The sequence below is a fragment of the Chrysemys picta genome, chromosome 13 (assembly GCF_011386835.1).
Source record: "Chrysemys picta bellii isolate R12L10 chromosome 13, ASM1138683v2, whole genome shotgun sequence".
Classification (NCBI taxonomy): Eukaryota; Metazoa; Chordata; order Testudines; family Emydidae; genus Chrysemys; species Chrysemys picta.
In genome coordinates, this window is record NC_088803.1 from 7,328,198 (window position 1) to 7,399,071 (window position 70,874).

The following is a 70,874-nucleotide window of genomic DNA, read 5'->3' on the forward strand; positions in this document are numbered from 1 at the left end:
AATCCCGTAGGCTCCTTTGCAAACCCCAACCCTCATTTTCTGAAATTCAGGACAAGCCCAGGCCATGGAAGTTTACAATACAGACGTGAAGCCAGAATTACAAAGGAGTTTAGGAACCTCAAGAAGGAGATAGGAGCCTATTGGGATTTACAATAGCATCTAAGTAGGTTAGGCGCCTAACTCCCACTGAATGACCATGGGGTTTAGCCACCTAGCTCACTTAGGAGCATTGATAATTCCCAGTAGGTGCCTGTTTCCCTCTTTGTAATCCTGGCCCATAGATAACACAGAAGTCGGGCTGGATTCAGGGAACCCTGGGGGAGATCATGGGCTCTGTGCTATGTGGGGGTCAAACTAGAGGACCAGAATGGCCCTTTTTAGCTTTATCACCTAGGCATCTATGCACTTGCCTCTGGGCCTCTGCTGCTGAGCTGTGCAGAGCTCCAGGGAGTGAGTCCCACTAGCCCTTAGGAAATAGACCTGGATAAATCACCTTCCCGCAGCATCAGTCCTTTAATGGCAATGCAGCTCAAAGCCAGCTCCACACAGGTCATCTGCAGAGAAAAACAGGTGTGAATCCAGTTGTGTCAGTTCAGTCTCAGATTGAGGGGTGAAGGATTCTCAGATACTTGTGCCTTCAGCTTCTAGATTCTTGTATGCAGATGGATATTGAACAGAGAATCCTGGTGCTGGATGACAGCATGCGTCATCTTTAGGGGGGAAATCCACAAAGACCAGTACAGTAAGTTTGTTATTTCAATTATTGGGGGATCAACATACAGGGGGAAATTAAGATGATAAACATGAATTACAATATGAACTCATTAAGACTTTTCTCTGTTTAATCAATACCTACGGCTGATTGGTATTTTCCCACCCTGCAGGAAAATTTTGACTTTTCATTGAAAACCCCAAATCTTTTTTTTTTTCCATTTTTTGGCAAATGAAAACTTTCTGCTGAAAACTGGATTTTTTTAAATCACAAACCCAAAACTCTTTGGTTTTTGAGTTTTCGTTTCTTTACAAACCAAACCAAAATGTTTGAGAGAAGCAGACAGATTCTGAGATTTGTTGTTGTTCAGCAGGAAAACCAATCTCCATTAAAAGGAACACAGCTGAAAACTTCCAACCTGCCATACACTTTAAATAAATTGGGGAACATTAATATTGCCTGGTTAGACCTTAATTCCAAACCCATTTATTCTGTTGCGTCTGGGCAATTTCTCTTTCAACGAGAGAGTTGCACAGAAGTAACGACTGAATAACCAGTAAAGTTGCCAGCGCACACAATGTTTTGTACAGATTAGCCCCTTTAAACCCTGGCTTAGAGTAGAACCAAGCAGCCAACGCCTGTCTATCCTGACCCCATTCAAGGTCATACGGGAGCTCACTGGGAGTGGAACCCAGAACTCCACACTGGTGCTGGCTGAGTACAAATAGAGTAAATTACACATAACAAGACACGGGACCATGTTTTCAAAGGGATTTAGGCACCTAGTGGGATTTTCAGAAGCACCGAGGAGCCTGGGGTTGCGTGCCTAAGTGGTTTTGAAAACCCCACTAGGTTTCTCAATACCTTTAAAACTGCCACACAGCCCCTTTGCAAAGGACCTTACAGTCCTAGTAGCCAAGGCAGAGAAAGGGAGGGAGGGGAAACAGAGGCAGAAAGAGGGGAAATGACTGGCCCAAGGTCACACAGCAGGTCGCTGACAAAGACAAAAGTAGAGCCCAAGTGTCCTGGCAACAATGCACCGCACAGTGCAGAGTAATTGAAACAACATGGCAGTAATGGAGGGCTGCTGCTAGCCCCGTGTTACATGCCGGCAGAAGAGCAGCTGGGATTTGGTGCCAGAAATCAATTTGGAAGCAGTCTATAGGCCGTCCAGGCCCAGATCTTGGGGTAGAAAAATTACAGATGAGTTGCCACTTATGATGTTGGGTGAGTCTATGTGATATTGCCCTGCAAAGTGGGAATCGGGCTGTGCTGGTATTTTAGCAGACCAGTTTCGTCGCCAAGCTGTGAGCTTGGAGAGGGACGTTCTTTGCAAGCGTTGCTGGATTTGGATTGTGCTTTGTTCCATCCTTCATACTGCATTTTAACAAGCTACACCCTGGGCCAAATCCTCAGATGGGGTAAAGTGGGGAAGCTCCATTGAGTTTAAAGGAGCTGACCCAATTCACACTAGTGTGATAACAGGACTGATGGATCATCAGAGGCGAGGAGCATTAACAACACCTGGTCACAGTAAGTGATGAGTGCTGGGCACCTTTGACATTCATACAAAGAGATATAAAGAGAAGGGGAATCACGGCAATTCCCTCTGTCGCTCTTATCCTGACCATTGTCCTCCTTATTCCCCCTACAGCCATCACATGATGTTCGGAAGAAGGAAATGTTCAACCAAACAACAATGACCGAGTTCCTTCTCTTGGGATTCTCTGACATTCAGGAGCTGCAGATTTTGCACTTTGTTGTGTTCCTGGTGGTTTACCTGGCAGCCCTGGTGGGAAACCTTCTCATCATCACAACCATAGCCCTCGACCTCCACCTTCACACCCCCATGTTCTTCTTCCTGATGAATCTGTCCATCCTAGACCTCGGCTCCATCTCTGTCACTATCCCCAAATCCATGGCCAATTCCCTCATGAACACCAGGTCAATTTCTTATTCTGCAAGCGTCACCCAAGTCTTTCTCTTCTTCTTCTTTGCTTCAGCAGATTTTGCCATACTGACCATCATGGCATACGACCGATACGTGGCGATCTGCCAACCACTGCACTACGAGAGAGTAATGAACAGGAGAGCTTGTGTCCAAATGGCAGCCAGTGCCTGGATCTGTGGTCTTCTCTACTCTGCCCTGCACACTGGGAATACGTTTGCAATTATCTTCTGTGGAGGGAACATGGTGGATCAGTTCTTCTGTGAAATCCCCCAGCTCCTCAAGCTCGCCTGCTCTGACACATACCGTAGTGAAGTTGGGGTTATTGTCTTTAGTGTGTGCTTAGTCTTCAGCTGCTTTGTTTTCATAATTGTGTCGTATGTTCAGATCTTCAAAACAGTGCTGAGAATCCCCTCTGAGCAGGGCCGGCAAAAAGCCTTCTCCACCTGCCTCCCTCACCTCGGTGTGATCTCCTTGTTCCTTTCTACTGCTACCTTTGCCTACCTGAAACCTACCTCCAGCTCAACCTCAGGTCTGAATCTCATGGTGGGTGTTCTCTATTCTGTGTTGCTACCAATAATGAATCCAATCATCTATAGCAGGAGAAACCAGGAGATCAAAGGTGCCCTGAGTAAATGGATAGGTTGGCGGTTACTCACTAAGAATAAACTGTCCATATTTCTCCTTCAGTAGCAATTTCATTCTGAGTTTCCTTATGAATTCAATCAGCTGATGACATTATTGCCTCCAGGAGAAAATACTGTGCAAACCATTTATGCAGAATTGGGTATTTACACCTGTAAAAGTCCAGACAAACATGACTCAAGATAAAAGGATTAACTATAGGTTTACACCAATCTAAGTAAGAGTGGAATCTATCGATCATATCCTGCTATCCATCACCATGCTATCTTGCCTATAAAATCCGTAGCCATAGCATAGTCCGTACTGAGGTCTCTGGCTTTTCTTAGTTTGGGGGATAAAAACTCAGATTGAGGTATCAATGTATTTGTTATTTGTGCTTTTGTTTGTTTGTTTGCCAGATTTTTAGATTATTTTTGTTTAGCTGGTTGGTTGGTGATTTGGTTTGTTTCTTTGTTCCAGGAGGTCTTAGAGGTGCAAAGGGGAGATGGTGAGCATTTGGTTAGGCAGGATTTTCAATGTTTGCACTCTCTTGGGGGGCCCATATGGCATCTCTTTGATGGGGTTTTCTGAGCAAGCTGAAGGTTTGCTCCCTGCAATGATAAAAGGGGGTAAAAGAGGTTTCTGCAGTGGCTTAGGACACACTGAAATGATTGTGTGTGTATTGTTGGGGTATTATTGTATTATTGATGGAAAGTTAGGGACATAAGAACCTCGGCTGGGCCTCTTTTTATTATTTTAACCTAAATGAATATGTAAAAACGGTGTCATTCTTGCTATGGTGGAAAGGCTGATTTCGAGAGAAACATTATCCAGAGTTTCCTAAGGAAAACCTGACTCAGATAACGAGGCCAAATTGGGATTCCATGGAAATCACTGTGGTTTAGAACTTCACTTCAAGGACATCAAGATTTCGCCAATAGCCTCTACACACAAGGATCCAGATTTGGCTGACAGCACCCTGGAGAAAGTGAGTGTGACAGGGAAGTAAGGGTCAGATTTCCCAACTCAGCTAGACCAGCCCCAATGCAGAGATGACCCATTGGCATCACCAGTTTAATACTGAGGCGGTTCTGGCCCAAAGTCTCTGGGCTGCACTTAGTAGTGACATGAAGACCAGTGTAATTTTTTTGTTTGGGGTCATTTTGTTCTAACCTTTGTGACGGAGCAAGGCCAGATGGCTACAGTAAACTAATGAGGAACAGGTATGTTAGCCCCAGGCTAAACAAATCCCTGGTACCATGGTAACCAAATGGCAGTTGCTCCAGATTAATCAAGACACCTGGGGCCAATTAAGATCCTTCTAGAAAGCAGTGGAAATAGCTAGGTTGATTGGGACACCTGAAGCCAATCAAGGGCTGGTTGGAACTAGTTAAAAGCCTCCCAGTTAGTCAGTGAGGCATGTGCCAGGAGTTATAGGAGGAAGCTGTGCTGTTGGAGGAACTGAGCAGTACAAACCATTTCAGGTGCAAGGAAGGAGTCCCTGAGGTAACGGTGAAGTAGATATTGAGGAAGTGGGGGCTGCTGTGGGGAAGTGGTCCAGGGAATTGTACATGTCCTATTTCCAAAAAGTCAGCTACCAGAGCTGCTAATTTTAGGGTCCCTGGGCTGGAGCCCGGAGTAGAGGGCGGGCCTGGGCTCCCCCCTCTCCTCCCCAATTAATCACTGAGACTGGGAGACAACAGAGACGTGCGAGGGAGGGCTGCTTCTCCTCACTTCCCTTGCTGGCTTCTGATGAAAATGGCTCAGTAGGCTGTGACCCTTGTCTCTAGAGAGAGAAGAGCTAATTTATTCATAATGACAGATTTCTATTTGATTGTGAATTATGTCCGCTAGCTAGATAATGGGTAATCTATGGAGATGATTGTGCAAATTATTATGCTTCTTTTCCTGTTAACGACTGTCTATGTCCAGATCATAATTTTCTGATGAATACTCCTTAGTAAACATTATTTATCAAAGATTTTTTTATGACTACATCTTAGTCCATCACTCGTTTACAAACAGTTCATCTTTAAGTGTGTGGGGTTTGAACTTGGAGCTGTTTTGACTGGATACATTTTGAACATGGTCTGGTTTGCTTCTCTGAACAAACGTCAGTTTCACTCTCGGTATCCTTGAAAATCCAGGGGCCGATTGTCAGCTGGTTTAACGTGACACAGCTCGACTAGAGCTCCGAGAATTGACACAGCTGAGGATCTGCTCCAGACACTCCTGATTCTGAATACAAGACTCATTTCCTTTGACTAGTCTGGACAGAGGCCCTGATTCCACAGCTGCTTCAGCACATTCTTAAATGTAATCATATGAGCGGCACCATTGAATTTAAACGCATGATTAAGTCCCTGTTGGATATGGGTTAGGAATATGGACAGGGTTGTCATGGAAAAAGTCACCCACGCATTGATTTTAGTTCACAGACTCAAGCCTGAGGCCAGTTTATTGCAAAACATACCAACGCGTTGGGGTAGCAGTCCGAAAACTACCACACCTAGCACAGCACGCAGGCTGCTTTATTCGCTCAAACCGCAAGCATAGTACAAAGAATGGGTCATTTATGCATCATTTATGCGAAAATAAGAGTAGGGGTCTGTCCCTTTTTTCCGGTAGCTCCCTCATTATTTACGAGAATTGGGTGCCTATTGGGTGGGGGGGTTTCCGACATGGGTGGTACTTGGCACCAGTTGTAGTGGTGTTTTCGTCAGGGTACATATTGTTTTTTTCCGGGGTTTTCTGGTTAAGGGCATGGGATGCCCAAAGATGATATGATTGGCTGATTGGCAGATAGCTGGAACTATAGGGGAAGCTGGCATTTCCTAGAAGCAATTTCTTCATATAAACCGTTATTATTTTTCATCAACAAGCACTTATCATGTTTTTACAGCTAGGCAGTTATCATGTTTTTACAGCTAGGCAGTTATCATGTTTTTACAGATAGGCAGTTATCATGTTTCACAACAAGCGGCTATCATGTTTTTCATAAGCAAGCCGTTATTATGTTGCTAAGCCTTTCACATTGCTCCCTCGCACCCCTTTCCCTCCTCTGGTCATAGCCTTGACAGGGGCTTGTACAGCTGTGTGGTTCAGGCCCTGGCCTGTACTGTTCTATGTAAAGGCCGTCAGTATAGTCAGCTTCTGTCAGAGGGCCTGAACTTGGGCCTTCGGTGTTACTTTGGCTGCCAGAAAGAAGGCCACCTAGTTCTTTTTCCCCGCAGGGTTTAAGGCTAACACCGAATTGGTGTCAGACCCTCACACTGTCTCCATTTCTTTCCTTTCCCAGTCAAATAAAGCCCTACAATTGGTGCATGGGAATTACTCTCCGCTTCTGGGGTCTGGATTATTAACATAAAATAAAAGAACAGGAGTACTTGTGACACCTTAGAGACTAACAAATTTATTTGAGCATAAGCTTTCGTGGGCTACAGCCCACTTCATCGGATGCATAGAATGGAACATATAGTGAGGAGATATATATACACATACAGAGAACATGAAAAGGTGGGAGTTGCCCTACCAACTCTAAGAGGCTAATTAATTAAGAGGAAAAAACTTTTGTAGTGATAATCAAGATAGCCCATTACAGACAGCTTGACAAGAAGGTGTGAGGATACTTAACATGGGGAAATAGATTCAATGGGTGTAATGCCTCAGCCATTCCCAGTCTCTATTTGCATATCACTTCAAGTTCAGCAGTTTCTCATTGGAGTCTGGTTTTGAAGCTTTTCTGTTGCAAAATTGCCACCTTTAAGTCTGTTACTGAGTGGCCAGAGAGGCTGAAGTGTTCTCCTTCTGGTTTTTGAATGTTATGATTCCTGATGTCAGATTTGTGTCCATTTATTCTTTTGCGTAGAGACTAGCAATGCCCCTCTGCCATGTACATTGTCCAAACCAGACAGTCTCTTATTTTGCAATAAGCTTCTGTAGAGGCAACATGATGGATCAATTCTTCTGTGAAATGCCCGAGCTGCTCAAGCTCTCCTGCTCTGACATGTACCTTGGTGAAGTTGAGTTACTCATCTTGAGTGTTTGATTAGGCTTAAGCTGTTTTGTTTTTATAATTGTGTTGTATGTTCAGATCTTCACCACAGTGCTGAGAATCCCCTCTGAGCAGGGCCAGCATAAAGCCTTCTCCACCTGCATCCCTCATCTCATTGTGGTCTCCTTGTTTGTTTCCACTGCCATCTTTGTCTACCTGAAGCCCACCTACAGCTCAGCATCGGTTCTGGATCTCATGGTGGCCGTTCTCTACTCCGTGCTGCCATCAGTGATGAATCCCATCATCTACAGCATGAGGAACAAGGAGATCAAAGCTGCCCTGAGGAAACTGACTGGGTGGAGGTTATTCACCAAGAATAAAATGTCCATATTTCTCTCATGAACATAGTTTTATCTGTGTTTCTTTACACATACAATCAATTGATGACATTTTCCAATAAGAATATGGTGTGTGATTTTTTTTTTTATGCAAAATGTTGTATTTAAAGTGGTAAATCCATGGTAACTCCACAAAATCCATGGAGTTATTCTAGGTTTATATCACTATAAGAAAGACGGATATCTCTATGTTTCCTGGTTTTATACTGCCACCCATTGCCATGCTATCCGAGTGCCTTCCACATAAAATACCCAGTGGAGTTCACGCAGTATCTGGTGGTTCTGCTTTTCTGGGGTCAACATTTTGTTTGTGGTCTGATGGCGTTGGGGTGTTCTGTTCGCTGGTGTGGCAGAGTGGGCTATGACAGCATCAGATCATGGTCTCTGTGTTGTACTAGGTGTGGAACTATCAGCACGGTGACCGCCCCAGCCCGGGTTTGCTCCATAGCAGCCTATTGCTCTTTGTTCCTTGCAGCTCTTCTACCTGAGAAAGGTGCATGTGACCTCGCTGAAGGACCATCACTCAGAGCCAGCAGGAGTGAAGGTTGGTGCCTTTCACCTCCATGCCCTGCTGCATGGAACAAAGGCTTTGCTGTATAGGACGTCTGCCAGTGGGGGCTGGGGGAGCATGACTGGTGGGTCTGGAAATCTCACTTTTAGCAAATGATCCTTAGACAATGGACCAATTTATGTGGTCAACTGACTCAGGCTCATGGGGCTCGCACTACAGGGCTGGACATTCCCACTTGGGCTCCAAACCCGGCAAAGGGGGTGGGTCGGCAAGCCTGACTGGGACCGTCTACACTGCTATTTCTAGCACTGTAGTGCAGACCCAGTTCCAGGCTCTGAGACCTACTGCCATTGGCAGTGTAGACGTACCCAGCGAGGTATTACCCCTCTCTCCTGTCTGTCCCCCCCGATCTGTCCCCGCCCCACTCTCCTGTCTGTCCCCGCCCCACTCTCCTGTCTGTCCTGGCCCCAATTTTTACCCCATAATAACAGGGCCACCCAGAGGATTCTGAGGGCCTGGGCACTTTGGCGGTGGGTCCCGGGCAGAAGGATCCCTAGCCGCAGGTCTTCGGGGCACTTCGGCGGCGTGTCCCGGAGTGGAAGGACCCTCCGCCGAATTGCCGCCGAAGACCCGGAGCGGAAGAAGCTTCGGGGGCTTGGGCCCCGCGAGAGTTTTCCGGGGCCCCCGGAGGAAGTGAAGGACCCCGCTCCAGGGGCCCTGAAAAACTCTCGTGGGGGCCTCTGCGAGGCCCGGGGCCTGGGGCAAATTGCCCCACTTGCCCCCCCCCCCCTCTGGGCAGCCCTGCATAATAATCATCCATAAATGAATCATCCACACCTCCCTTTGGAATTTTTTGGGGGTCTGCAAAAGAAAAACAGTTGAAAACCACTGATCTCCACCAGTCATGATTTTATAGACCTCTAGCATATCCCCCCTTAGTCGTCTCTATTCCAAGCTGAACTGTCCCAGTGTTTTTAATCTCTCCTCGTACGGAACGTGTCTGTAACTCCTCAGGGAAGGGGGATGGTAGGGTGACCAGATAGCAAGTGTGAAAAATTGGGACACTTATTTTTCGGAGCAGGTGTAGAGTTGCCTGGATAAGACAAAACCTCTAATACCCTGCTCACACTAGGGGATGATAATGTAGTTGCTCTGGTTATCAGCCCCTTTGAAGACACCCACCTGGAGTGGTTCTCATCTATTAGCACAAACTGGATTCTCCAGGAAGCTAACAGGCAAAGGAAGGGTTTGTAAATGAACCGCCTGGTTTTCAGTGGTCTTGGGCCTTTTTCCCAATGGACGGAGCCTCTGGCCCACGGCGGGTCGCCGAGCCTTAGGGTGCAGTTGCGAGGACTTGGCCCCGCGGAGCCCCCCTAAGCCTGGCAGCTTGTTCTGAGCTGACGTTGTGATGAACAGAGAACCACAAGGAATTCCCGTGGGTGAGGTCTTGAAGCAGTGCTCCTGTTAGAGGAGTGAGGTGGGGTGGGTGGGTGTGTGTGTGTGTGTGTGTGTGTGTGTGTGTGTGTGTGTGTGTGTGTGTGTGTGTGTGTGTGTCACTGCTGCCCCCTGCAGGAGAGGATGAGCCCTGCTGTGTGTGTATGTGTGTTTGTCCCTGCTGCCCCCCGCTAGAGGGGCTGACCGCCTAGAGGGATATGATGGGGTTCAGTGGCTAGAGGAGAGGGGACGTCCTGTCGTGACTGTGACCTGGGGTGGCTGCAGTATTGGGGTTCAGAGTTCACAGGGACAGTCAAGAGCCTCTGAACAGGGGCAACCGACGACGACAGCTGTTGGTAGTTGGGGCGCCGGAGTGGGCACCTGCTGGGACTGGGTACTGGAAGCTGGGTGAAGGATCCCATCCGGGCACCATCCAGATGGGCACCTCCATGTCCCCCTTGGGGAATGTCTGTCTGTCAAACGGGTGCGGGGGAAACCTGGCTGGGAACCCTCATCCCCCCGACCTCATTCTTCTGAGTGCTGTGCCCATTGGGCAACTAGCCGTGTGTTTTGCTCCCCCATCTCCTCTTCTCTTCCCCTGCTGACCAGGCACTGCTGAGGGGAAGAGAAGAGAAGAGGGGGCATTGCGGTCAGCACTGATTCACAGGGGAGAGCACCCCCTACTGAGACCCCCACCCCGCTCCTTGCAGCACAGCGCCCCCATTGTATCAGTTTCACCCCCTTCACCACCCAGGGAGGTCTCCCAGCCAAACGCTGACCCTGGCTGACCTGCTCCACTACAGCTGTGATCACAAGCAGGCTAGGACAGACACAGGCTAGGGACCAGCTTCGTGGGTTTGCCATTTATGAAATTCAAGGAAAATCCCAGGATGGGGATCCAAAGTAGGAAAAAAATTCCAGTGTCTGATCACCTGCCCCGCCCCGTGCCTCAGTTTGCCCACCAGTCACATGAAGCTCATGAATCCTGCCTCCCATGGGGGAGGTTGTGATGGTTTATAAGTGGGGCTGAGCTGTTCTGCTCACATTCCTTTCCAGCTCCTGGATGGTGCAACCCTGCTACGCTAGAACCTCTGGGGTCACTCAGATCCTGCCATTGCAACCTTCCCGGCTTCTTCCCTCCAGAGATGAGAGTTTGTGGTTAATGTGAAAGCTGGGGGCGTGGGAAGAAAAGAAGAGGACGGAGAGAGAATAGGAGAGGGGAAAGAGCCCGGACTCCTGGGTTCTCAGAAGCCCTTAGAAAGGAACGTATTCTCTTGGTTACTGCAGGCTACTCCTTGCTCATTCTACCACAGACAGCACATGCCCTTGTTTCGGGCCAGTCGCTCTTCTCGCCTGGGCTGCTTTCCTGTGGTTGACATGCTCCTCACATTAGCTGTAGCCTCTGTCAGGTTTGTCCTCTGTGGTCCCTAAGAACAGGAAGGAAGCCGGGTGGCTCCTCACCCAACCACACTGCTCACTGTGACTCAGCCAGAAACGGTTGTAAAAACCTCCCCGCCCCGACCAAGGAACTTAAAATGCTCCATGCCGTGGAGCCTGGTGGACCTACCAGCTCACTCAGCCCCAGGACAATGCTGACCCACCGGACGTCTGACCCATCCGTAGTGGAACCTAAGTGAGATCTGGATTGGGCAGATGTTTTCAGCTGCAAAGCTCGGGCCCTCATCCGAGTCTGTTTCAACTCTGATCTGGCCCCTGGATGGGGGGATGGTTTGCTCAGGGGAATGGGACACGGGGACTTTCCTCTGTAGGTGGCATTGGCTCTGGTCAGGGCAATGGCTCTGACCTGGCCCGAGGCAGGGGGACTGGCTGACTCATTGAAGGAGGGTGATCGGCAAATCAAAAACACGTGTTTGCAGCACAGGCCAAAGCTTGTTGGAAAATTTTCCTCCGCACATGCTGGTTTTGTCAAAATTGAAATATTTAGAAAAAAGTATCAATTTTGGCAAAATGTCACTAAACAAACCTGCCCCAAAATAAGCATGTTGATGATGATCCGTTTGGACCCTTTCAAAACTGAGCACTTTGATTTTTCATTTTGGAGCAAGTTGTTGCAGCAGAAATCTTTCTATACGGAAAAGTTTTTAAAGATCAAACTCAGAATAAAATCTTCTGTCCCTGTTCCGGCTGAGAGGTCATAAGAACATAGGAATGGCCTTGCTGGGTCAAACCAAAGGTCCATATAGCCCAATATCCTCTTCCAACAGTGGCCAATGCCAGGTGCTTCAGAGGGAATGAACAGAACAGGTAATCTTCAAGTGATGATGCCATCTGAGATCTGGGTCCCTTTTGGGCCCAAAACTGTTCTGATTTCATCAAAACATGACATTTCCCTCAACTCACTGGTTCGACCGCTACCGAAATCCTGTAACCAGCCCTCAGTTAAACGGGAGGTCGCACTAGATGGTCAGAAAAGCCTCGAAATCTTGAATTATGGACCCTGTAGATTCACAGGAGGATGTTGATAAATTGAAGAGGGGACAGAGAAGAGCTAGGAGAAAGATTCAAGGAGTAGGAAACCTGCCTAGAGTGAGAGACTCCAGGAGCTTGATCTATTGAGATAAAGAAAGAGAAGATTATGGGGTGACTTGATCACAATTTATCAGTGCCTATGGGGGGAAGAGAAATTGGATAATTGAGGGTTCTTCCATCAGCCTACGAAGATCTAACATGATGCAATGGCTGAAAGTTGACGCTTTACAAATTCCGCCTGGAAATCCGGTGCAAATTTTCAGCGGTGAGGGGAATTGAGCGTTGGAACCACATCCCAAAGTCTGTGGTGGGTTCTCTGTCCCAGCAATGTTAAAATCAAGATAGGATGTTTCTCTGAAAGATCGGCTTTCGGAATTCTGTTTCGCAGCAGAGGTCAGGCTGGGTCCTTGTGGTGACCTTCTTGGCATAGCTGATGAGTTCTTCTCATAATCGTATTTCATGGGGCATTTTGAAACTCTTGGTTTTCGTTTCAGAAGGGGAAGTAAAATTGAGATAGCCAAATCTACTACTGGTCAATACGCCTGGTTCCCAGGCAGATCTAGCAGAGACGTTGGCTTCACGATGAGGTCAAAGGGAATGGCACAGCTACCTCTACTGCAGAAGGAGCCCTGTGACCCTCCACCAGAGGGACCATCATGATCATCTCGTCTGACGTACTGCTCCTCACAGGCCACAGAACCTCGCCCACCTGCTCCTCTAATAGCCCCCTAGCCTCTGGCTGAGCTACTGACTTTACTGTTGACTTCGTGACAGGCCCAACACCAGAGCTAGTTCCGTTGAACAAAACCAACCCTGCTCTCATCCCTGGCCGCTTGCGCCATGCCTCTGTGCTGCAGCTGGTTCCCTGTTCCTGGTCTCAGCACAATTTGGGGGACTTCTCTTTTCTGGGGGGACTTCTCTTTTCTGGTTCTGTTTTTCTTTAGAAAAAGAAACCCATGTGCAACGCAACCCCCTTGGTCATCACCTGCATTCTTCTATTTGTTCTAGTAATAGTTGCCAGTCTCTTTACTGGTTTTCATGAGCTCATGTTTGTAGTTAATATTTTTATTGTGCACTAAAACTGTGGATTTTACTTTTGTAACCACACAGATCTCTGTATTTCCCAGCATTATGTGAAAGTTTAGATGTCTTTGCCAGGAACTATGTGTCTAATGTAAATCTCAGATAAGATCACAGAACAATGGCATAGCAGTTAGAATGTGGTTTAAAACGAACCTTTGTTTTTTAATTCATTTTAGTTCCTCTTCATTTATCTCCTCTTATCTCATGCTCACAGATTAACATAATATGTTGTAGCTTTACGTTTACTTAATATTTAAATATTGTATTTACTATTTAAATATTGCTTTCCCATAGTTCCTCTTCCTCTGACTCCAGATTAAATTGGATCAGTTAATTTTCTTAATTCCTGCCCTTGCGTAACCCTGAAAGCGAAATTAGGTTCTTTCTGCTTCTTTCATCTTCAGCTGTAATGCGTTCACCACTTCTGTTGTTGTCTGAGGCCAAACAGAATAGAGCTTGTGTTCCTTGACTGATATTGGTTCTTGCACCATTAAGAGCAAAAACATGTTTGTACCCATAAAATGAACAGATTTGACCTGAAACAGAGCAAGTGGAGGCCTGTGACTGTGGTGATGTTTTTGCAGAGCCGCTTTTCTAACCACAACTGGACTTTAGAGAAAAACCCACATTTATTTTGGTCAGGCTGGGCATACAAGATATGCCAATGAACAATCTTATTCTCCATCATCTCAGTCATTAACTAGGAGAGGGAGCGGTCTGGAGGGTAGAGGAGCAGAATGGGGATCCAGGCTGAGAGACATTTCCAGCTCTAATACTAATATGTTCTGACATCTTGTGGTAAGTCATGTAAGGTTTAAAAATGTAATGTTCCTGGCCCCACAGATCTCAATCGAATCCTTATACAATAATCCCATATGTCAGGCAGGCAAGTATTATTCTTCCCATTTCCCAGAGAAAAGCAGAGGTATGGGAAGAAATATCCCTAGAGCCCCCGGCAGGTGCAGTAGCCTGGCCCAGGAGCCTGGTGTGTGCCCGGGTTGAGCCCCGGAAATCTGCCAGAGGGGGCTTTGTGCAGCTGGCAGACGGGAAGTGCTGGGTACGGCCCCAGGCAGGACACGACGCCGGTGGCTGAGCAGAGAACTCAAATTTCAGCAGCAGAGGAACCAGCTTAGCATGGAATTGACTTTCCTTCTGCCTGTGCTGGGTGAGAGACTTTCTTTCCAATCGCTCTCCTTTTCTTTCTTTCTTTCTTTTGCAGAATTCTCACTCCCTCGCTTCTCTTTTTCAGCCTCTCTCCAGATTTTCCCCAGCCTGGTGTCACCTACAGGTAAAGGGACTTTAATGTACCCAGAGGTGCTGTATCTGCCCTGAGATATTTCCTCGTGTGGAGGGGGGAGGAATGGGCAGGGGGATGGGGGAGGTCTGTGTCGGGGTTTCCTCCCGCATTTCCTCTCCCCCTCACTCCCCGGTGGTCTCCCCCTCTGCACTAACCTCTGTGTTTCCATTGCAGCTCCCCTATCAGCCCCCACACTCTCTCTGCACCCCCCACACCCAGAGTTCTTTGAGGGGGAGCGTCTGACACTCAGGTGCTCGGCTCCCAGGGCTGCAGAGCCGACGGGGTACCGGTTCTTCGACCAAAGTGGGGAGCGGCTCTTCAAAACACCCCCTGATCTCTACAGGGAAGCCCAGCTCCATCTCACAGCTCAGCTGGCCACCACCGGGGCCTACAGTTGTGCATACTGGAGGGGGGCATCTGGGCAAGAAACCCCATCTGAGAAGAGCCAGCCCGTCTCCGTTCAAGTGAAGGGTACAGTAACTCCTCACTTACCGTCCCCAGTTAACTTTGTTTCATTGGTGATTTATTAGAGAACATACTGGTTTAAAGTTGTGCAGTGCTCCCTTATAACCTTGTTTGGCAGCTTGCTGTGCAGTTGGTGGGGGAAGAGGGGTGCTGATGTCAGGGTGTCCACCTCCCCCCGCTCCTGTACCCCATCTCCACAGAGCGGGTGGGGGGACACGACAGCGCTCAGGATGGAGGGAGCTTGCTGGCACCAGCTGCTGTCTCAACTTGCTGATCTACTTAAAAAGGCAGTGTAGTTAGAATGGGGTCAGCGTACTTAAAGGGGCAATGCACGTCTCTGTGTCTGTCTGTCTCTCTCTCACACACACACGGTGTGTGTCTTTGTCTCACACAGACATGCAGCTCCCCATCCCCAACTGCTGCCATGTGTCTATTGTGTCTCCTTCCTCCATCCCTGCTGCCTTGTAGAGGGTGAGGCTACATTAACAACAACATGTTAACCCTTGCAGGCTCAGCCGAGTGCTAGTTCATCATTTAGCAGCAAGGAATTCCCTGGGAAATATCCCACCTTCTGACTCCAGCACCTCAAACAAGCTTCGCAATCAGCATGGTTGTGTACACTATTCAATTGTTTAAAACGTATACTGGTTACGTGCATATATAGATATGTAGAATGTCTATTGTCTGGCAACATTTCCCTGGAACCTATCCCCGCCCCCACCTCTTATGGGGAAATTGGATTCGCTTAACATCGTTTTGCTTAAAGTAGCATTTTCCAGGAACAGAACTACTGCGTTAAGCGAGGAGTTATTGTGTGTCTTTGTGTTCGCATGTTCATCCCCCACTGTAACCGGGCCTCAGTGGGTTATAAGTGAGGATGTCAAATTCTGGACGAACTGCTGAGAAATAAGGCAGAGACACCCCAAGAGTGGTGGCTGATCCCCCATAGGCTTTACCAAACCAGCCACAAACATAAACTCCTGGTTCCCCACACTGGCTAACAAGAGGACATAAAGGCAGTTTCCTCAGTTCTTATATCACCACCAAAACCACTGGATTCAGAGATGAGTGGTTCTTTACAACCAGTCTCATCAAATAATAGCTTCTTCTGATCCCAAAGGACCAGCCACACACCCAGGTCAATATATAACTTAGATCTTACCCAAAAATCACGCTGGTGCCAATCCTTTAGTATCTAAAATCTAAAGGTTTATTCATAAATAGAAAGAAAGAAAGCTGAGAGTTAAAACTGGTTAAAAGAATGAAATACATACAGTAATTGCAAAGTTCTTGGTTCAGGCTTGTAGCAGTGATGGAATAAACTACTGGCTTGAGTCAAGTCTCTGGAATACATCCACAGCTTGGATGCAGACATGCCAAACCCGCACACACAAAAATGCAGAAATTGGGCTTGTTTTTGGCTTAATTGGCTTGTGAGTTGCTTGTTGGCTAGTTTTTGGCTTGTAGCTTGTTTGCTGCTGCTTTTTTTTTTTTTTTTTTTTTTTTTTTTGAGTCAGGGAATCACAGTGGGCCCAGCCCAGTCCCAGACTGCACGCCAGGAAGATCTAGTCACATAGTGTGTTGGGGTTCTTAGGGATTGGCTTGTTTTGGCATTTGTATGTAATGGGATTAGCTTGATTTTTGGCTTTTTATGAAAGTCGACGTGATAATTTACCACATGAAAGTTGGCAACCATGTTTGTATAGGTCATTCAGTCCTTTGTTCAGAGCTTCAGTTTGTAGCAAAGTTTCTCCAGAGGTAAGAAGAAGAATTGAAGACAAAATGGAGGTGTTTCCAGGGCCTTTTATAGCTTTTGCGATGTGGAGGGCATCCCATTGTTCTTACTGTGGAAAATTACAGCAACCAGATGGAGTTTGGAGTCACATGGGCAAGTCCCATGTCCATGCATTTTGCTCAGTCATTGCAGGAAGCCATTACCTACACTCCAGACAGCACGTTTACATGACAGTCCACTCAGTGTAGATGGGCATCTCCCGTGGTCCATTGTCAAGTTTTTCTTGACGAGTCACTTAATTTGAATAGTCCCTCCAAGATGTGCTGGGTGCTACCTTGTGAGTGTTACCCCAGAAGCAAACATTTGAAAGCCAGGTATAGAATCAATATTCATAACTTCAAATACAATAATGATACATGCATGCAAATAGCATAATCATAACCAGCAAATCATAACTTTTTCATAGATTTATCACTTGACAACCTTGTACAAGATTTACTGCAAATATATAACAGTGGTTGCAACAATGATCTATATGGTCATATTTTAATCAGATAACATCACACCCACCCCCTGGGGCCTCCTCCAATCTGCCACTTTTCCTAGCCGTATTGATATTAGGATATTAGAGAGACAAGGCAGGGGAGGTGATATCTTTGATTGGACCAACTTCTGTGGTGAAAGCAACAAGCCTTTGAGCTAATGTTGCCCATTTTGGTTGGACATATTCCTGGAGGTTTCATCGCATGACATCATGGTTAATGAGAGATTATTCTTTAATTCCTTGAGACCCCAGGACGATCCTGGAGGGTTGGCAACTCCATTTTGGGCTATACAGAGCTCTTGTTCTGGGCTGGGGAAGGTTCTCGGGGTGTCAAGGCGGAACGGCTACATCCAAGATGGAACCGATTATTCAGCACTAGGAGTTAAAGCACATTGTGAGCAACCATTCAAGGTGAAAAGGGTGGCGAACACCTCTGCAGTTATAGGATGAAGGAGGGTTAGTAGGTGAGAGACTGTTGCAATGAGCCATAAATCCAGTGTCTCTACTGAGTCCATGAATTTGGGTGTCTAGCAAAGTCATGAATTTAAGCTCCTGTGCTCATTCTTTGATGGCATTTCCTTTCTTCTCAGTCCTGGTCCTGAACAGAAACCTGACCAATGCCATCAAACGAGGAGCTTACATTCCTAATTTAGCTCGGCCTTTTCTGTATTAGCTGTGGGAGGGAAGATGGCTCAGTGGTTAGAGCAGCCCCCTTAAAAGGTGCTTCAGAAGCATGGAGGAACCCAACCCCATGGAAATTACCAGGCATCTTTAACTGTGAGGGTAATTAACCACTGGACCAATCTCGCAAGGGTCATGGTGGATGCTCCACCCCTGGCAATTTTTAACTCAAGATGAGATCTTTTTTCTAAAAGATCCACTCTAGGAATTATTTCAGGGCTGTTGTCTGGCAAGGGTGATAGAGGAGGTCAGACCAGATGATCACAACACTCCCTTCTGACCTTGGAATCTATGAAGCCATGAAATCCATGGGAGGTCGGCGCCTACCTCTGTCTTTAGGCATCTAAATAGCTTTGAAATTCATAGTCTCCATTTCTCAAAGGTATTTAGGCACCTCAAGAGGCATTTAGGTCCCTAGTGGGGTTTTCCAAAGGGCCTGGGCCATGTAGGCACCTAACTCTAATCGTTGGTTCTTTGTGCATCTGTTATGGGGGGGTGTTAGGGATGACAGAACAGAGGGGCCAGGGCCCCATCACTGTTATAAGTGGGAGGACTCTGCTCTCCCCATTTTTACCAGCTGTAAGGGTGAGGGGCAGGGGTCGGGGGCAGAGCGGAGTGAGCCGGCGGTGGGGGTCTTGGGGAGAAGAGGTGGCGCGGGAGCAGGACCTCAGGGGAAGATGCCGCACGAGGGCAGGGCCTCGGGGGAAGGGGCGACACTAGGATGGGGGCTCAGGGAGAAGGGGCAGGGCCACGGTTTGGGAACCCATGGCCCACCCACTTTTAGAGAGTGCCTGTTGCTCCTGGGGAAGTAACAGCACTGCCCCCCTCCTGAATTAAAGACTGGGACACACTCGGCTACTCTGGCTCTATAAGCACCACAGATACATTTGCCATACAGAGTCCCTTTAATCCAGGCCATGGGGTTCTCGGTGAGTTCTGACGAGGACCTCAGGAAGGACACGGGTGGGCCGCAGACTAGGGATGGGTCCCCCACAGTCTGAAGGGACTGGGTTGGGACTGAAGATGCTGGTCCTGTGTTCATTAGGATGGATAGGTGTCATTGATGTTTCCCAGATGCTCCTGCGGCCCCATCCCTCTCCTTGAATCCCCGGCGCCGGGTGTACCGTGCTGGTGACTCCGTGGGACTCGTGTGTTCAGCACCCCCTTCAGTGGACAAGGTTAAAGGTTTCCAGTACTTTGGAGATAGAATAGCTGTGTTAGCGCTGGCTTCATCCAAGAAGAACTATACCTACAACTTGAACATCACTGGACCAACGGTATTTGGGTCGTACAGCTGTTCATACTGGGTACGTGTGTCCGGACGGAATGTCCCAGCCAGGAGGAGTGAGCCAGTGGTCATCAGCATGAGAGGTGAGCCCTGCCAGTCTGTAATACCCCTGAGGAGAGAGCATAGTACTTCTGCGCCTTTTATCCAGCATACCAATTTTGAGAGATTTCCATGTCCCCTTTTTGCTTTATGTCCCACCTTCCAGTCTCATTTACGGACGTGTGCACTTTTGCCATGTTGGGCATTTTGGAGAAAAGATTCATGTTTTCATTTTTCTTTCTGTGGGGAATTAGAAAGCTTGTGTGTGTTTTCACGTGTTCAGGTTAGAAGATTTTTTAACAAAACCGGGTGTTTACACATTTTAAATAACAGTGAGTAAAGGGAGGTTGAGCCCCTTGTTGACGTCACTAGGCATCACCCTAGGTAACTCGGGAGGGTGGAAGGCCACTAAGTGTCAATGAAGCTTCCTGCACTAGGCCTAAGTGAACCAAACTCTATCCTTCCATGTTTAAACTCTAATCAACCTCAAAAGCCAGGTGCAATTGGAATATGTAAGCAACCAGTTATCTGTGTGCAACCCCCTGCTCAAGCAGTAATAATGAGGCTGCATGTTTCTGGCTGAAGAGAAAAAGGACAAGATAACGGTTTAAAGAAGTTACTAACAAGCTAGGCTTATAGCTGCCAAGAATGACTTAACTATTACCAGGGACGGGAGGGGTAGAGGGAGGAATGGGGGGGAGAAAGGGAGGGCTAGAGGGGAAAGGGGGGGGGGTGAGGCTTAACTGCAAAATGTATAAAAGAAGAAAAACTGTTCCTGTTAATGTGCTTGATTTGAGACTTGCCAGTCTCCTTGCACCACTTTGGGATCCCAAATAAACTTTGTTTTCTTCTCCCCCTGGTGTGTTTATTGGCGCGAATCACACCGGGCAACGAACCCACTGTTGCTGTCCTCGAGCACACCTGTGCTGGCAACACCCTTTTAAATCATTTACAAAAGAGAGCGGATTCTCACCTAGCGATCAAGAAAGGAAAAGGGTCAGAGAGAAAGTCTGAAAACTGCAGGAAAGGAAAATAACAAGGAAAGAGTTTTAAAACTGCAAAAGAGGGAAAGGACAGAAAATGTTAAACCTGCAGGAAAGGGAAAAAAGGAAGAGAGTGAGTTTTAAATCAATCAGGAAGGAAAAGTGTTAGAGCATCAGGAAAGCCCTCCGGCCAGTCACAGAAAGAGAGAAAATCAAGTGAGAGAAAACGTTTTAAAGCGATCACGATCTGCGGCGGCAATTCAGCGGGAGGTCCTTCGCTCCGAGCAGGAGTGAGGGACCATCCCCGAATTGCCGCCGAAGAGCTGGACGTGCCGGCCCTCTCTGAAGTGGCCGCCCCAAGCACCTGCTTGGTAAGCTGGTGCTTGGAGCTGGCCCTGGGTAAATGCTGCTACCACCCATGTGCAAAAAAACCCTCTTTGGCCCCAGGAAGGCGCACTTGGGAATTCCTCCCTGTGGGGTACCCTCAAGCTCTTCCACCCCTCCTCTGGGGAAGAGATGAGAACGAAAAGAAAGGTAATCAGCTGTTGCCACCAGCTAATCAAACAGGATATGCACAAACCTCTTAGGACACAAAAATCCAATCCTGTTCTTAAAAAGGGTAACTTTTCTTAAAAACAAAAAGAAAGAAAATACATCTGAAACTTAGGCTTTTTGCTAGATTTTAAAAGAAACACAAAAATTAAGCATGTAGATAGCTCTCTTGAGGTTTAGCTTAAAGGTTACAAGCAAAACAAAAGCATTTGGAGTTAGCACAGAGGAGTCCACAAGCGAATACAAAATAAAAGAAATAATCCTAATTGCCTCTTCCTAGACATTCCCTAATTTACTTACATATCTGGGGTTTGAGATAAGCAAGATCTAGGTATGATCTGATGGTTTTTCATACCTTAAAGCTTCTAACAGCACAACTGCTGCCCTGTTCCCCTCTTCTCCCGAGAACCACAACACACAGACAAGGAGTCTTTTCCCAATTTTAAAAAGTTCCAGCTCTCCCATTGGCTCTTTTGGTCAGGTGCCCACTCACTTCCCTTTACCTGTGGGTTTCTTAACCCATTCAGGTAAAGCAAGTAGAGAAGAGCTACTAATAGTGTTTTTATAGCTAACTGGCTGGCTGGGTGTCCATAAAAGGAAGTAACCCCTCCCCACCTTCATTTATCACATGCACAAACACTTCCGCAAGTCATGTGGCATTATTTTCCCCACAGTCAGTGGGCTACTAAATAAATAAGACCAACAGAAACATTGGGGAAGACCGGAGATCTTTTGTACCTGTACCTGCAAAGCAACAGTTACATGTTGTGGTTGTTGTTGTTTTGCATTTGTTTATTATTGCAATCAAGTGACCCCAAAGAATTATTATATTATATTGTTTTGTTTCATACGTTGGATCTTCATTTTCTGTCTTTCTCAGTAGCTGCCGGGATGTATGATCCCCAGCCCTCGCGCGCACACAGACACACACACAGAGCAGGGCTCACCCCCTGCAGCAGGGGGTGGCAGGGACCCACACACACTCTGAGCAGTGCATTGCCCCTCCCTCACCATCACGTTTCTTCTTCACAACCCACCCAGGCAGCTGGTCCCGGGAGTTGGCCGTGGGGGGCTCATTCTTCACCCTCAACTGCCTCATCTTCCTCGTCACCTACTTCCTGATGAAGTGCGAAGGTAACTGGCTTCTTACGGGGAAGGCAGCTTTGATTGGCAGGGTCTTGGGGACTTGTCCCTGAACTCAAAACAACCCACCAAGGCTGAAATTTCTCCCCTTTTCTTTCTCAGCCTACACAAGGTTAGTTGCAGAGGGATGGTTGCACCTACCAGTACCACAGTTGGCTAGGTATCATGTATGTCAGAGGCTCTGTTCCCATGGGCAGCTCTTCAGCCATCGGCTGACATGCAGCCACCTCTGGGGCAGGGTGTGTTGGGTACATGACAGCTGCCCAACCATTTTGGATGGGGAGCAAAGGAGTCTCCTGAACTGCACTGAAATGGCAGGGGTGGGAAGGGGGTAGGCAGAGCGGAATCAGCTGTGTTGGGATTGAACGCTGGGGGTCACACTCCAGCAGTCGGTCGTGGGGCTCCCGGCAGCACAGCGCCCCCTAGAGCCTCCCTGTGATATCGAAGTCAATCCCTGACTGCCAGGGGAGACCACCAGCTCCTGATTCCCCGCCCCGCACCGCAGTGCCCCGTATTGCAGCTCTGGAGAAGTGGGGTCACCCCTGGATCCAAGGGGGACAGCGCCCCCTAGTGACCTGCTCACCCTGCTATCTGTAGCACAGGGCCCCTAGCCCCATGGAGAGCATCGGTGAGTCAGCCACTGGTTGTTACTCCAGCAGTTTCATCCCTCCTTCCTCAGAACTTGCCGTCCCCCATCCTTAGCTAGAGATCTAAATAACAGGTGGGACTGAAGCGTGGTATAGACTCCAGTGTTGTCACTTTTTTGTTTGCAGGTTCCTAAGAGAATCACAGGATGGACATCCAAGCCCGAAGAAGAACCTCCAAAGGTCTTTAGCATGAATCTTTCCAAGCTGTCTGTGATGCCAAGGCCCAATCAATCTTCCCTGCCCCCTGCCTCAGTTTCCCCATCTGACAAATGATGTTCATGATCTTCATCTTCTATGTGGGGTGTTGTGAAGCTTAACATATTTGCTTTGAATAGTCTGCAGGTCGCTTCCCTGGTCATGTGGTTTGGAGCCCTGTGCAGCACCGGGAATGCAACACAAAATATATTTTAGCCTGCTGTTGTAATTTTCCATGTCACATCACTGCCGTTGGTTCCACTGCTGACGTTGGAGCCGCTTTTAAACTGAAAGAAAGAAAGAAAGAAAGAAAGAAAGAAAGAAAGAAAGAAAGCTGACCTTTCTTCTCATTTTCCAGATCCCATCTGCCACTCGTTTCCAAGCTGAATGAATTCCTGTAAACTCCCCTCCCTTCCTGCTTCATAATTAAAGTTTACTCCAACCCACTTCAGTATCTGTCTCATTGATGGACCTGGTATTTGTGTGCTCTCTCACACGGTTTGTGTCATATCCTCCGCATTGCCAGCAGATGGGGTGATTCTCCCCCCACTTTGACCAGCAAATTCTTTCCCACATAGATTATTAGAGTCCAAGGCCAAAAGGGACCATTTTGGTCACCTAGTCTGAGCTCCTGGATAACACAGACCATAGGGCTTTCTCAAAATAATTCCTAGAGTGGATCTTTTAGAAAAATATCCAATCAGTCAAGTCCAGAGACTTGGACTCTGTGGCAGAGGGTCCTGATGTGATCTGCTGGAGCACAAGGTGAGAAAGTTTGCTTTTCAACTCCAGTACTTTCTTAAGCAGATACTAGGAAGTGTTTTATCTTTATTTTTCTTGGAACAATTTCTGACTTTGATGCTTCATTGCTCATACTTTCTTGAAATTTGTCTCGTTATAATTAATAAATTTGTTCTACTGTTTTATCTAATCCAGTGTTGAAGTGTCTAGGTAAGTGTGGTGTTATTGACATGAACTGTGACTGTATAGATCATTGTTGCAACCAGGGTACTATGGTTGCACCAGATCTTGAACAGAGGAGGTCAAGTGGGAAGGTTGTAGTTTGCTGGTTATGGTTATGCTGTCTGTATGTTTGGGGGACGGAGCAGCAGCCCCAAGTGACTGATACCTCCGATGTTGGGCCAGGGGTAAATGACCTTAGATGACTTACAGGCTCTCTGGTTCCACGCTCTGAGCCTTGTGAGTTTCAAGCCTTCGTACGAGGCAGAAATTTCGATGAACCCAGTGACAAAGAGCTTTAGGGATTTTCTTTGTCTTCTCTTGCATGGCCCATAAACACCATGGATGTAATTTTCCAAGCTTTGTGGACATTTTGCAGTAGGAAAAAGCATAAAAGAGAACAACAACCAAAACGGGATGGAAAGGTTAACTGAAGGAGGAGTAACTGTGTTATTCCCATCTCCAACCCCTGGCTCCCACTTCCCTCCCAGAGCTTGGATTAGAACCGAGGCTTTCTGACTCTGAGCTCCCCTCTGCTCGAACCCATGAGACTCCACCCCACTCCCAGCGTCCAGAATAGAACCCAGGAGACCTGGTTCCCAGTCCCCCTGCTGGCTGCCTCAAAAGAACAAAAGGGAGGACCAGAGACAACTCTTCATCATGAACCTTCAGTCAAACCAATGGAGTGTCACAGAGATGGAGAATGCCAGAGAATGTCACTGTTCTCCTACAGCCCCTGTGGGCTCTGCCTGTGGGCCTCTTGCAATCCCCTGAAGACAGTAGCACAAGGAGCAATGAAGGGTCACCAACTCTTGGGGCTCCATTTCCCACAATGTCCTGCCTTGTGAGCTGTGATCCACTCCAATCTCTCATGCTCAGCAAGACTGAGTGACCCCAACCATGTTCGCTGTATTGCCCTGGGGGTGCCATGGCACAGGGAGCAAGAGGATTAGCAGGGGGTGCTCTCCCATGGCAGGCAGTGCTGGCTACCATGCCCTGCATAGTGCTAGGGGGCGCTGTGCTTCAGGAAGCAGCATGAGTGTCTCCTTATGGTTAATTGTGCTGCTGGACTTGTCACCTCGTGGAAGGTGTGCAGAGAAGCTAATGACATGTAGGGTCGTTAAATACCCACTGGTTCGTCTTGTCCCCAAAACTCCCACCTCTTCTTCCACTGGGCACAGAAATCTCACTCTGCTGAGCTCATGGATAAAGGTCTGCGCCTTTTTACAACAGCTCCGGTGTCCTACACTGCGGGGGTTGGATGGGTCAATGTTGGCTGGGATCGCTGCTCACTGACATGGCAGAAAAGCCGGTCTGCCCCACAGGAGGGGGGCTGAATGGAAGCGCTGGGTGTCACGTTCTGGGGTTTGATCCAAAGCCACCTGCCCTGTAACCCTGGTGCCTTGAAATGCTCGGCTGCTGCAGCTCCCTGTCTGGACATTCCCGGCCAGCAGACAAACATTTACTGAGTGTCTGCGATCAACAGCCCTGGTTTAGCAACACCAACTCCAGCAGCCTGCTTGGTACCTCCCAGGCCCTGGTCCCCAGCAGCCTCGGTTACTGCTAGCCAAGGAACCCCAACATCCCCTCGGCCTGAATGTCCCTCAAACTGTCTGCCCTGAAATGTCCAGCCCTCTCCTGCAGCATCCAGGGAAATAATAAGGTTCTCTGCTCCCTTTAAGAGACAATCCCCAGCTGCTCCCCACATTAACTGGAGTTACCAGTGCCTTGAATTCAAACCAGCCCTCGGTTGGTTTAGATTGAAATAAACCAAGTTTATTAACAAGAGGCCATGGGTTAAGCGATGCCAAGTGAAAATAAACCAAGTTAGGGATGGTTACAAGTAAATCAAAGTGAAAACACACAGCTGAAAGGCTCAAACTCAAGGCAGCAAGGCACAGTCTGTGTTGAAGGTGATTTCGCTTTCCGGTTACTCTTGGTCTGGCCTGGGCAACAGGCTCTCGATCCTGACCTTCCTGGGAAGTGCGAGGTGCTGGTTTCCCTCGTTGTCGTGGGGGGAAGAGAATTTGGGGGTTCACTGCCCCTCTCTCTATACTCCAGGAGAGCATGTCTCTCTGTGTTCATTGACACTGCTTCAGGAAGGAAGGTCTCCTGGGGGTGCCTTCTCCCGCCCTGTCGATAGCTGAGTCGTCACCTCCTCTCCTTGGTGGCTCGATGGCTTTGTTTAACACCCATGTACATCCTAATTCTCTTGTCACTTGTCACCCGGCTTCATTTCTATTCAAGCCCTGGGCAGACCTGGTTCCCCTGTGTTCAAATACAGGCTTTAAAACAGATTCACAGAGGTCGGCCATATCTCCACCTGCAGCGTTCTCACCTATACTCCATAGTGATATTATTGAACAGTGTGTGGGAGTTTCAAATGATACCTCGCAAGGCAGAGTTTGTACACACGTCCTTTAAGCTGTGTGTAGGATGTGAATACAGGGGTGCCTGGGGTCACACTGGGCAAGCAAACCCTGTGCACAGGGGTTGTGCAGCTGTGAAACAGCAGCTGTTCCCCAACCCAAATAAAGCTGCATTTTGGTAAGTTGCTGAAGCGTTCATGGTGCCTAAAGCCCTTTCAAACCCTGTGGATGTTTCTCAGATCTCACTCTTGGACTTTCCACCCGAAGCTCCCCCTCCAGGCTGTAATTGAAGGGGAGAGATTGCAGATCAAACGGGTCACCTTGTGGAGAGAATCCAAGACACAGAATGAAGGGCCCCCTTCACAGAGGAAACCAGTTACCTGGATCTAGAAGCAGCAGTGGGAGCCGAGGAAGATGAGACCATTAATGAGGAAGAAGGAGCCACCTACTGCCAGCTCCCGGACCCAGAGGAAGCTGCGAGCTGCAGAGAGAGGAGAAGCTTGAATGGAACCAGCAGGTTAACATCACTGCAGAGCGCGATGCACATGATGTCCGTGTGTCTGTGCTTTTAAGACTTGTGATGAACTCCCCGGGATCTCAGGAGCCATCCAGCTGAGATGTGAAACCCACCCACAGCACTTCTCTCTTACACTGGTGGACACCGATTCCTGATTATTCCAGTCTGTGTGTCTGTCCCCAGGGCCGGCTTTAGGCCGATTCAACCAATTCCCCTGAATTGGGCTCCGCGCCTAAGAGAGCCCCGCGCCCAAGCCCCAGTATAGCATACCGGTAAGAGCCCCAGGCCCTTTAAATTGCCACCAGAGCCCCACTGCTGGAGCCCTGGGTTAGGGTTGCAGGGCTCTGAGGGCTATTTAAAAAGTCCGGGGCTCCCGCTGCCTCTACCGCCCCAGCCCTTTAAATAGCCGCCGGAGCCCCATCGCTTCCCCAGGGCTCCCATGGCTATTTAATGGGCCGGGGCAGTAGAAGCAGGGGAGCCCCGGGCCATTTAAATAGCCCCCAGAGCCCTGGGATAGTGGGGGGCTCTGGGGGCTATTTAAAGGGCTGGGGCTCCAGCTGCCTCTGCTGCACCCCCCGCCTGCACCAGCCCTACACCCCCTGCCCTGCTCGCAGCCAGCCCCTGTCTCCAGCCAGCCCTGCACCCCCTGCCCGCAGCCATCCCCTGCTGCACCCCCTGCCCTGCCTCCAGCCCCCCACCTCCTGCCCGCACCAACCCTGCACCCCCTGCCCTGCTCGCAGCCAGCCCCTGTCTCCAGCCAGCCCTGCACCCCCTGCCCGCAGCCATCCCCTGCTGCACCCCCTGCCCTGCCTCCAGCCCCACACTTCCTGCCCGCACCAACCCTGCACCCCCTGCCCTGCCTGCACCAGTCCCGCCCCCCCTGCCCTGCCTCCAGCCAACGCCTGCCGCACCCTGCTGCAGCACTGCCTGAAGCCAGCCAGCCCCACAGACACCCCTGCCCACACCAGCCCTGCACCCCCTGCCCTGTCTCCAGCCAACCCCTGCCGCACCCCCCGCCGCACCCCCCTGCCTGAAGCCAATCAGTCCCGCACTCCTCTGTCTCCAGCCCTGCCAACCCCTGCCGCACCCCCCTGCGGCCCAGCCTGAAGCCAGCCAGCCCCACACACACACCCCTGTCTCCAGCCAGCCCCGCACCCCTTGCCCTGCCTGCAGTCAGACCCTACCTCCAGTCAGCCCCTGCCCTGCCTCCAGCCAGCCCCATGTCCACTGGTGCCCTGCAGTTCCCAGGGCAGTAACCCTGCACACCTGCTTCAATGAGAGGGGCAGGGAGCAGCTGGGACCCACACATGTGCACACCACTAGGGTGACCAGACAGCAAGTGTGAAAAATCGGGACGGGGGTGGAGGGTAATAGGAGCCTATATAAGAAAAAGACCCAAAAATTGGGACTGTCCCTATAAAATCAGGATATCTGGTCACCCTAGCACACCCCCAGGGAGTGGCGGGGACCCACATATGTGAAACGGAGCTCATTAATAACCGATCAACAGCATATATGACGCAATGTACGTAATATATACTTTTATTATTTATATAGTTATGGAAAGTAAATAATACATGGAAGAAATGAAAGGCTTTTTTTTACATGGTTTTTTTTTTTGTTAGTCATCCATGCTGGGGCCCCTCAAAAATGTTCGAATTGGGCCCTGCACTTCCTACGTCCGGCCCTGTCTGTCCCCCTCCTGTCTGCCTGTCCTCCAACACCGCCGTGACCTGCCCTGTCCTCATTTGGCCATCAAGGGAACTGGGCACGAGTGTGTGGGGTTAAGAGGGTGAATTTCTCTGGGGAGATGTTAGCATCCAAGAGCCGCCTCACCTGACACTGTGATGTTCCTGGCGACAGTCACGGCCTGGCTCCTGGGGGACGGGATCCATCTCCTGCCCACATTCTCCTCGTACCCGCAGCTGAGTTCCCCGGTGTTGTTTGAACTGGCCAGCAGGATTCTAAGCACAGAGGTGTTCATAGAGACAGTCCTGGGCTCTGCCGTGTTGATCTCAGACCCCACGTCCCCAGGGATGAGCTCGGCTCTGTCCTTGTAGAAGTGAAACCTCCGCTGACCGGCGTCCCTGGGGGCCGTGCAGGTCATGAGCAGGTGGATCCCTTCGCTCACTGTTCCAAATGGGGGATCCACTCTCAGTGCTGGCTGGGGAGGGGGATCTGTGGGGAGCAGGAAATGGGAGGGGTCAGCTGGGACATGGCAGTGGGAAATGTGGAGATGGTGCCTAGAATTCCACTTATTCAGAGCTGACCTGTGTCCTCTCTCCAGAGCCTCTTGTTTCACCTCAGGATCCTGAGGGTCTCCCCCCAGAAATGAGCGAGAACTGGACTAGGGGGAGGGGATTCCGTCCTTCAGATACTATATGGGTCCCAGATGTGGGATCAGAAGGAGGCCGGCGTCACCAGCACATGACTTGTTTTTTGTTATATCTCTGTTACTAATGTCCCAGCCCCTGATATTTCTGGAGCCCTCTGTAGATAGGGAGGGCCCAGGGCATATGGCGATCCCGCCCCCTCTGGACATACTGTCTGAGAGCTGGGTGGCCCTGCTGGGATTCTACCGTCCCAGGGGGTAGAGGTGCAAGGCGGCCATGTTGAATATCCAGATCTGTATATTCTTGGGCTAGTTGAGCAGCCATATCTTGTGCTGCTGTCTGAAAGTCAGCCAGATTGGAGATCAGGCAGCTTCTCCAGTTACATAGACAGGCTGCTGCAGGGACACAGTGAGCCGGGGAGCTGGGACGGGGGCTGGAAAAGACAAGGGGGTCGAGGAGGAGATGGCTACTTGGACAACTGGTGACACAGAAGCAGAGGAAGGGCCAGGGAAGAGCAGAAGAGGGCGGGATCCTGGACACAGACCCCAGCCAGCCCCAGCTCAGTGCCCAGGGACCACGTCCCCACCGGGCCATGCAAACACTGAGCAGCAGAGATCTCACTGCCGGGGAAGCCAGTGGGACCAGAGTCCCCTCCTTGGTACGCGAGGGGGCAGCTCCTGCCCAGGGCCAGCTCAGCCTGCAGGGGCGGGGAGGGGAGGACTTGTGCGGCTGAGGCTGGGGGTGTCGGGGGGCTGCCCCCAGCAGGCACAGAACAGGCTTCCCTGCACTAAGGACAGATGGTAGGAAGGTGCCTCAGAGCCCCGGGCACCCCCTGGGGAGCATCACACACACCAGCTGGGATCTGGCCACAGTGACTCCAAAGGAGCTCGGGCTCATTTTCATTGGTCTTGCTGATCCCATAGACAACTTTGGAGATTTTGCTGATTCTCACCAGCCGGGATCTCGCTCATTCACAGTGAAGACTCTGAAACCAGCCCCTGGTCCCACTGGGCCTTGGGGTGTGCTTTAACTAATGTTTTTGCTGCATCACAGGGAGCGACGGGGAGTGACGGGGATGGGGAGGGTTTCCAGTCCCCAAACCCTGACCCTGTGTGATGGGTATTGACCCCGCACTGGCACTAAGAGGGGTAAGAGGAGCTGGAGAACTTGTCACATCAGAATCCTGCCAGTTGGTGATCCCCGGGGCAGCCCAGCCTGTGAGGGGAACCAGCTCTCCAGGGGGGAACCCGGGGAGATCAGGCCTCAGGGAGAAGGACCGGGCCACAGACAGGTCTGGAAAACAGGGGTCAGCGTTAGATACAGAAGAAGGTCTCACCCGGCAGAGATCTCTGGAAGGACCTGGGGGGTGAGGGGCAGATGTTACGCGCTGAGCCATGCAAACACTGAGCAGCAGAGATCTCACTGCCAGGAAACCCCGTGGGACCCGCGTCCCCTCCTTGGTACCTGATGGGGGCAGCTCCTGCCCAGGGCCAGCTCAGCCTGCAGGGGCGGGGAGGGGAGGGCTTGTGCGGCTGAGACCAGGCAGTCAGGGAGCTGCCCCCAGCAAGCACAGACCAGGCTTCCTCACGCTAAGGGCAGGTGGCAGGGACATGCCCCAGAGCCCTGGTTATCCCTGGGGAGTGTCACACATGCTCTCTGCTGAGTAGGTCGTGCTGATCACTGACCATGTTGGATGTCCAGGTCCGTATCCAGGCTGGTGGAGAGGGACTGGCTCTTCCCACCTTGGATCTCCCGGCCGGATCGGGGTACCCGGTACAGACAGGTGCCGAACCCAGAGCCCCGAGCTGTGCAATGCTCTAGGGATGAGTGAAGCTGCCCCTGAATGAGCCCCCAGCTGAGGTGCTCCATGCCCCCACCATGTTGAATTGGATCCTTCAGCTTTGTGATCCCAGGGGCAGCCCAGCATGTGAGGGGAACAGGCTCACTGGGCAGGTCCCCGGGGAGATCAGGACTCAGGGAGAGGGAGGGGGCCACAAGAGGGTCTGGAAAAGACAATATGTGAGATTTCACTGCAGGAGAAGGGGCTCAGAGAGCCGGGAGGAGGAGATGCTGGGGAGAAGGTTGTTACTGACTAACTGGAGCGAGGGAGGGATCCCACAGGAGGAATAGTTGCCCTGGCAATTCCAGTGCACCCCAATCTGACCCTGCACCCCGATCTAGCATCACACCAGTCCCCAATATTACACTGCACCCCGACATAGCACTGTGCCGCACCCCAGGATCTCACTGCAGCCCAATAGGAGAGGTCGTTGTAGCCCCAGATACCTCCACACTGCACCCAGTACAGCATTGACCTGCAACTCAATGTACCGTGTGACTTGTGTGTGATGTAGGAGATCAGGTAGGTCGGCCACGAGGCTCAACACAAAGAGCAGCACTGCTATTGAGAGAGGGTCACTCAGCATGGATATGGCCTCTGCTGAACTCTTGTGTATTACGTAGTCACAGGAGTAGGGCCCTGGCTCAGCCTTGGTTTCCACCTTGTCCCGGTTGTTGGGGTTGGGGATTTCACCCAAGTGCTGGTAGAACCTGGATTTCATCCCTCAGACAGGCCTGGGAGCTGAGCAGATGAGGGTGAGCGGCTCCCCTCGGAGATACACAGTGTAGGGGGGCACAGAGAAAGTGTGGGGGCCGGCAGGGAGTCTGGTATAGAGATAGCAGGGAGACCCCTAGGGAGTGAGGGGAAGAGCAGATGGGGGAATGAGGCACCGACACAGGGCTTCAACCCAGCACCATCTTCCTGCCCCATGACTGTGAAATAACCCATGGCAGATATATATGGAGGAGCTCTCCAGTAAACCAGTGGGAACAGAGCCCCCTCCCCGGTACCTACTGGGCCCAGTACAGCATTGCTGGATCCTTTCCCAGTGGCTGAGACCTACACCCACCCACCTGAACAGGAGAGGAGCCAGGGACACCAAGGATTGGATACCACCAAGGAATGAGCCACCTCCGGTCCCTGCTGGACTTTCCTCTCCTTCCCGAGGGGTGTTGGAGTCTCAGCCAGTAACACACTCATGCTAGAACAACAAGGAGTCTGGTGGCACCTTAAAGACTAACAGATTTATTTGGGCATAAGCTTTCGTGAGTAAAAACCTCACTTCTTCGGATGCATCCGAAGAAGTGAGGTTTTTACTCACGAAAGCTTATGCCCAAATAAATCTGTTAGTCTTTAAGGTGCCACCAGACTCCTTGTTGTTTTTGTAGATACAGACTAACACGGCTACCCCCTGATACTTGACACTCATGCTAGAGAGCTGTGGGGCTGGGTTCTCACTGCCACACATTCTCCACACTGGGGGAAGTGGGGTGCAGAGGGGGTTGAATGGGGCAGGGTTGTTGATGCAAATGGTTCAACCCCAAGACCCTCATTCCCATCAGGGTATTCACCCCACATCCTCCATCTGGGGGACAGAAGTGCAAGGGGGGGAGAACCCATCAGCCGACTTTCAGACCTGCCTAGCAGTAGCTAGAAAGCATCAAAGTGAAAGAGAAATGAGGAAGCTCAGGCGGATGTGGGGAAGGGAGGGGGGAGTTTTTCTATCCCCCGTGTTTCCTCTGGGGTCTCTGCAGAACCTACTATTAATGTCCCGCTGGGCAGTTCTGGGTCTGTGCCCCTGGCTCCGAGTTGACTGTGGGAGCCCAGAGCTGGGGCAGGGAGAGCTCCCCCCTCCAGACACAGCCCCACAGTGATGGTCCCATGCATGGGGGGACTCCATGAAATGGGGAGGTGGGTGCTCAGTCTCCACGGCCCATCCAGCCCCCGCTCTCTTTGCTGAGGCTGCCAATGAAGGACTGGGGCATCTTCTCCCCTATGGCCTGGGAATGGACCCACCAAAGGGACCCCCCAGAGAGGCATTAGCTGGGGTTTCTCTTCTGCCCCCAACGACGTGGCTCTGGACAGGAACTGCTGCTGCTGGGGCAGGTTCCACAGGAGATGCCTGTGAACTGGACGGCCTGACCCACCCAGGGGATGATCCGGGGGCATGCAGGGATGCCCCCTTCCTTGCAATGCCAAACATCACAGTGTGGGAGGAGGGGGATACCATTGCCTGAGACCTCCTCACCCTCAACGAGAGCATCTCAGCAAGGACAGGAGATGTTGTTACCTGTAGGGGACACCGGCCTGGGGAGAATCTGGAGAGAGGCTGGATGAGAAGAGAACAGAGGGAGTCAGAGCTCTGGGGAGGGGATGGGGAGTGTATGAGGATGGAGGGATGTGGGACGGGGGTATCACTGGACAGACACACAGAGCGATGGGGGCTGAGGGAGGTCACTTACCCAGCAGAGGCAGAAGGAGAGTTAGCGCCATGCTGAGCTGGTCGTTCTGGGCTCGGAGCTGGGTTCTCAGCTCAGCCACCGGCCCCGTCTGGGTGCAGGGAAAGAGACGGGCCCCTCATCTCTGATGAAGGCAAAGGAAGTCACAGCCTCAGGTGTGGTCACTGCTCAGCTCAGGGACTGGAGAGACACTGGTTCCTTATGCGTAGGGCGTGCGTAGGGGAGGTGGCCATTTATCAGGGCTGACAGTGGGCGGGGGACGGAGCAGCAGTCCCAGGTTACTGACACTTCCAGGGGTGAGCCAGGGAGCAAAGGAGCTTCAGATGAGTTCCACTGGCTCACACCCGCTGGGATCTAGACTTAGTGACTCCAGTGGAGCTATGGCCCATTGACCCCTGCTGGGATCTGGCCCATTCACTCACTGGAGCTACGGCCCATTGACCCCAGCTGGGATCTGGCCCCATTCACTCACTGGAGCTACAGCCCATTGACACCCACTGGGGATCTCGCTCATTCATACCAAAGACTCGGAAACCAGCCCTCTGGTCCTGCTGTGGCCTTGGAGTGTGTTTTAAACTGAGAATCTATCTCCCCTTGTAAGTATTCTCACACTTCTTATCAAACTGTCTGTACTGGGCTAGCTTGATTATCACTTCAAACATTTTTTTTCTCTTAATTAATTGGCCTCTCAGAGTTGGTAAGACAACTCCCACCTGTTTATGCTCTCTGTATGTGTGTATATATATCTCCTCAATATATGTTCCATTCTATATGCATCCGAAGAAGTGGGCTGTAGTCCACGAAAGCTTATGCTCTAATAAATTTGTTAGTCTCTAAGGTGCCACAAGTACTCCTGTTCTTCTTTTTCCCATTCCTGAGGCCTGCCCCTTCTGCAGCATGAGGGACAACCTGGCGCACACCTGCCTCGAATGCACCAGGTTGCAGCCCCTATTTCGGCTCCTCCCGAACCTCTTGTTGAAGTTCTGGCTGCACTTTTCCCCACACCTGTTTATTTTCGCACACCCTATCCTTGGCCTCACAAAGTCACGAGACCTCTTCGTCAACCTCCTCCTGGCCCTGGCTAAAGTCACCATCTATAACACCAGGAGGAGGATGCTGACGAGGGGGTACTCTGCGACTGTGGGGCCTATTTCCGTTCCTCCCTGCTCTCACGTCTCCGGGCAGAGCTCCACTGGGCAGCGTCCTTGACGGCTTTGAGGAGCAGTGGGCGCTGTCTGGTGTCCTCTGCTCGGTGTCCCCATCTGATACCCTCATTTTGAACCTCTGACCACCACTCCCGAACCTGTTTTCTCATTAGTTGTCCCAAGGAATCAATTGGAACCCGGGTCCAGTGGTCCCTCCCACTAGGCTGGGGGAGGGGCCTTTAGAAGTGAGCGGGCTTGCGCCCACTCACATTCCAGGCTTTCCAATAAGCCTCACTACACACCACAACTGGTGGTTGGTTCTATAATTAGATTTCACCTAGCCAGTAACAAATGTGGACTCCTGGATCACTATACCAGCCTTAGCATGGAGTCACAGGACAGTCCCCTTAGGGTCTACAGTCTACCTTGCCAGCCAAACAAACTGGAGTTAGTTGTAATGGTCACTGACACCAAAAATCACATCACGTTTAGGTTGCTTCCAGGTCCAAGAGAATTACACTTACCCCAGATCAACTGGTACCTTAGATCCTACTCCAAAGACAACACCTGTAGCCAATCCTGTGATAAACTATTTAAAGCTTTATTAACTAGGAAAAAAGAATAAGAGTTATCAGTAGATTAAAGTAAGAAAACATTTACACGCCAATAAATTACCATCAAAATCCGAAGAGTGACAGATTTGTAGTGATCTGTCAATTCAAAGAGTCTTTAAGGTCAGACCTAGAAGGCAGCTGAAAAGACGCAATTTCTTCTCGTCAGGGATTTTTATTCTCTTCCCCCAGATGTGAAGAGGACGGGATGAGTTCCCATCCACGTTTCCTCTTCATGTGTGGGGGGGACACAATCAACAAAGTGTTTCGTCCTCTGATGTTCCACAATGGTGTCAGGTCTCTATGGGCCTTCTTTTGCTGGGCAGGAAATAACACCTCCTCTGGCAAAGTTGTATTTCACACTTGGTCATGCTTCTCTCCAGACTGTGTGGGCGTTTACAGTTACAGAGCAAACAAATATCACCTTATGACATGGGATATTGACATTATGCATGAGATTAATGCAGGCAGCAACATACAAGCGTTTTATAGAGTCTAAACACAAAAGACATTCTTAGAAGAGTATTACCTATTTAGAGCAAAATGAATATACAGGTGACCTGCTCTGATCTCCAGCTACGAGGTTGTCAGTTCTTAGCTAATGCCTGCAGCCTGGCAAGAGCGGAGATCAGACTTCCCAGCATCACACAAGCCATCCTGTTTTTCTTATCTGCCAGTTTGCTTGATGCATGGAGACTCATAAGTCCACATTCCTTTGTCTCCGGCCACCTTGTTTATCAAGTATCAGAGTGGTAGCTTATGCTCCAATACATCTGTTAGTCTATAAGGTGCCACAGGACTCTTTGTCGCTTGTTTAGCAACCACACCCACAACATATTTCCAGCATACATATGTAACTCTTTCTAACAACCCCTACATACATCATACAGTGATATTCCCGGGCAGTGGGTCACAAGTTTTTATACGATACCCGACAAGCTGCTGGTTGGCTAAATAGTCTGACAACAGTGTGTTGGGTGTGCGCTTTGCCAAGTGGCATAAAAGGGAGCTTGAGATATAAAGGGTTAAGGATACAGATGCCTGGAGGAGGAGAAGATGCAGAGAGACGTAGAGAGGGTTTCCCCTCCTTATTTAGCTGCCTTTCGGGTGTGCGTTGTCACCACCTCGCTATACAGCACATGCTCATCTTCAGCAGGCTTGGCTTTGTTTTTCGACTGGGTTGCCTGGGCCTCCAAGGCCGGGAATACCATGAGCGCGTAGGTGACTTCAGAGCCCTGGTGGGGGAGAAAGAGAAAGGGTGAGAGGGAGGGGTGCATGGACTGGTTGCGCTGGTTGGAAGGATATTGGAGGGCAGGATGAAAGTGAGCTCAAAAAATTGGAGAATTGCCCTGAAATCTGTAAAATGAAATTGAGGGAATTACAAAGTACTCCAGTGAGGAAGGAAAAATGAAAGGCGGCAGTACAAAATGGGGTATAACTGACGTGACAGGAGTATTGCAGGAAAGGTGTTCTAGTGGAGCACAAAATCCATATGAAGCAACAGCACGGTGCTGCTGACAAACGGCCATCCCATAGGTAAGACACGGGAGGTAATTGTCCCGCTCTACTCAGCACTGGGGAGCTCTGATCTGGCGCGCTGTGTCCAGCTCTGGGCATCGCACTTTAAGAAAGGTGTGGATGAACTGGAAAGAGTCCAGAGAAAAGCAACAAAAATTAGAAGACATTTAGAAAATACGGCCTATGTGGAAAGGGTGAAAGAATCGGGCATCTTTAGTCTAGAGAGGAGAAAGCTGAGGGGGGCATAACTGTCTTCTAACATGACATTGTAAAGAGAACAGTGATCAATTGTTGTCCTGTCCACAGGGCTGGTGCAAGGAAGTTTCGTGCCCTAGGCGAAACTTCCACCTTGCGCCCCCTCCCAGCTCCCTGCCCCCCTCTGCCCTGAGGCGCCGCCCGCGGCAGCTCCCCTCCCCCCGGGGACCCATGCAGCTGCACCCCACCCCAGCTCACCTCTGCTATGCCCCCTCCCCGAGCACGTGGTCGCCGCTCCACTTCTCCCGTCTCCCAGGCTTGCGGCACCAATCAGCTGTTTGGTGCTGCAAGCCTGGGAGGGCAGGAGAATTCGAGCGGGTGCGGCGTGCTCGGGGAGCAGGTGGAGCAGAGGTGAGCTGGGCTGGGGTGCTGCCGCATGGCTCCCCGGGGGGGTGGGGAGCTGCCGCGCGGGGGAGCTGCCGCAGGGCTCCCTACCCCAGCTCACCTCTGCTACACCCCCTCCCCGAGCATGCCGCCCCCGCCGGCAATGACAATAATTGCATGGAGCGGCCACTGCGCTGGGAGAGCGAGTCTGAGCCAGACGTGTCAGCGCGCCGCCGGCAGCCTAGCCCAGGAACACTGTAAAAAAAAATTGGGGGCACTGCTTTTTGGTGCCCCCAAATCTTGGCGCCCTAGGCAACCGCCTAGTTTGCCTTAATGGTAGCACCGGCCCTGCCTGTCCACTGATGGTAGGACAAGACGTAATGGGTTTTATCTGCAGCAAGGGGGATTTAGGTTGGATATTAAGAGAAAATTTCTAATGAGATGATTCCTTGAGGTCCCTTCCCAGCCCTTCATTTCAGTGACTCAGTGGAGGTTTGGGGTGATGGTGAAAGGGGTGACAAGTTCTCAGCCCTGCCTCCTGTGTGAGCAAACCCTGTGCAGCATCTCGCTGTGGCTGTTCTCTGTCTGCCCCACCCTAGACAGGGAGCTTTATCTCAGGACTGCGGAAAAGATCCAGACTGTGCAATGTTGAGGCCATTGGACTGTACCTGGGTTTGAAGCTTAGCCTATAAATCCATTTTGTTACCTGTTCCATCTGCTCTGCACCAGGAACCCTGGCTTTAGATCCCTGATGATCATGACCAGGATGCAGGTTTCTGGCACATCCTCTGGGCTCAGATCCCTCAATGCTTTTCTGAGGCTTTGGAACTAAAACAGAACCAGATAAAAATGGAGATGAAGTCTGGAGTATCATGAGGAAATGACTTGCTATAATGTGCAATCTGGAGAAAGAAGTTACACTCATCTTTTTACCTGTTGATTTCTGTACGTGTGTGATTCTGCAGCTTCTACCAGGGCACAGGGTGAAAACGGAGCCAACAATTTATCTCTGTTTGTTTAAGTTTATATTTCCCCATAACCACAATTGATGATCTTCATGCTCACACCTAACCTTAGAGTTATTGCTTAGCCACAACCCAGCCCCTCACCATAACCCTAACAACCTGAGAAGAAGTTTGGACCTATCTCAGTGCTCTTGCCTTGGATATGGGGAAACCAAGTTTGGACTGTCTGCTCTGCCACCCACTTCCTGTGTAATCTTGGACACCATGGGAGTTGGGCACCTCAATACCTTTAAAATTCTGGCCCATGGTGCCTCATTGTTCCGCATGTGAAATGGGGATAATTGTCTTTCTCTGTCTTGCAGCAGTGTTGGGAGGATAAACACCTTAAAGACTGTGACATGCTCAGACACTTTGGTAATGGTGGTGATGTAAATACCTTAAAAATGAAATATATAGCCCTTAGCCCAAACTCAGCTAATTAGCGATGGGGTTTCTTACAATGGAAATAGATGCCCAAATTTGATTAAATTAATTAAGGGGAGAAAAACTTTTGAAGTGATAATCAAGATGGCCCATTTTGGACAGTTGACAGGAAGATGTGAGGATACTTGAACATGGGGAAATAGATTCAATTAGTGTAATGACCGAGCCATTCCCAGTCTCTGTTCAAACGTCTAATGACTCTTTGCCTCCTTTGAGGACAGGGCCGGCTTTAGGCCGATTCAGCCGATTCGGCTGAATTGGGCCCCGCGCCAAGAGGGCCCCGCGCCAAGAGGGCCCCGCGCTGCAGCTCTCCACCCCGCCCCCAGCTCACTTCCCCCTCCTCCCCTCCCCTGAACGCTCTGCCCCTTCCCCTGCTCTGATTCGCTGGAAATATGAAAAGAAGCAGGGGCGGGCCGGCAGCACAAGGTAAGCTGGGGTGGTGGGGGCGCAAGAAGGGCTCTGGGGAGGCGCCGCCCGTTCCCGCCGAGCACGCAGGCCCCAGCGGCTCTGGCCTGGCTCGGATCCGGCACGGCCCCGGTCCCCGCGGCGCAGCTCCGGCCCGGCGCGGCTTGGGTCCGGCCCGGCTCCCGCGGCGTGGCTCCGGGTCGGACCCAAGCCCGGCAACCCCGGCCGAAGCGCGGCTCGATTCCTGGGGGTGGGGCTTGCAGCAAGCCCCGCCCCCAGGAATCGGGCCCTGCTCTTGCTAAAGCCGGCCCTGTTTGAGAGTCACAACCTACACTTAAGATGAACCTCAGAAACGCAAAATTCAATTTGAACCCAAACCCTGAAGTATCACTGTAATGTTAACCCTAATTCTAAATCCTATATTAAGTGTACCCTTGATCTAAGCTCTGAGGTCTGTGTGTTGTTATGAAGACACAGACAGCTTGCATCCAGCAGTGGAACTCTCTGATATTCAAACAGAGTAGCACACAATAGCCAGAGTTTGCTGTTTGTAACAGTCTGTAGTTTCCTGGTCTACCTGCATCGCTCACCTCCGCCTTGCAAGGGGAAGGTTGATCTTTGATCTCTGTTGCCACAGCCCACTTTCTTACACAACAATGACAGCTATTCATCCTCAGCCCCTAGCTCAAAGCAGCCGGGACCTTGGGTGTTTTTCCCCGTCCTCTGCAGCAGGGGGAACACATCACCTGCTGGGATCATCTGAACACATCTCTCCCAAGCAATCCCCTGCCCTTTCAAGAGTGTCCAGGCATTGGTGGGACGTTGGTCCCTCCTGTTCTCTGCTGCTGGGCTCAGTATAGGGGTGCCTGGCTGACATTAATAGCCCATGATATACAGGAGGGGAGCGTAGATGATCTAATGGTTCCATCTGGCCTTGAATTCTATGAATCCCCTAATTCCTAGATTTAAATTATGCCCCAGTGTGACACAGGGCCAGAAAAGGTTACACGACTTTCAGGCTAATTGACCTGGATTCAACCTTTACAGACAGCTTAGTAGATAATGATTGTGTTTTGTGTGTGTTTACATATATATTGACAGGTTTCAGAGTAGCAGCCATGTTAGTCTGTATCAGCAAAAAGCACAGGAGTACTTGTGGCACCTTAGAGACTAACAAATTTATTTGAGCATAAGCTTTCGTGGGCTACAGCCCACTTCATCAGATGCATAGAGTGGAACATACAGTAAGAAGATATTTATACATACAGAGAACATGAAAAGGTGGAAGTAGCCATACCAACTGTAAGAGGCTAATTAATTAAGAGAAGCTATTATCAGCAGGGGAGAAAAACTTTTGAAGTGATAATCAAGATGGCCCATTTCAGACAGTTGACAAGAAGGTGTGAGGATACTTTAACATGGGGAAATAGATTCAATTAGTGTAATGACCGAGCCATTCCCAGTCTCTGTTCAAACCTAAGTTAATGGTATCTAGTTTGCATATTAATTCAAGTTCAGCAGCTTCTCATTGGAGTCTGTTTTTAAAGCTTTTCTGTTGCAAAATTGCCACCTTAACATCTGTCACTGAGTGATTAGAGAGGTTAAAGTGTTCTCCTACTGGTTTTTGAATGTTATGATTCCTGATGTCAGATTTGTGTTCGTTTATTCTTTTGCGTAGAGACTGTCCGGTTTGGCCAATGTACATGGCAGAGGGGCATTGCTGGCACATGATGGCATATATCACATTGGTAGATGTGCAGGTGAACGAGCTCTGATGGCATGGCTGATGTCCATCCAGAACACACCACACGATCCATTGTCTACAGCCAAGCTCTAAGATATAACCGCATTTGTTCCAATCCCTCAGACAGAGACAAACACCTACAAGGTCTCTATCAAGTATTCTTAAGCCTACAATACTCACCTGCTAAAGTGAAAACACAGATTGACAGAGCCAGAAGAGTACCCAGAAGTCACCTACTACAGGACAGGCCCAACAAAGAAAATAACAGAACGCCACTAGCCATCACCTTCAGCCCCCAACTAAAACCTCTCCAGCGCATCATCAAAGATCTACAACCTATCTTAAAAGATGATCCCTGACTCTCACAGATCTTGGGAGACAGGCCAGTCCTCGCTTACAGACAGCCCCCCAACCTGAAGCAAATACTCACCAGCAACCACACACCATACAACAAAAACACTAACCCAGGAACCTATCCTTGCAACAAACCCCGCTGCCAACTCTGTCCACATATCTATTCAAGTGACACCATCATAGGACCTAATCACATCAGCCATGCCTCAAGTACTCCTGTTCTTTTTACATATATATTGTTAGAGGTTCATAATGTAACCAAACAGTTCCTGTCTGTATTCTGTTAGTTCAGAGACCAAAAAGAGATGTTAGCATTTAGATGAACTGCGAATGTAGTAATATCATCCTTCTTATTTCTCTTTGAAGTTTGTAGTAAACTACCTATAAATGGCTGAAGATGGGTAATTACCTTATGCTAATCAATGTAGCTAATTACCGGTGATGCTTAGAAAATAAGAGGCCTACTTCAAAGGGACAATGCTTTTCCTATTGTTCACCCAAGGACTGTATGCTGTGGAGAAGCTGCAAGAGAACTACAGGATAAAAGGAATCCTGGGTCCTGATCGTGTTATCTCAGATCTGCTTAAGCTTCATCAGGGGACGTTTGAGCTGCAAGACTGATGTCTCCAGTTCCATTCTGGATCGCCCTGATATTGGACATTGGACTGGAACCTATGGAACTTGTTCCAAAAAGTCCTTTCAGAATTCTAAAGCTCATCATCTCTACCACGAAACTGACCTAAGATCTCTATTCAGACCGGTATGTACAACGATCTGTTAACCTACACTCTCCCTATCTTTTCCTTTTCAATACATCTTAGTGTAGTGAATAAGAATTGGCTGGAAGCGCGTATTTGGGTAAGATATTCATTATCTTGGTGGGTAAGTGTCCAATCCTTGGGCACTGGTAGAGCTTTTTATATGATGAACAAAATGTTCAGTAATATTTGACTTGGCTGTCTGGGTGGGAGCCCAAGGCTGGGTTGCTTTAAGGGAACGGTGTTTTCGCTTCTGGGTAACCAGTAAGGTATCGTGGAAGCTGTTTTGTTGCTAGCTTGGTACATCTAAGTATTAGAATAACCATCAGTCTGGGGGATCATCTGCCCCGTTCTTTGCCGTTTGCCCTGATTGAGCAATCTCAGTGTGGCCCCTCTGGAGCCCCAGTCACAACCAGTTCTATACTTTACCCTCTTCTTAACCCTAACCACTGAACTAACCCCTCAGTCCCCAGCACAAAACCTGTTAACGGTTTTCAACTCTTTTGAATGCCATGATAATCTGCTGCTTGAAAACACAGATTACTGCCTCTCGAAAGCCTGTTTCTTTACTTGTTTATTGATGTTACTATTGGTAGTAAATATTAATCTTTTATGATTCCCTTTTGTATGTACAACTCTTGTTATTTCTAGGCCCAAAAGCTCAGAATCCTTTTAGCTAAACTCTACTCCCAAAGAGTGTTTTGTTTTAGACTAACGAATGTCTATAATCATAGTAGGTCTGTACTCAGCCTGTTCTCCACTCTACTTTTCCCCTGACCTTTTTGACCTACCCACATACCAGAAAGCAACTGCTAGTAAATGACGTGTCATTGCAATAGACTAACTGGTGTAGTTTATAAGGGAAGCTTATAAATGCTCACTGTGGTTAATAAAATATTAGTAGTTACCAACATTTACAGGGAATATTTGTTATAACACATGTATTCTATAATCAGTATAACTGCAAACCATTAAATAATGTATTGATTAATGTCCAAGTGATTAAGAGCTAATTGTGGTGATAGACTGGTGAATCTCTGAGGCAAGAAAATCCGCCAATAAGTGCAGGACCCACCAAGGTAGAGGAGGAACTTTGTCACACAGGCTAATGCTCAAACCACTGAACTCTCCCTCCCCCTCATCACAGGTGTCACTGCCTTTTTAATTATAAAAAAAATGAAAACACAAGAAAGGATTTTCTTTGTTTTAAACCAGTATATAAGGTGTGACTTTGGGGGGAGTGAGTTAGAAGTGAAGTAAGCTGCCAACACTTCTCCAGACTCAGAGGGTTTGTATGTTTTCCTTTCTTTTCTCTATATAGCGCTGTATTAAGGAATGATTGATTGTCTTAAATCAAGCTTCAGCTGAGTTGGTTCTTTGACAACATGTGTTATTAAAATAAATACGTACCAAGATACATTTAAAAAACCATAAATATTTTTACATCTCTATCTTCTTTTTAAACACTGCCTTCTCATTGAAAGGTACATACCTCATTTGCCAGGCACAGTTCAGATTTGGTTTCCATGCCCACACCATGGCCCGTTGCTTTGCGGTTGTTAATAGTTTAAAACGATTTACGCTGATCACTACAGAATAGTTATTGGCAAGACCATATCGAGGGAGCAGATGGGCAATCACAGTGCGTCTCCCCCTTTCACTCACCTCTTTTCTTCCTCCTGCAGTAACAGATGAGAGCAGCAATGGCTCCAACCAGAAGCAAGAGGCCACCTGTTGTCAGCAGAATATCACGGGTACTGTAAGAGGCTGTTCACGCAGCAGAATAAAAAAAAGAGAGGGAAGGGCCATGAGAACAGCCAGACTTTGTGAAACCCACAAAGGAGTCAGATTTTGGTGCAAGGGCTTTCTGACAACTGTTCACTGTTGTCTATGGCACGTTCAGTCTGTAATAGCCTCGTTCCAAAGAGGGGAAGGACGGTTCAGTGGTTAAGGGGTTGGTGTTGGGTATTGGATATTGGTGTTCAATTCCCTGTTCTCCTGCAGGCCCCCTGTGTGACTTACCCTTTCCTTGCCTCCATTCCCCATCTCTAAAATGGGCACCAAAGGGCTAAATCAGGGGCGGGCAAACTTTTTGGCCTGAGGTCCACATCAAGTTTCAAAAATTGTATGGAGGGCTGGTTAGGGGAGGGGGTTGTGGACCGGCCCCCACCCCCTATCTACCCCCCGGGACTCCTGTCCCATCCAACCCCCCCATTCCCTGATGGCCCTGACCACCCCCAGAACCCCTGCCCCTGAATGCCCCCCACCGCCCTATCCAAACCCTCCTCTCATTCCTGACGCCCCCCCCGGGACTCCTGCCCCATCCAACCATCTCTTCTCCCTGTCCCCTGACTGTCCCTGGAACCTCTGCCCCTGACTGCCCCCCGCCACCCCATCCAACCCCTCTCCTTCCTGACTGTTCCCCCGGGACCCCTGCCCCCATTCAACCCCCCTGTTCCCTGCCCTCTGACTGCCCCGACCCCTATCCACACCCCCGTCCCCTGCCCTCTATCCAACCCCCCCCCCCCGCTCCCTGCCCCCTTACCACGCAGCACAGAGACCGGGTCAGGCCAGGCTCTGCAGCTGCGCTGCCCCAGGAGCTCACAGCCCCACCGCCCAGAGCATTGCGGGGGAGGAGGAACAGCAGGGGAGGGACTGGGGGTAGCCACCCGGGCCAGGAGCTCAGGGGCCGGGCAGGAGGGTCCGGTGGGCCGGATGTGGCCTGTGGGCCATAGTTTGCCCACCTCTGGGCTAAATCTATTAACAACATTGTGAGGGGCTCAGATACTTGGGCCATGGAAGTGTCATAGATAGAAAGGACTTGGGAGAGAAGGGGGATTTTCATCTCTACTTTGTTTTCTATCCCCATGTGACATCTGTCACCTCATCTGACCTCCCTTTCCCAGGAGAGCTCCTGGGGATGGTTCTCCTCAAATGGGAGCAACACAGGGAGGTGAATTAAGAAATTAGGGAAGTCTCACCTGTCACAGTGACATTCACTGCCCGGCTCCTGGGGGACGGGATCCACCTCCCGCTCACATTCTTCTTGTACCCGCAGGTGAATTCCCCGGCGTTGTTGGGACTGGCCTGCGGGATGCTGAGCACAGAGACATTCATAGAGCCGGTGCCAGGCTCCGTGGTGTTGATCTCAGACCCCATATCCCCGGGAATGATCTCGGCTCCGTCCTTGTAGAAGTGAAATCTCCACTCTCTGGCATCCCTGGAGACCGCGCAGATGATGAGCAGGGGGAGTCCTTCGCTCACTGCTCCAGAAGGGGGATCCAGGCTCAGCACTGGTTGGGGAGGGGGATCTGTGGGGAGCAGCAAAGGGGAGGGCTCAGCTGGGACATGGCAGTGGGGAATGTGAATATGGTGCCCAGAATTCAATTTATTCAGAGCTGACCTGTGCTCTCTCTCTCCAGAGCCTCTTGTTTCACCTCAGGATCCTGAGGGGCTCCCCACTGAAATAAGTGAGAGCCGGGCTAGGGGGTGGAGATGGCCTCCTTCAGATACAATATGGGGCTGTGATGTGCGGGTCAGAAAGTGGCCTGGATCACCAGGATCTGACTCATTTTCTGTCACTTCTCCATTACCAATGTCCCAGCCCCTGATATTTATGGAGCCCTCTGTAGACAGGGAGGGCCCAGGGCATCTGGTGATTCCCACCCCGTCTGGCCAGACTGTGAGAGCTGGATACCCTGCTGGGATTCTACCTTCCCAGGGGGTAGATGTGCGAGGTGACCATGTTTGATGTCCAGGTCCGTATCCAGGCTGGTGGAGAGGGACTGGCTCTTCCCAACATGGATCTCCTGGCTGGATCGGGGGTACTCGGTACAGACAGGTGCCGAACCCAGAGCCCCCCAGCCGTGCAATGCTCTAGGGATGAGTGAAGCTGCCCCTGGATGAGCCCCCAGCTGAGGTGCTCCATGCCCCTACCATGTTGAATTGGATCCTTCAGCTTTGTGACCCCGGGGCAGCCCAGCATGTGAGGGGAACAGGCTCACTGGGCAGGTCCCCGGGGAGATCAGGACTCAGGGAGAGGGACAGGGCCACAAGGGGGTCTGGAAAACAAGGGTCAGGGTTAGATACAGAAGGTCCGACCTGGCCGGGATCTCTGGGAGGTGAGGGGCAGATGTTACCAGGTCAAATTAATCTCAGGAATTAGAAGGGGATGGAGACTTCTCCATGGGAAACTCCCTGCACCTCACTGAGCTCCAACCCTTCATTGTGCTCACATGTTACCCAGCAGGAGACAGCGGATTATCCCTCTCCGGCCTATTGGTGCCAACGTGGGGACTGGGTAAGATGCCATTAACTGATCCATCTCCTGATGATAATCATGAATGAAGCGGTAGGTCTGGAGGCTTAGAATGGACAATGTAGTGAGCTCCCCACAGCAGTGCTCAGGGCTGTGAGCTTCCCCAAAGCAGTGCCCTCTAAATGACAAATTTACTGATCAGCTGGGAGCCTCTCCCTGCTGTTGGGGAGCCCAACCCCACCATGGCTTGTCTGGGGGAGGTTTAGGTTGGATATTAGGAAAAACTTTTTCAATAGGTCTTTCAAGAGGTTTTTAAGGTCAGGCTTGACAAAGCCCTGGCTGGGATGATTTAGTTGGGGATTGGTTCTGCTTTGAACCAGGGGGTTGGACTAGAAACCTCCTCAGTTTCCTTCCAAACCTGATATTCTATGATGCTATGACACCAGGGCCTGATAGAGGCCATAGATGGGGGAGATTTGGAGTTTGTTTAATTAAACCTCCCTAAGTTTTCAAATGTTACTACTGACTGGCAGCCCCTGAACTCCAAAGTAGCAGCTATGCCCCCTCCAAACACACCAGGCGATCCGGAGACCTAGGGAGTGACACTGAGCAGAGACAGGGGTTGAAACTGACCCGGTGAACGGGCCCATCTGGAGCTGAGAAACTGAGCTGTGTCACACCCGGCACTTGGAGGAGAGATACCCAGCCACAGGGTGAGCAAACAGCAGGAGACAGGGGGTCTGAACATGTCAGAGTCACAGATTCACCACTTAGGAATATCAAGTACTATGAGCTCAGAGTACGTTTGGAGGCAGATGGATGGACTGAAGGGGGGAGGGGGGAGAGAATGTTCTTTAGAAATGATGTCCTACTCAAGTAAATAATAACATCCCCCCCCAGTATGAAATAAGTTCCTGCCCCCTCAGCCAGCCACACCCAGAGATTCTCCCGCCTCCCCTTCATCCCAAGCTGCTCTGCACAGTTCTGGTGTCCCCCTTCCAAAGGGCTCCAGTGGTGCCAGGGAGGGATTGAGACCCATGAAGCCCACTGGGACCCGTCGTAAGGACCTGAGAGTGGGGTCCTTGAGTGGGCAGGTCTGGAGCCCAGGGCAGGGGGGAACCAGGGTCTCTGACGCTCCCTCTTCATCACCAAGGAAGACAGATGAAGCAGCTGCCAGTAATGCTGGCATGTCAGGCCAATGGGATACCCAAGGCTTGGGGTCACCATTACCTAAACCAGGAAATGACCTGGCTGGGGGCCGTCAGAGCAGCTGTGACGTCCTGCTGCTGCGTGGGACCCTGCTCTTTGCCTGGCTCCTGAAACCTGCCTCCAGCCCTGTTCCTGCTCCGTTCCCATCCTGCTTCCTGCCTTGCTCCAACCCTGTTCCCAATTCTAGCCCTGCTCCGACAATCAGGCCAGACCACCTACGTCCTGGCTCCCGGCACCCAGACAGGGGCAGACGGCTGCGCCATCACTGGTGATTTTTCAATCTCGATGTTTCAATGATACTGACGAATGTTACAGTCCTGGCCCTAAATCTCGGTTTCAATTAAACACCCAAGTAATCAAATCCTGCTATGAACTGATACCCATAGAGGAATTGTTGCCCCTGGCAATTCCACTGCACCCCAGTCTGACCATGCACCCAATCTAACATCACACCCTAATATTACACTGCACCCTGACATAGCACTGAGATGCCGGGGGAGAAGGTTGTTACTGGCTATCTGGAGCGAGGGGGGAAGGATACTCACAGAAGGAATAGTTGCCCCCGGAAATTCCACTGCACCCCAACCTGACCCTGCACCCAATCTATCATCACACCACACCCCAATATTATACTGCACCCTGACTTAGCACCAAGCCACACCCCAGGATCTTACTGCAACCCAATAGGAGAGGAAGTTGCAGCCCTTGATACCTCCACATTGCACCCAGTACAGCATTGACCTGCAACCCAATGTACCATGTGACTTGTGTGTGATGTAGGAGATCATGTAGGTCAGGCCCAGGGCTAAACACAAGGCGAAAGAGGCCTCACCCAGCACTGATATTGAGAGAGGGTCACTCAGCATGGATATGGCCTCTCCTGGAGCCTGGTTTATTTTGAGGTCACAGAAGTGGGGCCCTGACTCAGCCTTGATTTCCATCTGGTCATGATTACTGGGTTTGGGGATTTCATCCAAGTGCAGGTAGAACCTGGATTTCATCCCTCAGGCAGCCCCGGGAACCGAGCACATGAGAGTGAGCGGCTCCCCTTGAGATACATGTGGGGGGGGCACAGAGAGAGCCTGGGGGCCGGCAGGGAGTCTGGAACAGAGGCAGGGGAGAGACCCCCAGGGAGTGAGGGGAAGAGCAGGTGGGGGAACAAGGCCCCAACCCAGGGCCTCAACCTAGTCTCACCTCCTTCTCTTGTGTCCCAGTGCCTGTGACATACTTGATGGCAGATATAAATGGGGGAGCTCTCCAGTAAACTTGCGGGAACAGCACCCCCTCCCCATGACCTGCTGGGCCCAGCACAGCCTGGATAGATCCTCTCCCAGTGTCTGAGCTCCAACCCCCATCCCCCTGGACGGGAGAGGGGAGGGGGACAATTGGGATGGGATCCAACCAAGAAATGAGAAGCCTCCGGTCCCTGCTGCACTCCCTAGTCCTGTCTGGTGGGTGTTGGAGTCTCAACCAGTAACACGCTCACCCTAGGGAGTTGTGGGGCTGGGCTCGCACTACCCCACACTCTCCATGCTGGTGGAAGTGGGGTGCAGAAAGAGCATTGGAGGGGGGAAGGGTTGGTCATGCAAACGTTTCAACCCCAAGACCCCCACTTCCATCAGGGTATTCACCCCACGTTCTCCATTCTGGGGGCAGAGGGAAAAGAAGGAGGAGAATTCGTCAGCCAACCATGAGACCTGCCTAGCAGTAGCTAATATGACGCAGTAGGGAGTGGGGCGGACTGACCTGGGAATGTCCTCTTGGTTTACTGGGACTGCCTGCATAGGGGATGACTTTATTTGAGGGACAATACCTGAGCCTGTAACCTGAGCTGGGAGGGGGCTGGGGCCAGGTGACACCTTTGCCTGGGAAACTGGACAAAGGCTGGAGGAGGAGCCAGGGGGAGGGTGGAAGGAGAGGGCTGCAGGGGAGTTTCAGTTTGAAGCTGGCTGGGGAAATGAAGGGAAACCCTTCCCCTTCCCCCCAGAGGGACCTGGCTGCGGGGTCCTGGTTGTACCTACAAGCTCTGCTTGGGACTGGGTTCCTGTCGTCTAATAAACCTTCTGTGTTACTGGCTGGCTGAGAGTCACGGTGAATCACAGGAAGAGGGGGGTGCAGGACCCTGACTTCCCCACACTCCGTGACAGCTAGAAAGTACTGCACAGAAATGAGGAAGCCAGGGTGGATGTGGGGAAGGGAGGGGGAATTTTTTCACTCACGGCGTTTCCTCTCACTGCTCCCCTGTATCTCGCTGAGCCCCAACCCTGCACTGTGCCCACAGAGGCAGGGACACTTTGTGTGGGATCCGCTGGCTGGACTGGGTTGCCCAGTGCACAGTAGGGGTAAGGGACCGATGGTCTCTGTCTCAGCTGTGCGAATCTCCACCGGGACCAGGGACCTCTTCAGAGCAGGGCTGGTGCAACCACGAGGTGAACTAGGCAGTCGCTAGGGCGCCAAGTGGTTGTGGGCGCCAAAAAGCGGAGCCCTGGCACCTCACACGCCCGGGAGCTGCAGAGCCTGAGCGTGGCGAGGGGAAAGCCGGGGGGCGCATGGGGGCTGGCACCCACATGCATCTGCTGCAGCCTCCAGGAGCCCCGGGGTGGGGCGCCAGGCCACAGCCTGGGCAGGAGGGGCGGGGGGACACGGCTGCTCCCCGCTAGCCGTGCTGCCGCCTTTGCAGGGCTGCTGCCCTCCTGCACCGCGCCGGCTCCTCCATGGCTGGGGCTCGCCGCCGACGCTCTGGCTCTCCGGTGCCTCCGGACGGCAGCTCCTCCCTGCCAAGCTGCTGCAGCGGCCCAAGCCCAGCAAAGCCAGTGAGTGAACTCGGGGCGGGGGCTGCCGGGGTGGGGTGAGGAGGGCTCGCGCGGGGCTGTGCACCCTCCAGGGGAGTTCAGGGGGCGGGGAGGGGGGAACCTGGTCTGGGGAGCAGCCCCTGGGCAGGCTGGCCCCTGGGGTCTACAAAGGCTGATTGGGATTTGGCCCTCAATGAACTGATGTGCAGGGGAGGGGGAGGGAAGGTGGAAGTTTCGCCGAGGGCACAAAATATCCTTGCACCGACCCTGCTTCAGAGACCTAATCCCTGCTTTGAGAGAAGAATTTGTATCCTATGTATCGAATGCCGAGCACCTCAGGGTAGCACCTTCCCCTCTGATACACGAAGGCAGCAGAGGATCCTGGCGTACTGGTGCCAGCAGGGGATCAGGGTAACGTGACAGGAACCAATCCCTCTCCTGATAGAAATCATGACTGAGGAATCCAGGCAGCTGCAGGGATGAAGATTCACAGTGGCCCTGACAATGCCCAGCCAGGCCTCCAGCGCTGTGAGCTTCCCCAGAGCAGTGCCCACCTGGGACCCCAGTGCTGGAGCTACCCCACAGCGGTGCCCTCTCAGTGCCCATTTTTGCTCATCAGGTGGGACCCCCGTACCCACCACAGAGTGTCTGAGATGTGGGGAGTGGCCCTGACTAGCGGTAGGGAGTAAAGCTGAGGTGTAGGGGGTGTGTGTGTCCATATGGCAATTTTCTATTAATACAGTGCATGCCTCAGCTTCCCCTATTGGCAGAGACCCAGATATCGGGTGTGGCTGATGCTTAGCGGCCTCGGGTATCAGGCCCCATAGTCATGAAGAACCTAAGAAGTCAATGGCCACTCCAATTTCCCAGACATTTCATGCCTAGCAACTAACGAGCATGGATGGCCCACCCTCTGCAGGAAGGCAGTGGGCTGTGACCAGCTGGAGAACAAAGGCCTAAGGAGAAGGGTCAGGTGACAAGGTTTCCACAGTAACAAGAACAAAGCACTGAGGAGGGGCCAGGTGGGGTTGCTAAGTGTGGGCTGCTGGAAGGAGAAGACGCTCAGGGACTGGGACTACAGAGGAGTCAGAGGATTCTGGACTCTGGACTGACCCAGATGGACTTTACTGTAACTTTCTGTTCTCTACGGTAACTAAGGACTTTCTACGCTGGTTCCGAAATAGCCAATAAACCTCCTGCTGTTACCGCACTCGCTGAGAGTCACTGCAGTTTAAGGAAGGTGGGGGCGCGTTGCTCCCTTTGGGTGTGCAAGTGTCTCTCAGGTGTGCAATGAGGTGGTGTCGCTGCGGGGAGCTCGAGACATGACCCAGGGGTGCTGAAGGCTCCAAGGTTCAGTCCCAGGAGGTGCTGCAGCCAAAAGGCCCCTAGTGAGACTGTGACCCTACGGGGGCTGACACATGGAAGGGGCCCTCCCAGGGACTGCTCCAGAGCGGCTCTAGAGCACCGCACCTGAGGCTCTGTCACAGGGTGGGCGTCAGATCCCTAGAGACTCTCCCATCAAACAGCAGGAAAATCAGGGGCTCACCTGTCACTCTGATGGAGACGGAGCTGCTGTTCCTAGATGAGATCTCTCGATTAGATTCCCATCTCCAGTACGCACAGGTGTATGTCCCAGCATTTCCCTTCGCAGCTGTGAGCTCCAGCTGAGCACCTTCATTCGGATGTTGGACTGTGCTGGGATCCTGCTGCCCTTGATAGAAGAATCTGTATCCCGAAACCAGCTCAAGCCCAGGAGCCAAGCATGTGAGGGTAACCCGCTCCCCTGGGAGATGCACTGTGTACCTGGTGTCCAGAGAGAGTGTGGGGGCCGGCGGGGGATCTAGAACAGAGACAGAGGGGTCAGTGCAGAGGGAGAGGCCATGATAGAATGAGAAGGGAGAAGGGGGAAGAGATAAATCCTGGACAGCCATGATCACAAAACAGCCTCATCTCACTGCCCAGCACCCGCCCCACATGCTGGGAAATACACCAGGGCAAATAAATAACGGCCCGTCTCTCTCTCTCTCTCTTCTTCCCCCTCCCCCCCCGAGATCTTTTCATAGCTCCCAAGGCCAGAAGGGACCATTGTGATCATGGAGTCCGACCTCCTGTGTCACCCAGGCCCTAGGACTTCCCTGAATTGATTCCTCTGTGACCTAGAGCAGATCTCTGAGAGAAACATTCAGGCTTGATTCAGAAATCACCAGTGCTGCAGAATTCACCACAACACCTGGGGAATTCTCCCAGGGTTTAATTCCCCTCACTGCTAAAATCTGTGCCTTATTTCTATTCTGCATTTGTCTAGCTTCAGCTCCCAACCTTTGGATTATGTTCGTTCTTTGTCTGTTCAATTGAAGAGCCGTCGATTATCAAATTTCTGTTCCCCAGATAGGAACCTTCTCGTTGTTACGCTAAACAGCTCGAGCTCCTGGAGTCTCTCACTCTAAGGCAGATTTTGCAACTGTTTAATCATAACCCTAACCCTGCCCTGCCCCCTCTCTAATTTATCACCCTCCTTGAATGGTGAAGACAAGAACTTGATGCAGGATTCCAGCAGTACTCGCCGCAGGGCCAAATCTAGAGGTAAGATGGCTCCTCACACCCTGGCATGTTTGAATGTGTATGTGCCATCACCCCACCCCTGAGAGTCAAGGAGGAGGAATTATCACCATTTTAATGGGGGAAACTGAGGCCCAGAGTTCATCATGAGCTTAAAGGAGTTAGGACCCCAACAAATCTCAGTGGGATTTTGGATTCAAACACCCTTAGTCTCCTTGGAGATCCGCAAGGGAAGTGACTGATTCAAGGTCATGGGGAGAGTCGGTGGCAGGGATGGGAACTGGTCCCTCTCCAAGTCCCAGCGCACTGTTGAATTGTCAAGGCACATCTGGCTCAGGGCTTCCCATAAAGTCTGCCATGGCACTACCTAGCAGTATAAATTGGACCCAGACCCACTGAGACCCAGTTCAGTGTCCAAACCACACCTCCAGTCTGCCACCACTGGGGTATATGGGATGCTGATCGCTGTGGTGTCTAGGTGGGTGACCAGCTCCCGGCTGCTCTAGGAAATAAACCCTGATGTAGATTTTGCCAGGGAGAAGTGGCTGAGGAGCGGGGATGGGGAGGGCGTTTGATGGTACTTGTACAGCCACCAAAGTCTCTATGTTCTCTCTCCAGCTGTAACTGGGCAGAGGCTGGGAAGCTGTGGCTGGGAGGATCATTGAGGGAATCCCGACAGCCCCATTCCCATCGTCCTTGTCACCCCACGCTGTCCATCTGGGGATGTTGGAGAAAGGAGCTCAGCTGGTGGTGGGGGAAAGGGTTTGGGGGACTGGCATTCAGTAGAGATCCATGTGTTTGTGTGTCTGAATTTGTATATGTGTGTGTGTGGCTGCAGGTCCTGGATTCCACAAAGGAAATGGGGTGTCTCGAGAATGTACCTACTCCAAGAGAAGATGGAGACAGCTCAGAGCTCACACATCACAGTGGAAAACAGAGGAAATCTCCACAGATTTCATCCTACCACCTGATGGCTCTACCTAGTATGCACAGGTGTATGATCTGGTGTCTTTCTGTTATATAGCTCAGGATGTGCGTGTCACTGTTACCGGATGAAATAATCTTTCCAGCAGCTCTGGAGAACTGGAATCCTGTAACAGTGTGATCACTGGGAGGATCTGAACACGAGAACATAACAGACTCCCTGGAGTGGTACAGCTGGCATGGGGGGGGAGGGCTCAGGGACAGGTTGGGGGCCACCGGGGTGTCTGGAAAAAACAACAGGTGAGATTTCACTGCAGGAGAAGGGGCTCACAGAGCCAGGAGGATGACATGCCGGAGAGAAGGTTATTACTGGCTAACTGGAGTGAGGGAGGGATCCCACAGGAGGAATAGTTGCCCCCGGAAATTCCACTTCATCCCAATCTGACCCTGCACCCCAATCTGGCATCACACCACACCCCAATATAACACTGCATCTTGACATAGGCCCGCGCCGCACTCCAGGATCTTACTGCAACTCAATAGGAGAGGAAGTTGCAGCCCTAGATACCTCCACACTGCACCCAGTACAGCATTGACCTGCAACCCAATGTACCGTGTGACTTGTGTGTGATGTAGGAGATCATGTAGGTCGGCCCCAGGGCTAAACACAAAGAGAAAGAGGCCTTATTCTGGACTGATATTGAGAGAGGGTCACTCAGCATGGATATTGAAGGGTTAAAATCCATGTGCATGTTATATAACAACCTGGTATATATGGATTGTGCCAGCTCTTTTTCAGACCCGAAGTCCAGAGTTTGGTCTGGAGACCAGAGGCCTAACTAATAGTGATCAGCTACGAGAAAGCTAGGGTAAACAAAATAACATTGCCTTTACTAAGATCTGCTTGGTCAGTAGAAATGCCAGATGTTGAAGCAATAACTGAATAATTATGTTTCATCCAATGTTTCAAATTGAACAAAGGATCCCTGTTCCTATTGTGTTTCTCCTGAAGGGAAAACAGTCTTCCCACAGATCCAACCTTGAGTTTATGAAATATTGGCACATGTCACTATAATGATATGGCACCCTTCCACCTCCCTTCCAAGGGACCAATGCCCTGCCTTAAGACATAAAGGAGACAATCTCTATTTTCATATGCTTTCACTGTTTCTTTGCTTTATCCCCTAGACATGTACCTGTCGGACAATCAAAGGAGTTACTCCATTCCTATGGACCCCAAATCAGAATTCAACATATATATTTTATACTAATAACATTTTATCAAAGTATTAATCAAATGTTAATTTGCTAACTTGAGACCATGGGCGGAGACATTGTGTAACCTTTTAACCATTGGCTATTGTGCTATCTTGTCTTGCTGCAAAACCTATCCCGGGGTGTGGAACTGCCTACCCCGTCACTTTCCCCCGCCCATGGAAAATCTATATATTTCATTGTAATCAATTAATTGACAGTGTCTCTGAGCCTGATAAGCCAGGTGACACTCCGCCAGCGCTGTGTGTAATAAACTCCTATGCTTTGACCTCTACACGGTGTGGCTTTATGTCCTTCAGATATGGCCTCTCCTGGAACCTGGTGTATTGTGTAATCACAAGAGTAGGGCCCCGGCTTGTTGTGTATTTGGTTGTTGTGGTAATAGAATCTTGTGTTGCTATGGAAACTGAGTTAGATTATTAGGGGATAGCCCAGTCAGTTTTGGCTGGCGGTTGGTTAGTTCTGTGTGTGGCAATAAATGGCTGCTCCAAGGTTTACAGCTCTCTGTGTCTCCAGTGATTTCTTCCTAAAACTGTTGCCCCCAAGGATACAACAACGTGGCGACGAGGGTGGGATCCCTGTGCTGCCCCAGTAACAGAAGGAAGTTGAAGTTAAGGTACAAAAAAACCAAACAAATCTTTTTGCTGCTGAAGGGGATGAGAACTGGCTTGTTTGCACTGACTGCAAACTGAAACTAAAACCATGGCTACACTTACGGGGCCGCTGGAACCTTTCGAGGAGACTGTAGTGCAATGGCCCATATATACTGAGTGTTTTGAGCTTTTTGTTATTGCAAATGACATTGCAGAAGAGAAGAAGGTGCCAATATTCTTAAGTGTTGTAGGGCAAAGACCTACTCCCTGCTACGCAGCTTACTGCACCCTGTTAAGCCAGAGACTAAATCTTACCAGGGCCGGCTCCAGGTCTTTTGCTGCCCCAAACAAAAAAAATGTTGCCCCCCCCCCCTTTTTTTGGCTTTTACACGTTTGCACTTTGTAATGTTGTTGTTTCGTTTTGTTTTGTGTTACTGGGTGCGGGACTGATGCAGCGTTGGGCAACGACTGCATCTGAATCTGCTTGAGCCGGGTGTATCTGCCTGAATTTCTTATTGAGACAGAAGAGCTGAAAAGCCCCACGGGCCACTAGAGCACCTGAGTAACTCGTGTGCCTGGGATATGTGCAGAGGGGAAATACAGACTAGAGAGGGACATTTCAAGAGGCTTAAATCACTGCTTGCTTTGCTGCCCCGGTGTCACGCCTGGGTCTCTTGAAGGAAGGCTACGGGGTTGTGCAGCCGCGATCGGAGGCTGAGCGAGAGCCCTCAACAGGGGACAGTTATCTCCTGAGACAGCCCTTGGCTTTCCTGGGCACGCTCCGTAGTTCAGTCTTACTAGGAGCTGGGCTGCTGCTTCGGAGCGCTTTCTGCTCCTTTCCCTCCTTTCAAATGAGCCTGACGTTCCCCAGATCATTCCCTGACATGGGTGAGGAGCGCGCTGGAGAATTGCCTGCTGTCCGACGGGTGCTAATCCCGACACGGCCACTTGATCAAAGGTCGGGTCATTATCTTTAAAAAGTTGTGCCTGAATGAAAGGATTTCTCCCGGCTCAGATTCGTTCCCAAGGGGGCGGGGGAGGGAGAGAAGAAGGGGGAAGCCGGGCTAACCCTTGAAGGGGTATTTCATGGCACTCTCTCCCGGTGCATCTCCCTGAGCCCCACCGGCTGTACTGCAGCGCAGGGTTACCTGGCTGGTGGCACTGACGGTGTTATTGGCTGCTCGGGGCTTCCTTCCCAGCCCTGGCAAGTTCTCGGCGGCTTTCTCTTTGTTCCTCGGGGGACTCGGGCTGTAGGGCTTTCGGAACATGAAGTCGTTCTTGGTGGACTCCAGTGTCAGGCAGACTTTGTAGCACTGCTTGCCACATCCAGGCAGTTGGTGGGCACTTTGTTGCCCGAGGAGAGCTGGGGCTTGATGTTGGAATTTTTGAAGACGTTGGCCGGAATGCCGCCCCTGGAAATGTGCCTCCCCAAGCACCTGCTTGCTTTGCTGGTGCCTAGAGCCAGTCCCGAATCTTACAGTGACATTGTGGAAATCCTGGGATACCATTTTTCTCCCAAACCACTGGTAATTGCTGAACGATCTAGGTTCAACAAAAGAGACCAGAAAGAAGAAGAAACAGTTGTACAATTTGTAGCAACTTTGAGAAAGCTTGCGGAACACTGTGAATTTAAGGAGATATTAAATGACGCTCTATGTGACAGGTTAGTGTGTGGCCTGCATAGTGAAGCTATACGGAAGCGCCTATTGACAGGGGCTCAGCTTACCTTACAGAAGGCCGTTGATATTGCGATCTCCATGGAACTGACTACAATGGTGGCACAATACATTGGTGCATCCCCTAGGGTGCATAAGGTATCACAAGAACCTACCCACAAAACTGTGGGGAGTCAGGAATGTTACCGCTGTGGTAAGCCAGGTCACCAGGCATCAGAATGCTGGTGTAAGGACCTGGTGTGTCGACACTGTGGCAAAAAGGGACACATTGCGTGTGCCTGTAAACAAAAGAAAAAGAGGCCTGTGGTCTGGCTGACCAAAAAGGGAACCCTGCATACCCTAGAGCAGACCCAGGATGACCAAGGAGATACCTCCTCACAAGAAGAGCCACTCCACGTTTTGGCTTTGGCAGTGGGCTCACATGAATACTGGGTAACCCCGTTGATGGATGGCAAACCTATTCGCATGGAACTGGACACCGCTGCAGCCGGTTCGCTGGTCTCAGAGACTGTGTATAAAGAAAAGCTACAGCATCTTCCGCTTAAAGCAACAAAAACTGTGCTGAAGACCTCGGAGTCCTGGTTGATTGCAGGATGACTATGAATCGGCAATGAGACGTGGCCGTGAAAAAAGCTAATGCGGTCTTGGGATGCATTAGGCAAGGTATATCTAGTAGGGATAAGGAGATGCTGCTTCTGTTATACAAGGCACTGGTGAGTCCTCATTTGGAGTACTGTGTGCAGTTCTGGTCTCCCATGTTTAAAAAGGATGAACTCAAACTGGAACGAGTACAGAGAAGGGCCACTAGGATGATCCGAGGAATGGAAAACCTGTCGTATGAAAGGAGACTCGAGGAGCTCGGTTTGTTTACCCTAACCAAAAGAAGGCTGAGGGGGGATGTGATTGCTCTCTTTAAATATATCAGAGGGATAAATACCAGGGAGGGAGAGGAATTATTTCAGCTCAGTACTAATGTGGACACGAGAACAAATGGATATAAATTGGCCATCGGGAAGTTTAGGCTTGAAATTAGACGACGGTTTCTAACCGTCAGAGGGGTGAAGTTCTGGAGCAGCCTTCCGAGGGAAACGGTGGGGGCGAAAGACCTCTCTGACTTTAAGCTTGATAAGTTTATGGAGGGGATGGTTTGATGGGATAACATGATTTTAGTCAATAGGTCAATAACGTGCCATCGCTGGTAATTAGTATCAATGGTCAATGCGGGTCTGGCTGGAGAATCTTGCCCGCATGCTTGGGGTTCTGCTGATCGCCATATTTGGGGTCGGGAAGGAATTTTCCTCCAGGGTAGATTGGCAGAGGCCCTGGAGGTTTTTCGCCTTCCTCCGCAGCATGGGGTAGGGGTCGCTTGCTGGAGGATTCTCTGTGACTTGAAGTCTTTAAATCACGATTTGGGGACTTCAACAGCTGAGTCAAGGGAGAGAATTATTCCAGGAGTTGGTGGGTCAGCTTTTGTGGCCTGCATCATGCGGGAGGTCAGACTAGATGATCATAATGGTCCCTTCTGACCTTAAAGTCTATGAGTCTATGAGTCTATGACTCTATGACATATACGGGAGAAGCTGTGCCCATGTTGGGCACTACTGATGTTAAGGTGGAGCTCAATGAACAGGCTGTTAAATTGCCACTGTTTGTGGTGAGAGGTAATTACCCAGCCTTAATGGGTAGGTCTTGGCTTGGGAAGATCCAGCTGAACTGGGCAGAAGTGCATCAAATGACTAAAGAAGAAGCCGGTCTGAGCACTGTACTAAGGAAACATGCTGCTGTTTTTGGAGAGGATCTGGGAAGTATGAAGGGAATCACTGTGACATTGAACATTAAACCTGACAGTCAACCAAAATATCTGAAACCCAGAACTGTGCCATATGCCATCAGGCCAAAGGTTAAAGCGGACCTGGAGTGCCTGGTCACAAATGGAGTCCTAATACCAGTTACCCATAGCCCATGGGCAACTCCTATTGTTCCAATAGTGAAGAAAGATGGCTCCCTCCGGATTTGCGGTGATTTTAAAGTCATTTTCAACCCAGTGTTGTGTGCAGAGCAATACCCGCTTCCCCGCATCGATGACCTCTTCGCAGGCCTGGCTGGGGGACAAAAGTTCAGTAAGATTGATCTGAGTCAAGCGTATTTACAGATGCACGTTGATGAAAAGTCCCAAGAGCTATTGACTATTATGACGCATAAGGGGCTTTATCGATACTGTCGCCTACCCTGTTCCAGAGGTCTATGGACCAGATCTTGTGTGGCTTGCCAGGAGTCCAGTGCTATCGGGATGACATCCTGGTCACTGGAAGGAATGAGGAAGGTCACCTAAAGAATTTAGAGGCCACCTTACAAAGACTGGAAGAGTATGGACTGCGAGTCTGCAAAGACAATTGTGAATTCTTCCAGCCCTCTGTTGAATATTTGGGACACATCATTGATGCTACAGGTCTTTGTAAGGCCCCTGCCAAGGTTAAGGCTATTGTGGAGGCTCCCCCTCCTCGAAATGTTAGCCAGCTTCGCTCATTTCTAGGACTATTGAACTATTATGGAAAGTTCATCTCAAAGTTAGCCACACGGCTAAAACCACTTCACGAACTCCTTGGGCAGAACAAGGCCTGGAAGTGGACTGAAGCCTGTGATGTTCCATTTAACCTAGCTAAGGATGCATTGCTAAATTCTGAAGTTCTGACGCACTTTGAGCCATCCTTACCCCTACAGTTGGCCTGCGATGCGTCCCTTTATGGAGTGGTAGCAGTCGTGTCACACATTATGCCTTCGGGAGAAGAGAGACTTATTGCTTTTGCTTCACGCGCTCTAAGCAAAGCAGAAACTAACTATGCCCAAATCCAACGTGAGGCATTGGGAATCGTTTTCGGAATTCGGAAGTTTCATCAGTACCTGTTCAGACGGAAGTTTACTCTTCTCACAGACCATCGACCCCTGACTTCAGTTTTTGGACCCCACACAGGCATTCCTCCATTAGCCACTAGTCGTATGCAACGGTGGGCATTATTGCTTTCCGCGCACACATATGAAATCAAATATCGGAAATCCACTCTGCACGGCAATGCAGATGGTCTCTCAAGGCTGCCTTTGCCAGTCAACCATTAAGATATTGCCCAGAAGGAAATCTTTTACTTTGAACACGTAGAGAACACACCCATCACAGCTACTCAGGTAAAGAAGGCAACTCGAGTTGACCCAGTATTGTCCCAGGTTATGGACCTGGTGATGCATGGAACATCTCGACGAACCTCTCTGGTCTCACCCGACCTTGTTACCTACATGTCCAGGAGGATGGAGTTATCAATCCAATCTGGTTGTTTGTTGTGGGGGAGACGTGTCATTATCCCACCACCACTGAGATCACAGATGTTAGAACAGTTACATTCCGGTCACTGTGGCATAGTGCGCATGAAGGAAATGGCACAAAGCTATTTTTGGTGGCCTGGATTGGACAGTGCTATTGAAGAGAAGGCAAGAGCTTGTATGTCATGTCAGGGTGTGAGGAATGCACCCCTGTGGACACCCCTATATCCAGGGCCGGCTCTAGGTCTTTTGCTGCCCCAAGCAAAAAAAAATGTGGCCGCCCCCCCACCCCTGTTTTTTGGCTTTTATACGTTTGCACTTTGCAATGTGTGCCTGGGATATGTGCAGAGGGGAAATACAGACTAGAGAGGGACATTGCAAGAGTCTTAAACCACTGCTTCCTTTGCTGCCCCGGTATCACATCTGGGTCTCTTGAAGGAAGGCTACGGGGCTGTGCAACCGCGATCGGAGGCTGAGCGAGAGCCCTCAACAGGGGACAGTTATCTCCTGAGACAGCCCTTGGCTTTCCTGGGCATGCTCCGTATTTCAGTCTTACTAGGAGCTGGGCTTCTGCTTCGGAGCGTTTTCTGTTACTTTCGCTCATTTCAAATGACGTTCCCCAAATCATTAACTGACATGGGTGAGGAGCGCGCTGGAGAATTGCCTGCAGTCCGACGGGTGCTAATTCCGACACTGCCACTTGATCAAAGGGTCGGGTCATTATCTTTAAAAAGTTGTGGCTGAATGAAAGGATTTCTCCCGGCTCAGATTCGTTTCCAAGGGGGCAGGGGAGGGAGAGAAGAAGGGGGAAGCCGGGCTAACCCTTGAAGGGGTATTTCATGGCACTCTCTCCCGGTGCGTCTCCCTGAGTCCCACCGGCTGTACTGCAGCGCAGGGTTACCTGGCTGGTGTCACTGATGGTGTTATTGGCTGCTCGGGGCTTTCTTCCCGGCCCTGGCAAGTTCTCGGCGGCTTTCTCGTTGTTCCTCGGGGGACTCGGGCTGTAGGGCTTTAGGAACATGAAGTCATTCTTGGTGGAGTCCGGTGTCAGGCAGACTTTGTAGCAGTGGGCCGGAGGGCCGCTGCCCGCCACATCCAGGCGGTTGGTGGGAACGTTGTTGCCCGAGGAGAGCTGGGGCTTGATGTTGGAATTTTTGAAGACGTTGGCCGGAATGCCGCCCCTGGAAATGTGCCTTCCCAAGCACCTGCTTGCTTTGCTGGTGCCTAGAGCCGGTCCCGAATCTTACAGTGACATTGTGGGGTACTATTTTTCTCCCAAACCACTGGTAATTGTTGAACAATCTAGGTTCAACTAAAGAGACCAGAAAGAAGATGAAACAGTTGTTCAATTTGTAGCAACTTTGAGAAAGCTTGCGGAACACTGTGAATTTAAGGAGATATTAAATGACGCCTACGTGACAGGTTAGTGTGTGGCCTGCACAGTGAAGCTATACGGAAGTGCCTATTGACAGAGGCTCAACTTACCTTACAGAAGGCCGCTCATATTGCGGTCTCCATGGAACTGGCTACAATGGAGGCACAATACATCGGTGCATCCCGTAGGGTGCATAAGGTGTCACAAGAACCTACCCACAAAACTGTGGGAGTCAGGAATGTTACCGCTGTGGTAAGCCGGGTCACCAGGCATCAGAGTGCTGGTGTAAGGACCTGGTGTGTCGACACTGTGGCAAAAAGGGACACACTGCGTGTGCCTGTAAACAAAAGAAAAAGAGGCCTGTGGTCTGGCCGACCAAAAAGGGAAATCTGCATACCCTAGAGCAGACCCAGGATGACCAAGGAGATACCTCCTGTCATAACTATAAAGGGAAGGGTAACAGCTGTCCTGTGTACAGTACTATAAAATCCCTCCTGGCCAGAGACTCCAAAATCCTTTTCCCTGTAAAGGGTTAAGAAGCTCAATTAACCTGGCTGGCATCTGACCAAAGGACCAATAAGGGGACAAGATACTTTCAAATCTTGGGGGGGGGGAGGTTTTTGTTTGTGTTCTTTGTTGGGGAGTGCGTTCGCTCTTGGGACTGAGAGGGACCAGACATCAATCCAGGTTCTCCACATCTTTCTAAACAAGTCTCTCTTATTTCAAACTTGTAAGTAAATAGCCAGGCAAGGCGTCTTAGTTTCACTTTGTTTTCTCAACTTGTAAATGTACCTTTTACTAGAGTGTTTATCTTTGTTTGCTGTACTTTGAACCTAAGACTAGAGGGGAGTCCTCTGAGCTCTTTAAGTTTGATTACCCTGTAAGGTTAATTTCCATACTGATTTTACAGAGATGATTTTTACCTTTTTCTTTAGTTAAAAGCCTTCTTTTTAAGAACCTGATTGATTTTTCCTTGTTTTAAGATCCAAGGGGTTTGGATCTTGATTCACCAAGGAATTGGTGAAGGTTTCTCAAGGCTTCCCAGGCATGGGAATTCTGGGGATGGTGGCAGCGGACCAGAGCTAAGCTGGTAGTTAAGCTTAGAAGTTTTCATGCAGGCCCCTACATTTGTACCCTAAAGTTCAAAGTGGGGATACAGCCCTGACACCTCCTCACAAGAAGAGCCACTCCACGTTTTGTCTTTGGCAGTGGGCTCACACAAATACTGGATGCCCGTTGATGGATGGCAAACCTATAGGCATGGAACTGGACACCGGTGCAGCCATTTCGCTGTTCTCAGAGACTGTGTATAAAGAAAAGCTACAGCATCTTCCGCTTAAAGCAACAAAAATAGTGCTGAAGACATATACAGCAGAAGCTGTGCCCATGTTGGGCACTATTGATGTTAAGGTGGAGCTCAATGGACAGGCTGCAAAATTGCCACTGTTTGTGGTGAGAGGTAATTACCCAGCCTGAATGGGTAGGTCTTGGCTTGGGAAGATTCAGCTGAACTGGGCAGAAGTGCACCGAGTGACTAAAGAAGAAACCGGTCTGAGCACTGTACTAAGGAAACATGCTGCTGTTTTTGGAAAGGATCTGGGAAGTATGAAGGGAATCACTGTGACATTGAACATTAAACCTGACAGTCAACCAAAATATCTGAAAGCCCGAACTGTGCCATACGCCATCAGGCCGAAGGTTGAAGCGGACCTGGAGCGCTTGGTCACAAATGGAGTCCTAATAACAGTTGCCCATAACCCATGGGCCACTCCTATTGTTCCAATAGTGAAGAAAGATGGCTCCCTCTGGATTTGCGAAGATTTTAAAGTCACTGTCAACCCAGTGTTGTGTGCACAGCAATACCCACTTTCCCGCATCAATGACCTCTTCGCAGGCCTGGCTGGGGGACAAAAGTTCAGTGAGATTGATCTGAGTCAAGCGTAATTACAGATGCATGTTGATGAAAAGTCTCAAGAGCTGTTGACTATTGTGACGCATAAGGGGCTTTATCGATACTGTCGCCTACCCTTTGGAATAACATCTGTTCCTGCCCTGTTCCAGAGGGCTACGGACCAGATCTTGTGTGGCTTGCCAGGAGTCTAGTGCTATCTGGATGACATCCTGGTCACTGGAAGGAATGAGAAGGATCACCTAAAGAATTTAGAGGCTACCCTACAAAGACTGGAAGAGTATGCACTGCGAATCCGCAAAGACAAGTGTGAATTCTTCCAGCCCTCTGTTGAATATTTGAGACACATCATTCATGCTACAGGTCTTTGTAAGGCCCCTGCCAAGGTTAAGGGTATTGTGGAGGTTCCCCCTCCTCGAAATGTTAGCCAGCTCTGCTCGTTTCTAGGACTATTGAACTATTATGGAAAGTTCATCTCACAGTTAGCCACACTGCTAAAACCACTTCACGAACTCCTTGGGCAGACCAAGGCCTGGAAGTGGACTGACTACTGTGATGTTGCATTTAACAACGCTAAGGATGCACTGCTCAATTCTGAAGTTCTGATGCACTTTGAGCCATCCTTACCCCTACAGTTGGCCTGCAATGTGTCCCCTTATGGAGTGGGAGCAGTCGTGTCACACATTATGCCTTCGGGAGAAGAGAGACCTATTGCTTTTTATTCACGCAGTCTAAGCAAAGCAGAAACTAACTATGCCCAAATTGAATGTGAGGCACTGGGAATCATTTTCGGAATTCAGAAGTTTCATCAGTACCTGTTTGGATGGAAGTTTACTCTTCTCACAGTCCATCGACCCCTGACTTCAATTTTTGGACCCCACACAGGCATTCCTCTGTTAGCCGCTAGTCGTATGCAACGGTGGGCATTGTTCCTTTCCGCGCCCACATATGAAATCAAATATCGGAAATCCATTTTGTACGGCAATGCAGATGGTCTCTCAAGGCTGCCTTTACCAGTCAACCATTGAAATATTGCCCAGAAGGAAATCGTTCTCTTTGAACAGATAGAGAACACACCCTTCACCGCTACTCAGGTAAAGAAGGCAACTCGAGTTGACCCAGTATTGTCCCATGTTATGGACCTGGTGATGCATGGAACATCTGGACGAACCTCTCTGGTCTCACACAACCTTGTTACCTACATGTCCAGGAGGAGGGAGTTATCAATCCAATCTGGTTCTTTGTTGTGGGGGAGACGTGTCATTATGCCACCACCACTGAGATCACAGATGTTAGAACAGCTCCATTTCGGTCACTGTGGAATACTGCGCATGAAGGAAACTCTCAGGAGTTTCAATAGTTTATGAAGGCAAATGGGATACACCACATCACTTCAGCACTATATCATCCATCCACCAATGGATTAGCTAAAAGATTTCTGCAGACAATGAAACAAGCTTTGAAGTCGGCAAGTGGACAATTACCATTCAAAAGCGTTTGGCCACCTTCTTACTATCCTACAGAAACACACCTCACGCTATGACCAAGGCGTTCCCAGCCTTTCTAATGATGAGACGACAGCTGCGCACTTGCTTTGATTTCCTGAAACCTTCTGAACCCAAACAAATTGTGCAATGGCAGCAGCAAGATCAAGTCATCAGGCGTGCATCCAGAGCAAAAGACCAAACCTTTAGCCCGGGACAGCCGGTTTTGGCTTGGAACTATACTTCTGGAGCTAAATGGGTCCCTGCCACTGTCATCGCTCAGATGGGACCTGTTTCCTACACAGTCCGGACTGCAGAGGATCTCACCTGGCGGAGACATATAGATCAGCTGCTGCCAGGTCATACCAGTCCTGAGGACACATCTTCAGTTGAGTTGCCTGATTTCACCACCTCCGCCGAGACACCAAATCAAGAGTCACCTGTTCCTGACTTTTCCCCTCCATTACTGCCGGCGGCAGAGATACCCTCTGCCCGGCACGAGCTGATATCCCATCCTCACCCATTCGCCCTACGAACCCTGAGCCCATTGTCAGGCCCGCGAGCAAGACACTTTCAGGTGCAACAACACCAGAAGTCCACCATAATCCACCTGGAGACAGAAGGCCTCCTCCTTGGCTGGATCTTTAGCTAGGGCGAACAAACGGTTACAGGGCAAAATAATCCCCAGGGTTTAGCTGGGAATCGAGGCAGTCTACCCTCCTTCTCTAGTTCAGTGTTTCTTTTATTTAGGGGACATTCTCATTAAGGGGGGAGGAATATGTTGTGTATTTGGTTGTTGTGGTAATAGAATCTTGTGTTGCTATGGCAACTGAGTTAGATTACTAGGGTATTGCCCAGCCAGTTTTGGCTGGCAGTTGACTAGTTCTGGTGTGGCAATAAATGACTGCTCCAAGGTTTACAGCTCTCTGTGTCTCCAGTGATTTCTCCCTAAAACTGTTGCCCCCAAGGATATAACAGTGGAACCTCCTTCCTTAGAGGTTTTTAAGGTCCGGCTTGACAAAGCCCTGGCTGGGATGATTTAGTTGGGGATTGGTCCTGCTTTGAGCAGGGGGTTGGACTAGAAGACCTCCTGAGGTCCCTTCCAACCCTGATATTCTATGATTCTATGACACCAGGGCCTGACAGAGACCAGAGATGGGGGAGATTTGGAGTTTGTTGCATTAATCCTCCCTAAGCTTTCAAATGTTACTACTGACTGGCAGCCCCCGGACCTCCAGAGAGGCACCTATGTCTCCTCCAAACACACCAGGGGATCCAGAGACCCAGGGAGTGACACTGAGGGCTCCATCTGGAGCTGAGAAACTGAGCTGTGTCACAGCCGGTACATGGAGCAGCGATACCCAGCCACGGGTTGAGCAAACAGCAGGAGATGGGTGGCCTGAGCATGTCAGGGTCCCAGATTCACCACTTAAGAATATCAAGTACTGTGAGCTCAGAGTGAGTTTGGAGGCAGATGGACAGACTGAAGAGGAGTGGGGGAGGGTGGCGAGAATGTTCTTTAGAAACGACATCCTACTCAAGTAAATAATAAGCCAACCCAGTATGAAATATGTTCCTGCCCCCTCAGCCAGCGTCACCCAGAGATTCTCCCGCCTCCCCTTCATCCCTAGCTGCTCTGCTCACTTCTGGTGCCCTCCTTCCAAAGAGCTCCAGCTTCTCCATTGGAGTGGTGCTAGGGTGGACGGATTAAGATCCATGAAGCGCACTGGGATGCGTCGTAAGGACCTGAGAGGGCAGGTCTGGAGCACAGGGCAGGGGGGAACCAGGGTCTCTAATGCTTCCTCTTCAGCAGCCAGTAATGCTGGCATGTCAGGACGCATAGGGTGGCCTGACGGGATACCCAAGGCTTGGGGTCACCTGATTGGCTGGCACCCATTGCCTAAACCAGGAAATGACCTGGCTGGGGGCCGTCAGAGCAGCTGTGACGTCCTGCTGCTGCGTGGGACCCTGCTCTTTGCCTGGCTCCTGAAATCTGCCTCCAGCTCTGTTCCTGCTCTGCTCCCATCCAGCTTCCTGCCTTGCTCCAATCTTGTTCCTAGTTCCGGCCCTGCTCCGACAATCAGGCCAGACCACCTGCGTCCTGGCTCCCGGCACCCAGACGGGGGCAGAGGGATGCACCATCACTGGTGATTTTTCAGTCTGGACGAGGTGTCTTTTCTAACAGAGCTGCCCTAGTCCAAGCAGGGTTAATCCAGGGCTCTTCCATGGCCTGTGTTCTGCAGGGGCTCAGAGCAGACGATCAGTCGTCTACTCTGGCCTCGGAATCGATGTTTCTGTGATACTGACAAATGTTACAGTCCTGGCCCTATATCTGGGTTTCAGTTAAACACCCCAGGTGATCAAATCCTGCTATAAACTGAAGCAACGTCTATTGGTTGCCTGGGATCTGCCCTTTCTCCCTCCTTCCCTCCCTCCCCATATCACTGCCAGCACCCCTCCCCTTGCACCTCCAAACTACCAGGGTGCCCAAGGACCCAGGGATTGGCACTGACTGGAGAGGGGGTTAAACTGACCCAGTGGGTGCCCTTGTTAGGATATAGATATTCAGGCCTGTCTGCAAAGGCCTAGATTTTAAGAATTTAGGTGTATTCCTATCACTTAGCTAGTTATAGACGTACAAAACACGAATCAAAATCACTGTCTGCCTGTCTATGGGCCTTCGCTCACTAGGATAGTCTGAGGCCTTGTTCTTAGGCTAAGGACTTTGGCTAAGCAGCAGGGGCAGCCATAAGGTGTGAAGCGAACGGTCACATCCTCCCATCCCAAACCAGCCACACTGAAATAAGGTGGGATGGGCTGTTAGGAAGACAATCCTGTCCTGATAGTGCCCATCACCACCAGATAAAGAAACAGATCTTAAGATGGTTAAAGAAAACTTAGTTTGGTAGCATCTGATCTGGTAAGAATTCACTTATCAATAGCTGGGATGTGAAATCCTCATTTCTTTATTGTTCTATCACTGTAGTCCCCACTTCCCTATTGTTTGTCTGTATAATCTCTGTCTGGTTAGAATCATAGAATATCAGGGTTGGAAGGGACCTCAGGAGGTCATCTAGTCCAACCCCCTGCTCAAAGCAGGACCAAATCCCAACTAAATCATCCCAGCCAGGGCTTTGTCAAGCCTGACCTTAAAACCCTCTAAGGAAGGAGATTTCACCACTTCCCTAGGTAACCCATTGCAGTGCTTCACCACCCTCCTAGTGAAAAAGTTTTTCCTAATATCCAACCTGAACCTCCCACACTGCAACTTGAGACCATTAATGCTTGTTCTGTCACCTGGTACCACTGAGAACAGTCTAGATCCATCCTCTTTGGAACCCCCTTCAGGTAGTTGAAAGCAGCTATCAAATCCCCCCTCATTCTTCTCTTCTGATTTTTCTGTGATTGTTTCTGTCTGCTGTATAATTAATTTTGCTGGGTGTAAACCAATTAAGGTGGTGGGGTATAATTGGTTAAATAATCATGTTACAATATGTTAGGATTGGTTAGTTAAATTTCAGTAAAATGATTGGTTAAGGTATAGCTAAGCAGAACTCAAGTTTTACTACATAGTCTGCAGTCAATCAGGTAGTAAGGGGGGAATGGGAACAGGGATACAGGCAAGGCTCTGTGGTGTCAGATCTGGGAAGGGAGACACTTAGCAGGGCCGGCTCTGGCTTTTTTGCCACCCCAGGTAAAAAAGCCTCCCGCCGCCCGACCCCCCCCCCCTCAGTGCGGCAGGGGAGGGCGCCGAGCCCGGCCACGGGCTGCTCTCCCCAACCGGCCGGAACCCCAGGAGAAGGGCGGAGAGCCCGTCCGGGGCCCCGCTCTCACCGGCGGACAGAGCGCCGGGACGAGGGCAGAGAGCCCGTCCGGGGCTCCACTCTCCCTGGCGGCCACAGTGCCGGGGGGAGGGCACGAGCCAGGTGGGGCTCCGCTCTCCCCGGCGGCCAGAGCACCAGGAGGAGGGTGGCAAGCCAGCCGGGGATCCGCTCTCCCTGGCGGCCAGAGCGCTGCGGGGAGGGCGGCGAGCGCGCCGCGGTTCCACTCTCCCCGGCGGCCAGAGCCGGAGCACCGCATCGCGCCACCCCCCTCCAGGTGCCGTCCCAAGCACAAGCTTGTTGGGCTGGTGCCTGGAGCCGGCCCTGACACTTAGGAAGGAAATTGAAATCATTGCTTACTGGAAGTTCACCCCAATAAACATCTAATTGTTTGCGCCGTTGGACTTCGGGTATTGTTGCTCTCTGTTCATGCGAGAAGGACCAGGGAAGTGAGAGGATGAAGGAATAAGCCCCTAACAGCCCTGTGTGGAGCTGAGTGACTGGGCTGTATCTCACCCAGTACATGGAGAAGAGATTCCTGCCATTTGCTGCCCCATGGCAGGGTGATAGGGGGTCTCACCTGTCACTGCTACTGAGATGGGTCAACTCATCTTTAATGGGATCTCTCGCCCAGACTCCATCTTCCAGTAAACACAGGTGTACGCTCTGGCATTCGATCCCGACACCCCCAACAGCTGAATGAAATCAGTGTAACTGGTACCAGGTAAGAACAATCCCTTGGTGTCAATTCTCTGCTTGTCCCTGAAGAACTGGATCCGGGCCACACTGGACGCCCCAGCAACTGTAGCCCACGAAAGCTTATGCTCAAATAAATTTGTTAGTCTCTAAGGTGTCACAAGTACTCCTGTTCTTTTTGCGGATACAGACTAACACGGCTACTACTCAAACCCAGCAACTGAGCACGTCAGGGTCACAGCTAGACAGGCTGCTGCAGGGACACGGTGAGCTGGGGAGCTGTGATGGGGGCTGAAGAAACAGGAAGGGGCTGATTATCATATCGCAGAACGTAAGAGAGAGACTGTGTGTGTGCGTGTGTGTGTGTGTGTGTGTGTGTGTGTGTGTGTTTGTGTCCACTACCCCCTGCTAAAGATGACCAGCTCTGCTCTGTGTGTGCGACATTAATCTCATTAACTGCAGGTTCTGGATTTCCCACAGGAAATGGGGGGTCTCCGTAAAGCAAAGGCTCCAAGAGAAGTTGGAGAAAGCACAACACTCACCTCTCACAGAGATGGAGACCGGGGCACTCTGCACAGATGGGATCTCCCTTCCGGATGGGCGTATCCAGTACAGGCAGGTGTACGACCCAGAGTCCTCTAGCTTCAATTTAAAGTTTGCGGCCCGGGAGTTGGATAGGACATCAGGTGAGATGATGCTTCCCCTGTACTTGTAGAACTGAAATCTTGTAACTGCCTCATCTCCACGGGGAGCCGAACATGTGAGCCAAACAGGCTCCCTGGAGAGGTACAGCTGGCGCGGGGGGCTCAGGGAGAGGGTGGGGGCTGCCGGGATGTCTGGAAAAGACAACGGGTGAGATTTCACTGCAGGAGAAGGGGCTCAGAGCCAGGAGAAGGAGATGCCGGGGAGAAGGTTGTTACTGGCTGACAGTAGTGCGGGGAGGGGATACCCATAGAGGAATCGTTGCCCCCTTGCAATCCCACTGTACCCCTATTTAACATCACACCACACCCCAATATTATATAGCACCCCAACATAGCACCCTCATCATACTACAACCCAATAGAAGAGGAAATTTCAGCCCTAGACACCGTCACACTGCACCCCGTACGGCATTGACCTGCAACCTGATGTACCCGTCAGGTTATTCACCCCATGTTCTCCATTCCGGGGACAGAGGCAGAAGAT

At 50.5% G+C, this 70,874-nt stretch overlaps 2 protein-coding genes across 6 annotated transcripts; both read left to right on the plus strand.

The window, feature by feature from the left end:
* Positions 1-332: 332 nt before the first annotated feature.
* LOC135975509 (olfactory receptor 14A16-like) lies at positions 333-4,364 on the plus strand. Its single transcript, XM_065566726.1, has one exon. The coding sequence runs from the start codon at positions 2,394-2,396 to the stop codon at positions 3,351-3,353; it is 960 nt and encodes a 319-aa protein (XP_065422798.1). The 5' UTR covers positions 333-2,393; the 3' UTR covers positions 3,354-4,364.
* Positions 4,365-14,095: 9,731 nt separating this feature from the next.
* On the plus strand, positions 14,096-23,080 carry LOC135975208 (alpha-1B-glycoprotein-like). Of its 5 annotated transcripts, XM_065565345.1 has the most exons (6): positions 14,096-14,359; positions 14,444-14,482; positions 14,666-14,962; positions 18,991-19,287; positions 21,820-21,912; positions 22,695-23,080. In XM_065565345.1, the coding sequence occupies exons 1-6, from the start codon at positions 14,329-14,331 to the stop codon at positions 22,700-22,702; spliced, it is 765 nt and encodes a 254-aa protein (XP_065421417.1). In that variant the 5' UTR covers positions 14,096-14,328; the 3' UTR covers positions 22,703-23,080. The 5 variants fall into 5 exon arrangements, with proteins under 5 accessions (XP_065421417.1, XP_065421414.1, XP_065421416.1 ...); XM_065565344.1 differs by having other exon boundaries at positions 14,193-14,482; positions 22,695-22,838; XM_065565342.1 differs by lacking the exons at positions 21,820-21,912; positions 22,695-23,080 and having other exon boundaries at positions 18,991-19,728.
* Positions 23,081-70,874: the final 47,794 nt, after the last annotated feature.

What these genes read in the sequence shown, in the direction of transcription:
- LOC135975509 (XM_065566726.1), top strand. Translation starts at nt 2,394, where the DNA reads ATGTTCAACCAAACAACAATGACCGAGTTCCTTCTCTTGGGATTCTCT.
- LOC135975208 (XM_065565341.1), top strand. Translation starts at nt 14,329, where the DNA reads ATGGAATTGACTTTCCTTCTGCCTGTGCTGGGTGAGAGACTTTCTTTC. An exon ending in CAGCCTGGTGTCACCTACAG is followed by an intron (nt 14,483 to 14,665) that starts GTAAAGGGACTT and finishes TTTCCATTGCAG; the next exon opens with CTCCCCTATCAGCCCCCACA. An exon ending in CGTCTCCGTTCAAGTGAAGG is followed by an intron (nt 14,963 to 18,990) that starts GTACAGTAACTC and finishes GATGTTTCCCAG; the next exon opens with ATGCTCCTGCGGCCCCATCC.